The sequence below is a fragment of the Chiloscyllium plagiosum genome, chromosome 17 (genome assembly GCF_004010195.1).
Source record: "Chiloscyllium plagiosum isolate BGI_BamShark_2017 chromosome 17, ASM401019v2, whole genome shotgun sequence".
In the NCBI taxonomy this organism is placed as follows: Eukaryota; Metazoa; Chordata; class Chondrichthyes; order Orectolobiformes; family Hemiscylliidae; genus Chiloscyllium; species Chiloscyllium plagiosum.
The window spans coordinates 51,930,724-52,002,812 of NC_057726.1; the positions used below are offsets into that span (position 1 = coordinate 51,930,724).

Genomic DNA, 72,089 nt, shown 5'->3' on the forward strand with positions numbered 1-72,089 from the left:
TAATTCTGACCAGAAAATATGTTGATGTGGGATCCTTCCAAATGAAGTTTGTGCAGAAATCCTCACAGAGGCCACACACTGTTTTAAAATTCTGATAAATTAAAATGTCTCAGAACCTCCTGCTGTGTCATTGAGTGTATGGGTTAATTAGGTGGGGTGGTAAGTGGATAAAAGGGATAGGGTGAGTTAAGCTTGTACAATGGTTTGGGATAACATGGGAAGGTAAGGAAAATGAGTGGGACAGCAAGTGAGTAGGGAAGAGAAGTTAGTTCTAGACAAGCCAGGGGGTCAGTTTGGAACAGAGAAGTCAAAGGAAATTCTGAGATTCATGGTACATTGAGTTGGATGGGGAGAAGATAGAGAATGTGCGCGCACACACATGGGGGAACAATTCAGTTTTATAATAATCCAACACACTTCATGTCTGCTCCCAGGGAAAGCTCGGAGCTGTGGGAGTTTAAAACTTATGCAATTCCTGCATAGTCAGTGTGTCAGGATCTGCAGCTATCCAGAAAATGTTTTTTTTAATGAACTTGATTAGAGATCTTTCTGGCAAGAATTTGGTTTTTGGAGAAATTCATACATCAAGCTGCAGGAAAACCAGGTACAGACTGACATTAAATTTGAACAGTCTTTAAAAATGCCCAAAACGAACTATTCTGAAAAGTTCAGGCAAACAAAAATGTAGAAACAATAAGGATAATAATGAGATCAATGGTCGAATTGATATACAGAACCCAAACAGTAATCACACAGCAGGGTGGGTAAAAAAGAAATGAGTTATCACAAGATTACAGTAATAATCATAGATTTCAATCTACATAATCAACTGGAAAGTCAAGATAGGCATAGATAGCCTAGCTGAGGAGATCATAGAATATTTTCAGGGTAGTTTCTCAACCTGGTGGCCTTGTAAACATAAATCTCCAGGACCCTATTCAAGTGTATCCCGGGACATTGTGGGAAGTTAGGGAAGAAATTGCGGTCCCCTAGCAGAGATATTTGTATCATCTACAGTCATAGGGGAGGTGCTAGATTCTGGAGAGTGGCTAATGTGTTTTTGTTTAAAGAAAGGCTGTAAGGAGAAGCCTAGAACAATAGACCAGTGAGTCTGACATCAGCAATGGGTAAGATGTTGGAGGGGATTCTGAGAGATAGGATTACATTCATTTGGAGAGGCAGAGACTGATTAGGGATAATCAGAATGGTTAGGTGAATTGTCAGGGATAGTCAGCATGGTTAGATGAATGGTTAGTGTTGCCATAGTATTCAGGGATGTGTAGGTTAAGTGCATTAGTCAGGGAAATAGGGTAGGGTGAGTTATTCTTCGGAGGGTCGGTGTGGATTTGTTGGACCAGATGACCTGTTTCCATACTTGAGATTCTAATGATCCCCTGAAAAGGGCAGTGGAACTGGAACCCTTGAAGATTTTTAAGGCAGAGGTAGATAGAAACTACCTTAAAGTCAAGAATCTAAGCAAGGGTTTGAAAGAGGAAGGTGGGAATGTGGATTCAAGGTTGCAATCAGATCAGCAGACTTGTCTTCTCAATGGTTTGCTCCTGTTCCCAATTCATATGTTCATATACTTTAAACTGGATTTTAAAAATATGGAAGCCATTAGAAATCTTAAAATTTGATTTAAAACTGTTTACATTTTAAAATATGTATAGTTCAGCTACTAAAATAGCTCTTTTTTTAAAAAAAAGACTCTCATTAACCATGCATATCCCAAGTCACACTTCAAGCATCACACCAAGCACAATTGGTTTCTTTTTGTCTTGACTGTTTCAAGTTTAATATTTATAAAATATCAAAATATCTCGCATGAACATACTCATAACAGGAAATTAAAGATCTTGCTTTATAAAAAAATAGTCAGCAAAAGAAAATAACAGATTAGACAAATGAACAGTCAAGTTGCAACAAATAAATTGTATGGAATGCTCTGGATAGTTCATCTGGATAGATTATCTGGATAGTTGATCACCTACCTGGCAGACCTGGAAAAATTGGGAATAGATTAGAACAAAACTAACTAACTTGTTTCATTGCAGTATCCCTCCCTTAACAACCAAGAATACAGTATTATTAGAAACAACGATTACCATTACAATAGGTTAATAAAGGACTAATGCATGAGTCAAACATCTGCTTAAACATACAGTAATGTGCAGGTTAAAAAACAAACCGGTTTTAAGCAATTTTGAAAGCTTGCATTATAATCAGAATGTTCACATATAATTGACTTGCAAACTTGTACTAAATATGTCCGTATTTTTAATTTATTTTTTATTCATCTATGGTGTATGGGTGTCACAAGCCAGCAATTATTTCCTGCCCCTAACTCCCCAGAGAACAGCGAAGAGTGAACCAAACTGCTGTGTACTTGGAGTCATATGTAAGCCAACAAGGTAAAGACAACAAATTTCCTTCTCTAAAGGATATCAGTCAACCAAATAGATTTTTTACAACAATCAACAGTGGTTATATGGTTACCATTAACTACTGTTTTATTCTAGATGCTTTTTAAATTGAAGTCAAACACCACCTGTCATGGTTTGATTCAACCCACATTCCCAAAATATTAGATCGGAATTCTGGATCACTAACACCACCACCTCCTGGCAATACCAAGGATAGAATGGATACAAGATATGGAATACCTGTGAGTTTGTAACAGGCTTTGCACATCGCCTGCAATTGTTTGTTCTCTTGGCCACATTTCTGCCAATCAACCAATTAGAATTCAGGTTAAATGAATACATTAACAAGACAGAGAACTGGAAGAGACATTATATACGATGTGCTCAGTCCTAATACAAATTTGAAACTATAGGCCTCAGTCTTCCAGTCAGCAACAATGCTATGCTCCCTGTGAAAATCTGCCCCACCAGATGCTGCTGTGCACTTCTCCCAGGATCTTCACATCCTGGCTGAAAAAAATAAATGCAGTGTTGTTTCCCCTCTAACTCTGCCACTAACATTTTTCACCAGAAACCTTGCCCACACAAACATACTTGCACCCCACACAGTACAGTGCTATTTCAAAAGCCCAATCATTTGCTCCAATATAGTTCTCACTTCAAATGTAACTGTCAGGTTTATTATTAATTTTATACAATTTAATTTTTGACAACAGAATGCACAGCCAGCAACTGACAGATGTTTACTGCAGTTTAGATACAAAACAGAGAAAACTTAAGGACTTAGTTGAGAATTCCAAGTTCTGCAACAGTGCTAGTGGGATGTCAGTTATGGTATTAATATGCTCATCTCAACATGTGTTACAAATAGATTACTGTTTTTTTGAGATTGATCATTAGCTAACAGAACAACCTCTAATAATATTATAATTTGCTTTCAGGAAAAGCCAAATTAGACTGTTTTAATTTTATCAATAAATATGCATCCTTCTTTCCTTCAATACTGTTTTGAATTCCTCCAAGCACATTTCCAAAACAGCAAAGTAAGGAAACAGCTCTTTTCAAAGTCACAAATGATATTCTAGATGTCTGACAGTCATTCCTCTTTAACCTGACCACAGTCTCTGACATGGTGGATCATATCATCTGTCCCAAAAACCTTTCCTCTGTTATTCAGATGGGTGGGACTGAATGTGTCTAGCTCCATTCTTATCTAGCCAGTCACAGATAATCAACTGCAAGAGATTTTCTTCTCACACCCATATTGTTATCAATGCTTTGGACCTATTTTGAATCTACATCCTGCCCTTGGGTGACATCATCCAAAGATATATCAGGTTCCACATGCATAATACTGATATTCAGGTCTACCTAAACATCACCACATTTTAGCCCTCTATTGTCTCTAAATTGGCAGACTACTTGCGTTGACATTTAATTCTGAATGAGCAGGAATTTCCTGCAAATGAATTATCTTCAGTCCCAATCTCAAACTCTATTACCTCCCCAATGGCTTTATTCCTCCCCCTGACAAGAAGTTGAACAAGACTATTCACAACCCTGGTGTCACATCAAATCACTACATCAAGCAACATTCACGCATCCATTTCTGTTTACATGAGCTAAATGTGACCTCTGTACAGCGATACTTTGTTGAAATTCTCATGCCTGTTTCTGAATCCCTCCATGAACCCACTGCTTCACCATCTATGCAACCTCCTATAGCCTTCATCAAATGAGATTTCTGCATTTCTCCAATTCTGGACACTTAAACATCTTTTATTTTAATCACGCCACAATTGCTAATCATGATTTCAAGCGACTCACCCCTTAAGAACTTGAATTTTGTCCCTAAATCTCCCTGACTTTCTATCAAGCTCTCTTTCTTTGATGATTCTCAAAACCTACCATTTCCTGTCCACATGTCCCTCAGTGTCAAGTTTTGTTCAGAAATACTCCTCTAAAGCATGATGTTACAGGTGTCATTTAAATAAAGTTACTGTAGTTTTATAATCTTAACCAATATAGAGGCCAATAAGAGGAATTTGACAATCAGGACATTAAAAGAAAGTAGAAGACAGATATCATGGGTGAGAAGTTGAGAGGCTATCAGGGTAGGTACTGCAGACATTGAAGAATATGGTAGAGACTTGGGGTGTGACTTATAGGTAACAGAAAAAGCAGAAGCATAAGGAGCTGAATGGACGGTCTCCACTGTGACAACAAAATAGCCCAGAATTACTTGTCTTTAAGGGTAGGTTTAAGTGAAAGAAATGGTTTCAAGAACTGACTATCGTGGAAAAAGGTTTTTTTTCCTTTCTGGATAATCCTAGAGTAATGAGTAGTTTAGTAGAAGAATCTGATGTAGTACAGCCTGATTTAATAATAGATGTATAGTTTAAATCTCTTGGGCTTGAACAAGGAGTGAAAATGTCCTACAAGGGAATGATCAGGATACAAGTCACTGAAGGTTTTGCTGAGATTAAGAAACTGAAAGGTGGAAGTGATGAAGTGATGGAACAAACCAATAGTTATGGAGTTTTCATAGCAAACTTAGGGTTCAATGTTAGAGCAAAGTTTGAACAAATGCACATTACATCTTGATAGATACAGTTTTTTGATAGATACATGTTATTTGATAGCAATTCAGTCATACAAAAATTCAAGAAAATTAAATATTGAGCATTTTTATTTTCTAAAATCACTGTAAAAGGATTTTAATATGAATATCATACACACAAACCAAAATTACACCACTGAACAATTCGGAACAGTATTTAGTTATAACTGTTATATATTATAATTATATAACCTTCAATACAAGGCTAATCATTAGTCTTCTCCAAAACTCACCACAGAAATTAAACTTCATGTTAATTGAGGGCATGAACTCATTCATTTTGGTCCAATTCCTTTATCTTCCAGGGCTGTACATCTTTCCAGCCAGAAATGATGCATGGACAGATACTTGTTTCAGGCCATGGTTCTGCTGAGTCAACAGCTAAGTGGTGCCAAAAGCAACCCAGCATGCAGTGTTATACTAGCATCCCTAATTTTTGGTGTGTGTCAATTTATTTTTACCCGAGGCAGTGGTATTCAGGACTGATATCAATAAATAACATGGATCAACATTAAAACATAGGGAAATGTAATTTCATTAACTCAAGTTGCGACAAAATAAATGACCGATTACATGCCAGCCAGGAACAGCAGTTAGTTGTGTGTCAAACTTGGTTCAGTAAGATATGAAACAGCCCATTTCAGCAACTCACAGGGAACCCTGGAGGAAAAAAAAAATCAGATATTGTGAAATTAAATCAGTGTACAAGAAAAATGTCAGCAGTTTCTGGGGTGGCTCAGTGGTTAGCACTGCTGCTGCACAGCGCCAGGGACCTGGGCTCAATTCCAGTTATCTGCGTAGAGTTCGCACATTCTCTGTGTGTCTGCGTGGGTTTCTGCCGGGTGCTCCGGTTTTGCCCCATATTCCAAAGATGCACAGGTTCAGTGGATTGGCCATGCTAAATTGCCCTTAGTGTCCAGGGATGTGTAGGCTAGGTGGATTAGCTATGCTTAATGCAGGATTACAGAAATATGATGGGAGCTGGGTCTAGGTGGGATGCTTTTTGGAGGGTCAGTGCAGATTCAATGAGCCAAATGGCTTCATTCCACACTGGGATTCTATGATTCTGCACCCAGCAAAGTAAGAGCAAAACTAAAGTTTTATACAACTGAAATAATCTTTATTAATAAATCATGATTTATTTTCCACTCAGGCAATGACTTATTTGAAATTCGGATTCTCGACAAAACCATTAGTAACAATACCCAAGTTTTAAAATGACATAAGTATGTTTGGAATTAATTCAAGGATTTAGAAGAGTAACAAACAGTAAGCAAAAACTACTAAAGCTCATCATGGAAAGAGAAATAATTCCAAGTTCCTCTTTGCCACCTTCTCAGAATTCTTCTTCATGCATTTTCCAGAATGACAACAAACCGCAAATGTGGATAAAACCAAGGCTGCAACTACTTACCATAGTCCCTAGCTCATTATTCCACGATTCCATCATTTAGTTTATCTAACTTCCCACGGAGATCATGGACAATCACTGAAACCATCACCTCCCAGTTCTTGTTCTTTCCTTTTCAGTCACATTCTCACTATCTATCAGTGTGGTACTTATGATTTTCCAAACTTTCAATAGTCTAAAAACAAATTTTAGTTCCCTCATTACTCATTCCAACTGCTGCTCCACTACTGCATTCCCTTCTAAAGTTGTGAAACTTCATCGCCATTTTTCCTATATATGCCACTTTCTTGCTAAGAGTGCTAACCAAATACCCAGAGAAACAGCAGCTCACTTTTTTGCCTCATCTTCTTTGACAATCCCATCGTCAACCTTTTCTTTCTCCATTACAGTATAATAGTGATGCCATTATCCAATGAACAAATATTTTTAGAAGTTCCATCGAAAAGCATCTCTTCCTGCTCACTTGCAATCTCTTGAGCACTCAGGGCCTCTGTTCTATTCATTGATATGCTCTGTTTCAGTAGCAATATGGAGGCTGTTCCAAATCTACACTAATCATACAAAGCTCAAATCTGATATTTCCTGCATTGTATTTCAAGACTAATGCGACCCTCATTAAACATCCTTGAAGTCAAGACCAACAGCACTCTTGACTCCCAAATAAACTTTCACTCCATCAAATCTTCCCAGTGTTTCATCTCAGGCTTACAATGAGGTATGAAATTTTGGCGAACTGCTCGACCCACAACTCTGCATCTTTCGTGTCTGCAGTCTATTATTAAACAATGGCTGCTTCCATCTTTGAACCCTTGGCACATTTCTGTTCCAACCACTCTTCCAGTTCTAGCTCAATCCTAATCCATTCTTCATCATATGGTAAATTGATTTCTCTAATACTCTTGACACTGGCTCTTAATGTAGAATCTAGCAGTCCACATTCTCATTTATACCTCATCAAGCTCTATTGATTACCCAAACCCCTAAAAATCAATTTTAAAATCAATTTCAAACATCTCCGAGAGCTCAGTTCACTCTGATATACTCCAATTTCACAAAGCTTCATAAATCCTCTGCTCCTCCAGCACTAATTTACTCCTTACTTTCCCGATCATAGTTCATAGCTTATTTTACAGAAAATTCTTTTCCCAACTCTTTGGAACTATGTCCATCTTATAACCTCTCCCCTTGCTTTCAAATGCCTTATCAAGGTATCCTAGATTAATCAGGCTTTCACCTTCCCAACAATGATCCAACAAGGCTGTCAAGTATTTTCCTACACTGAAAAGCACTACAAAAATCTTGTTTCATAAGTAAATATCTAGGCAATTATGTGTGATGCAAGAGGTGGAAAACAGACCATTCTCAACCTGCATTCCTACTGGCACTACACTAAGAACAGAGTTCATCATCTTCTGTGGTACTGTAATAGAGGAAAGGAAAATTATTGGTTGCAAGTGGGTTAACCAAGGATTTCTAATGATATAAGAGTGGGATTCACTAAGTGGGAGCACAGATGGAAACGTGAGTTAAAGAACCAAACTATATTAATGCAAAATACAAACCTGACAGAGTTCACTTGAGAGATCAGCTCATGAGTGGGTTCTGGATAGGTGTACAAAAATTGGCTTCCATCAGGATGTCTCTGCAAAGATTATACAAAGGTATTTATGGCTCATATGAGAAACCTATAAGTTTACAGAAGCTCCTAAAGTATGTTGCTGGATTTACAAAAAGTCTCAATCAAAAGTATACTCATCCAAGTGATAAACTTTGCGAAAATGAAAAGAACAGAACTAAACAATGAAATAAGCAAGCTAAAAAGAAACTAAGTAGAATGGACAAAGTAGACTCAGAACAGTTACTTACAGGAAAATCCGCAGAACACTGGGGTATTCAAAAAGGAAATGGAAAGAGTGCAGGCTCAACATTTGCTCCTACATGTCTCCCAAAAAGGAACAAGCCCAGAGAACGCTAGATTTCTTGGGATATTCAGGTCTGGCTAAGCAGGAAGCACGTGCAAAGGCAGCAAATCAATAGAGGTTTTAGCAAGTACAGAAAGTGCAGGGGAGAACTTAAAATGCAATTTTGAGAGAAAAGAGGAAATGTGAAAAAACAATGGCAGCTGAAATTAGTGATAACCCCAGTACGTTCTACATGTCTATTAAGGGGAAGGAGCATAACCAGAGAACAAGTAGAGACAATTAAACACCAAAGGAGCTGAAGGACATTGATAGGGCTATAAGGTACTTCACTTCTGTCTTTACTTGAGAGGAGGGTTTAGGTACAAAATCTTTGGAGAGGATCTGAATGGTTCTTGACACATTTGACATAAGGAGAGAAGTAGTAACAGAGGTTTTAGCATAGCACTGGATAAATCCCATGTCGGATGAGTTGCATCCAAGGTTCCTGTAGGAGGTAAAGGGGTTTGTGTGACTGGAGGCTGGTGTCCAGTGACTGGCCACAGGGATCAGTGTTAGGTTCTTTATTGTTCACGATATATAAATGATACAGGTATCAATATAGGAGGGATGATATGCAAGTTTGCAGATGACACAAAGATTGGCCAGGTGGTTGACAGTGAGAAGGAAGGTCAGATGGATAGACGGAATTCAACCTTGATAAATGCAAGGTGTTACACTTTGGAAGAAACAAGTCAAGGGAGTGCTTAATGAAAGGCAAGACTCTGTAAACCTCAAGGGAATAGAGGGATCTTGGGATGCTTGACCACTCATCCCTGAAGGTGGCAGGTCAGGTTAATAGGATGGTTAAGAAAGCATATGGGACACGTGCCTTTAATAGTCATGACACATTAGAAGAGCAGGGGAGTTATGTTGCAGCTACACAAAACTTTGGTTAGGCCATAGCTGAAGCATTGTGAATAGTTGTGGTTACCACTCTTTAGGAGGGGTGTGATTGGATTGGAAAGGTTCAAAGGACATTTACCAGGATGTTGCCAGGTTTGCAGCACGTTAGATCTGAAGAGAAGCTGGACAGACTCAGGTTGTTTTCTTCAATTAACTGCTTGTTAGATAACTTACCAGAGATTTAACTTTGTCCTGCTTAGCATTGTGAGAAAGCACATGATTCATACTGGCAGCAACATCTTCTGTGGGCTGCACAATAGGAATTTCTGAGGACGCTGATCTTCTACAATCTGGGACTTGGTGAGGTGGTTTCTCAGATACAAAATTAAGTTTATTATATTTTCTTGATACCATCATTTTGTTTTCTGATGAATTTGTCAAATCAGTACCTTTCAAAGTTGTACCCCTACTACCTTCTTGCCTTCTGCAAGACTCTTTACACGTAGCAATGGCATCCATCTGACAAACGTCATTGGTTATTTCTTTAAAATGATCTGTTCCAATCAAAGTTCCATCACTATTGACATTACATGAGTTCTGGCCCCCATTTACAGTTGTACACTTCAACAAAGTGCTCTGGTCAACTTTGTTTCTATGTGGTTCATGATCAAAATCTGTAAATTGCCGTTTCCTTTTGACACCTCTATGAATTTCATATAGTTCTTCATTTTCACCATCAAACTGCCGTTCGCTGGCTTCCAGCACAATGTTTCTAGCTGCTGTTGTGTAATTCAACACCTGTTTACCTGGGCTACCATTTAGATTTGCATGACTTCCTCCTGCTGTTGGTGTCAGTGGGGCAATGCTTTTGAACAAGCCCACACAATTCAACTTGTTACAATTGTCAGCTGCAACCGATAAAGGGGATATATTTTTAAACATGCGGTTGCAAGCAGTCATGTGGTTGAGAGATTTCTCTTTGTTTTCTTCAGATTTAGCAGGTATCTCATCAGGCTCTGCCACATTTGTTATGACTTTTCCACTGTCTGTATGTATGGTTAGTGTGTGCAAGGGGCTTCCAGCACACATTTCTGAATGTGACCGCTCTTGCTGAGACCCATCTGTATATAACTCTAATGATTCCTCTAGATCTTGTGTGTTGTTGTCTGAAAGCTGAAGCTTAGTGGCTTGCCTGCTGCAGCCAGGAGTATCACAACATGTGGAAGACAGACAACCACCAGATTTATCAACATGCTTCTCAAACGTTTCTGAAACACACGAAACATAAGTTTCTGTAATAAAACAAAAATGCTACATATTAATTATGCTACTATGTTAGTCCTTCCACTAACACAAATTTCCAATCAACATCTTCAATACAAACTCAAGAAGGGCACACTTATTATTGAAATACTAATTTGTAGGGAAATGGGGGCTGCAATTAAAGCAGGACAAGTTTGCATACAGATGTGATTTCCACTATTAAAATATTGACAAAATAACTTATAACAAAATACATTAACAGAATTTATAATTTAAAAACGGGAATTAAATTGTACTTGATACACTTTCTTCCATCCATTGATCCCAGATCCCTTGAGAATTACAGGTGAGATTTACTCCCATGTGCAATGCCCCAGGAAATTGATGAATGTAATTTCTAATTCATAAGCACTTTAGTAATGTTTATTCATCTGTACATAACTAAGCTTAATTATATTACAAATTAAGTGGTGGAAAGATCATTTAATTAAATGAAACCATATTAACCACACCAGCTGTCAAAGAATTCATTATAAATATAGAGATGGCAACAGTCATGCTCTAAAAAATCTGAAGGATCAACTAACAGGGCAGGAAACAACTAAGTATTTCCTTCTTTGTTCTTTACACATCCGATTTTCCAAATTCACTTTCTTCCCCTAAAATCATCCTTCCACACAGGTCACTTTATATTAATCCGAATGGGAAACCACACCACTCAACTCCTCCACTACTTTAAATACACAAACATAAGTATTACAACTTCTACCCTCCACTCCACATGCTTTAGCCAATTTCACAGGACACAGATTACAATAGGTCCAGGCAATAATAAAAAAAACATTTTATTTATCACTTTGCACACTCAAAGTATTTCACAGCTGAAGAATTATTTTTGAAATGTAGTAACAGTTGTCATATTTAACAGGCAAATTTAACTGATCAATGCACAGAAGAATCCCAGAAACAAGAAAAATGATACCGTGTGTATTTATGTCAAATTCAAGAAGCTGAGACCAAAATTTTGGATTATAATATAGGAGGCTAACTTGAACATGAATAGTGCCTTCAAAAGGTAGAAATCTATCCTCTCCTATCATCTCACGATTTGCCATCTTATAGATGTTTTTCAAATTCTAAACACTGTTTCTTTTCAACTATTAATTATTCAAAATTGTCCAAATGTCTACATTTTTCTTTGCACACCATTTTGCTTAATTTCTAGTCCATTCATAATTAACAATTTACCTAAAGCACTTTCCAAAGATAAACATCCCAGACAATAGGTTACAATTTAACTCCGTTTCCACAACACTGACCATACCTTGCTCCCCTAAGTTGAATTTAGAAGTAGAAACATAACAGAATTAATATTTACAAATAAAGCTAACCCATCTAAACAGATCTTGCTGCAGACTATTTCCAAATAAGTCAAAGATTCATTGTTCAGCACAAGAAATTATTAAACTAGTCAGATACTGGCTCTACAACAGTCACTATAAATAACCAGCTAGGTAATTGATCACTTCAATTAACATTGACATTGAACCTTTTATTCTGTTTGGAAATTTAGACTCAAAATCCCTACATTGCAGATAAAGGCCATTCAGCTCATCAAGTGCACCAACCATCCAAACAACATCCCACCCAGACCAGCTTGCCTACCCCAGTTCCATAGTCACACATTAACCATGACCAGAATACCTAATCCATATAGCCTGGGATGCTACGGGGCAATTTAGCATTACCAATCCATTTAACCTGCATCTTTGGACTGTAGGAGGAAACCGGAGGACCCGGTGGAACCCACGCAGACACAGGGAGAATGTGCACAACTCCACAGACAGCTTCAATGCAAGAATATAACTCACCCTCTGAAGATGGAATTCCACCAAGACACAAAGGCGACACTGCATTCCAAGGATTCTGTGAAGGTGCAGGGTCCTGTCCCTCTATAACACACAACACCAAACTTAGCTGTTTTATTACATTTCTTAAAAATATGTTAAGACAGTATTAATGCTGATTTATTCCCTCTTTCCTTTCTTTTCAATCTTCTCTATGCCCCTTAAAAGATACTGATCCACACTGGAGTATAAGAAGATTAAGTTGCCAGAGGGCTACTCTCTAATAAGAGTGATGTTAGTTTAACCTGAGGGTCTAGCATGTGGAGAGGTTGAGAAGGACTGTCCTTCATTGTAATGAAAGTGTGGGAATTGAGCCAATACTACTGGTATCACTGCATTGTAAACCAGCCATCCAGCTAAGTGAACTAACCGACCCCATTATTGGAGTACAGCTCCACAAATGCCTCATCATATCCATTCAAGCAAGCAAGCCTCATTAATTGAGTTAGCAAGTGTTGCAGCGTTTTTAACTATGAATTCCTATTGAAGACATCATGCTCTCGAGGTGATGATGATGTGGCATGTTTTGTCTTGGTTTCTTCCAGACAGGGATTGGGGGACAGAGCAGTCTATGAGAAGATAAACAACAGTGAGGCATTGGACCTTTTAAAAAAAAAAAGTTGGCACAATAGAAACAGCCTGAATGGGTGTGGTCAAGTTCTCACAGATCAAGGATTTTTAGTCAATTTTCAGCAGTTGCTGTTGTGGGCTTGAAGAATTAGAAACTATTTTCCACTCTCTTGATTACAGCTGGGGGTTCTCTTCTTCGGTTACAGGGTTGCATGTGAGACAAAATCTGTTTTCTGAATTTGACTTTTTGCCAAAGGGTGTATTTATGGGATATTACCTATTGGAACATTTAATTAGGAAAAAATTACTGTATCTGTTATTCTGATAAGTTTTCCAATAGAGTTAAATTATTCTAAGTTCTTCTTTCTTTTGTTGTATTTCAACTATAGTGTTTGAACAAATTGTGTTTTGCTTAATGTCAAGTAGATAGACCAGTCAAATTGCATCTGGAACACATCAGTTTACATTTACCTTTAAAATAATAAGTTAGGATCTAGGCTACCTTCTTAAAATATTTTGATGGGGTCTGGTCTGGACTATAAAACCTCACTCCGTGCTTAGATATAAAGTATTTAAACCACAATCTTTTGATAATGATCAGGAGTCTGGGCCTGCCTGTTATGTTTCTAGACTGATGTCTGAGGACTAGAACAATATGCTTTGTGCTTCCAACTTTAAAATCCTAAGTAGACAATCTGAAACTTTCAAAGACTTTGATTAACTACTTACTTTAAATTGGGAAACTATGCACAATCACAGTAGGTTGAGGAAGATTGGGATAGCGACCTTCTTTTAAGAGTTGAGTGAGGTTAATTTGTTAAAGCTACTGTATATATGCAGAAGAAAAAAATAAAACATTTCATTTCACCCCCAACCTCTATACAGGTTTGCTTTCCCATATCAGTGGTTAGTTGTTAGATATTGGTTCTCTAAGTTGCCAAATTCCATTTACTGATATTTAAAATTTGCTTTTAAAATGCTACTGCACTTAATACATGATTTCCAAAAGCTTCGGCCCCCATTATATGAAAACACACCTGCATTATGTAAGAGTACATCTGTGCTGTCATTTTGCTCCGTTTCAGAATCTGCATCTTCAGTGCATTCAAAATCATCCTTCCATTCTAAGTGATAAAAATGCAAGTAGATTAGTTTTCCCAACAGTTTACAACTAATTAATTTGATTTCTGGGTTAGCCAGAGAAATGGGTAAAGGCAATGGATACCACAAAAGCTTTGGGCCCTGACAACACCCTGGTTATAATACTGAAATTAACTATGCCCCTAGCCAGGCTGTTCCAGCACAGCTACAGCCAATATGTGTATGAAACAATATGGGAATTGGCGAGCTATTTCCTGCCAACAAGAACCAGGATAAATCTAGCCCAATCAATTACTGCCACATCAATCCATGATAAATCAAAATGATGGAAGGCATAGTTGACAGTGCTGTCAAGCAGCACTCACTCAACATTAACCTGCCAACTAATGCAGTTTGGACGCTGCCAAGGCCACTCAGCTAAAAGCCTCATTTCAGCCTTGATCTAAGTAAGTTGGAGTGAGTGTAACTGCATTTAATATCAAAGCAGCATTAAAAAATACTAGCAAAATGTAAGCAAATGGAATAAGATGAAAACTCACCGCTGACTGGATTTATACCAAACCAAAAATTAAAATGGCGGGTTATTATATACCCTTCACTTCAGTCTGAAACATTGCAGGACTTCCATAGGGTAGTGGCTTCAGGTAGTGTTCACCATCTTCAGCTGCTTTATTAGTTACAATCCTTTGATACTTAAGATCAGATTGGGAATGCTTTTAAAGAAGAAATGTTCAGTGACTTTTGCCACTCTTCAAATGTTAAGTCAGTGTTCACATGCAACTAGACCTGGACAACAATCAAACTTGGGCTGATAAGTGGCAAGAAATATCATACCACACAACTACCTGGCAAAGACCATCTCAAACAAGAGACAATTTTCTCTTGACACTAAATTGATACATCACATAAGTCATCTACTGATTTCCCAAAGTAGCCCACAATCTACAAGATATGCAGTTTGTATCAAATTCCTGTTGCCTGGTATTTTACAGCTGCAACAACATTCAAGAAGCTCAGCATTCTTCAAGAACAAGCAGATCAGAGGAGATTTCTTCAGATTTTCATTGGGTGATTTGTAAGCCATTCTTACTTAAAGAATTGTGATCGTTGACAACCTCACTTTACTGACAGTCAAAGCTCACCAATGGAGGTAAACACAGCAAGCTATACATTTAAAATCAAAGAAAATAACAAAAAACCAATCAATAAAATCTTGTTAAATGTATATTTCCCACTGAATACATTATTGGTGCTACAAAACTTAATTACCTTTTATATTATTTAAGGCTTCCTCTTGTTTAGATGAAATCATAAGCATAGCATAGGGAATAGTGAAGGTATCTTTTTTGTTCTATTGGAGATAAAAACAACTCAACATAATGACTACACAGACATCAGCACTTCAATCTCAGAACATTATTCTTCATATAATATCAAACATCATTCTTCCTAGAAATGAAGAATTTTCACAAAATTGATTGGGGAAAAATTACAACACACACATACAAAACTATCAAAACAACTTTTGACATTCTGGTTTCTTTCATGTCTAAAATTATTTTTAATTAGCATATTCAGATACCTTATAATATGTTGGTAATTGTGATTTGAATCTGGACTTCTGGCCCGGAGGCACAGACAATATCACAAGAGCTCATGATGTTTGAACTGTCAACTCACCTACTTTACTTGTAACCTGAAAATAATGCAAACGTACAGCTACTTTTATAAAAGGTGCCTATGCCAAAAGCATCAAATTCAAAAAACACATTTTCCTCCCAGTATAATTTCAAACCAACCATAAGCAAAGTGATTCAACCAGATGAGATTGTGATCATTGACTACTGAGCTAATTATATTAACAACTGGCATAAACCCCACTGAAACAAGCAACAGGAAATGATAACAAGTTAGACATTCCCAAATGGATCATGCCAAATTTTTAGGGGAAGGTAGTAATTAGGTTTATGACATAAATGAGCAGGTGAGTTTGCACAACTTGCACAATTACAATGACCTACATGTTGAAATTCCCAAGACAAATGGTTAAACTATATGATACTGAGATAAGGCAATTATGAGGTCACAGATTTGATTCCTGTTATGCTAAGTCAGCCAACACGTTGCCCAGGCAAGAAAATGTCTGCTTGGGCAAGATATTGAGGGCTACCAGGCAATATCATCAAAAAAGCAAATCGCCTAATGTCAGGAAATGATAAGCTGCTGGAACTAAAACATAAAACAAATATTCACTTAGAAATATTTGGGTTAATCAAGGACAATGGAAGCTATGCAAATAAAACTCCAATAAATCTCTAATAAATATGTCAAATTATGTAACCACTAACAAATTTTACAATACACAGGGCATGAAATTTTGACCTATAGTCGTCCTGAAGACAGAGTTACAGAAGCCAGAGGTCCTCTGTTTGCAGCGTGGTATCTTTAAGTTCCTCCCAAGTGGCTCATACAGCTCCCGTGCTTGCAGGAGTATACACAAGTTGGAGTCCTACATTAGAGATGGAAGTCTGCCACTTAGCTCTGCCATGATATTGAACAGCTGCACCAGTCAATGTTCTCCTTACAGATGTGGATCTCGTAGGTTGATTCAATGTATTCACTTGTCATTCAAAGATCATGCTTGATAGTAATGGCGCACGGAGGGATACCTCTGTCTTCGACTCTGGCTGAACGCAATCCTATTACTGATGACCCATGGAATCTCACAGAATTTCAGTTTGAGCTATTATATGTCCTTTGAATCGATCCCACTTAACATGGTGGTAGTGCACTCAACATTCTGCCAATTCAGTCAGTAATGGTGCTCCCAATTCACTTGGTGACAGGCATTGAAGTTTCCCCTCCTTTCAGAGCTTCTTCCAAGTTATGTCCAACAAGGAGGAGAATGTTTCTTCAGCTAAGGGCAAATAGGTATAGGTACAAAAAAGGCCCAGGTTTTCCTGGTACATATGTTACTATGACACTCTATATTCTCCTACAACATTTATGCTGATCACCACTGCTTCACAATAACAATGTCTAGAAGGTAACCTTTACACAATTTTGTCCCCTGCTGAAAACGGTGAATGTAATTCTCACCAGTTTACACACCATTACAATAGCTCACAACTAATAGATCATTTATTTTTTGAAAAATACTCAAACAATTGAACAGGGATCAGTGTGAGTTTCAGTCTATCCAGAATCTCAAAATTCAAATCCATGACAGTGAAGGGGTTGAAAGAGGTAGTGGTGAGCTTGGAATTTGACATGTTTACAGTCGGTAACGTCAAGTAATAGACATCAGATGAAAAATAATAGGTGGTCAAGGCTTTCACTTCACATTTTTTAGTCACCAGAACATTACAGATTTTCATTCCATCAATCATGACTGAATATGAGCCCAGCTGTAAGTTTTATAATCCATTGCATTCAGACTGCACCTCAATCATCTTCAGTCTACATTCAAGCAGAATGAATGCATCGTATCAACTGAAAATAAATGAGAAAACAATTGAAAGTACCGTACCTTTTCTTTTCTGCTCAAAGTTTTCCATCCTGTTGCTTGATTAATTGATGGTAATAAAAAGGATGATGTAGATGCTGAAGCTTTTGAATTATCAGTTAAATCAAGGCAGAGTTCAACTGCACTTTTTAATGAATTATCTTCATCCTCCACTGCTGCTATCAAACCTGACAGACAGATACCTAAAATATACCCATTAAAAATCATTTATTCTGGCACAACTTTCCAGCAAAACTTTCCAAGTCACTTAGCTTATATATAAGAGAGTATTAAATATGAAGTTATATTAATATTCAAAGAAACAATGATTTGCCAGTCCAGGTCGGGTAATCTCTCAGCAAAAGTGGCAAGCAAGTGCCTAATCGCTTATTGCTCATATGGACCTCTTCGATAAATCTATCACATAACAGGAAAGTTGTTTCCGAGCGAACAATCATTTCTCCAGAATATAAACCATTGGTTCCACAGGGAATTAGACCTTTGGATAAAACCTTGTGCTTCAACAAAAGTAGCCAGATAAAATATTCGACAATGGGGGAAACCAGCAGCATCTTAATTGCAAACCTCAGGATAACCCTAAAGTCAAACTTAATATGTCAAATTCTGTGAAATATTATTTCAAAGTCATGCTATAAACTGATCTTCAACAAACCGATTTTGATTAATAACCTGTGAAACGCAACTGTTCATGTCCATGTTGCTCTTGTAAGTTATTCTCCATGTTCGGTTTGTAAGTCAATCTGGGCTTCAAATTTTAATAAGTGCCGTATTTTTAAACAAAAGAGTGATATAGCCAAGCTGTCCTGATAGTCATTTGGATAATCAATCTGTGGAGTTGAGCAATAAACCAAACAGACTAAAAGGAGTCCAATTTAGTTTCTGAATTATCTAATCTGAGAAGTTAGAACTCTACAATTTCACACAATGGTGAGGGAGATAATTTTCATGTTAATGAACACAACTGTCAAATGCACAGCTGGCATGAAGGTGGATGACATCAGAAACAAGTGAGGCTGTGATGTCACTGCAGTTGAATTCTCCATTTGGGATCAGTAAAGGTTAGTTTCAACTGAGTTTGAAGTTACACCAGTACAAGTCAGTGTCCTCAGAAGAGGGAAGGGAAGTGGCAGTCTTCAGAAAAATCTTGCAGCCTTAAAAGATTCAAACTTCATTGTTCACAATGCTGGCTGCATACGAAAAAATAAATCATATGGCATTATTTGAGTGCCTCACCCCAATACAACATCTAAAACATGACCTCAATTTTACCTTTTAAAAACAAAATCATGTTTGCAGGCCATCATGCACTTATTCTGCCTCAGCAGATGGCCAAGTAGCCTTCTAACAGGCCTCAGGCAATGTAATTTCTGAATCAGCTACAAGATGTAGAAGACATACATGAAATGGTTTATCTGCCTCATTTCCAGTAAGGAAGCGTGGTCCTGCACCCAGCACCAAACTCAATCTCTGAGCACAAGACTTAACTGAACCAACTTACATTCCCAACAAGTTATATTGGGTTCAGGTAGTGATATAAGCATTTCACTTGAGATTTGGGTTATATTACTGATATAAAACTCTATGTTGTACATGAAGTTGGGCCATCTCATAGACCATAGAGGTGCCTCTAAGCTGGTATTAATTGACACCCTTCCCTGGACAAGACATAGGATGATGTGTAAAAATAAAAAAAAAGAACACAGTGGTACAGTCATGGGAATTCTTCTAAGGCCAGGTCGAGGTATACCATTAGGATATCTAACAGTGTGTTACAAATGACTCAGAAGAACTCAATGGGTGCCTGACAAGGGAGTGGCTCCGCTGCTCAGGATCAATATTTCCTAGCTTCAAGAATTCAAAATTTGCATCAAATGTTAGATATATCCATACATTTAGGTGCTGAACTTTAAAATTCCAAATAGTGCCCACCAATACAAACTAAAACACATGTATGCAAAAACATACTTGTCTCCTCTACATTCAGTAATTTCTTTAAACTAAAGATCCATTGCAAAGGTTTTGTTACTAAAACTGTACGCCAGTACTTTTAGAATTGCCATAACGCATTTTAAAATCAAATTTTACCAAAATTAAAGACAATGCAAAAGTTATTGGAATGCAGCATATAGAAGAAAAAGTCTAGAAGAAACTTACCAGAAAATGATCCTGATTGCTCTGTCATGTTATGTACATGGTTTCTACAAAATTAAGTTTTACAGTTCATGAGTCAATAATCATAAATATATTTTCTAATTGTTTCTAATTTGTTGATCTTGAAATCTGTAAAAGTCCAGTTATATTTTGAGGAAAATTAATAGTAACTCTTGGTTATTATTATTATTCCTCCTCTTTTCAAGGCTACCTCCACCTTGTTTCAAGAGTCCAGCAATACCATTCAGTAAATGAAGCACAATAATTATGCAAGAATTCCCAGATTCATTCATCCATCTCTCCTTCCTTTCAGGAAGGAGCGGCGCTCCGAAAGCTAGTGTGCTTCCAATTAAACCTGTTGGACTCTAACCTGGTCCTATGGGAAAGTCAACCTAGCTGAGACTAAGATATTTCCATTTGGGAAAATTGTACTTTCAGTAGCACTGATGAAAAACTGTGGTGTGCCCCTATATTAATTCTCTTACCCTTTTTGTAAATAAAATTTCAAAGTCAATTCATGAAATAAAATTCAAAAGAGACAATAGCACAATTTGTGAATTAGGCTGAGAGCTTGGAGTATAAGCAGGAGTTAGATTCAGGTTACAATCAATTGAACCGTTCCCACTGTCAGAAAGTGCAATAATCAAATAAGACTGAAGCATATTCAAGTATAAACTACCATTGGTGATTCTGGTGCAAAAATAGAATGTAAAGCAAAAGAATAGTGACACAATCGCACTCATATAGCAAGTTAAAAAGGCAAAGTATCTCCAATAACTTCACAAAAGGAAGCAGAGTGAACCTGATCAAAGACTTGGTTAAGAGAGAAACAGTAAGGAATTTTGCTAGTGAGAGAAATGTAGCAAGATGGAAGGATGCAAGAGAATTCAAAATCTCAAAAGAGCAGTCTTAAATCCCTGGCTCCTCCTAGAAATAAGCTGCAAATGGAATTGATGCACCTTTTCAACTCGCAGCGATTATTAACTCAGTCAAATATTTATTCCTACACAATCCTCATAAGCTTTAGAAATACTCTTTACTTACTGCCAAAATTCTCTCAACTTCTTCTGCACAGCGGAGTCCAAGTTGCTGAAAAATCAAAAGTTTTGAAATATCAGATAGTTAACAAAATAAAAAAAAACTGATTGCAATGTGATATTAAAAAAAATATATACACAGAATACCTCATACCATGAATATGCATAAGAAAAACCAGTTTCTGCTGGCAGGATCTTCAACTCATGAACAACTAAATAGAATTCACAATCTTCCTGAAGGGGAAAAATAAAAATCACATTAGGTATTTCTAGTAGTTTCAGAAGACCGTTCATGAGACTGCAACACTTAATAGGTTTGATGACTCTTGAATGTCTTTGTTCACCACAGCCAAAATTCGTAAATCATACCTCGCAAGATCTCTGCACCTGCCTAGGCTTTCAAGGCTCAAGCATATCTGGCTCATGAAATGGCCACATCTTCCAGTTTCAAATCTTGTTCTTACTCTTAGACCATTCTAAACAATAAAGTTAATCTCAGGATGCTCTTCTCAAGAACTCCCTCTGATCCTTTCACCAACCCTCCACCTCACCCCAAACACACACCGTCATTTGCCAAGGGCAACTATCTTATCTCAATAACTGAGAATATCCAAAGATCTGCCATAGTGTCCTAATGTCTCGTTATGTCAAGCATATACCTAGCTCGCACTCTGCATCATTTAGGGCAAAACCTTCAGTCATTTCTTTCAACTCTGGGTTTCCTTCACGAATGTCTCTTCGTGAGCCTGCTCTGCCAGTCAAAAAGATCATGGTTAATTTTCTGCTTCTACTATTACCTCTTACAATCAGCCTGAATACCAAGACCTTCTTCGAATCCAAGAATCTATCGACTGGAGTCTTGCAATTACCTTAATAGCAGACCATCCCCAAGGCTAGGATACAGAGTACCAAATATTCAAGACTTTTTGAAGGAAGAGGTTTCTCCTCTGCTTAATCTGAGACTGTAGCCTCATATTTTAGACACGTGATCAAAGCATCTACCCGTTCATAATTTTCTCATATGATGCAATAATCTATCAATAGAGTTCCTTGGTCTAATTTCTGTTAACCCACTATCACCTCATCTCAAGATTCAGTCTAGTAAAGCTTCTACATCTTTTAGAGAAAAGGTTGATAAACTATTTGATAAACTAAATACTTGATGCACTTGCAAGCTAAATTTGCTAAACCAAACTTTGGCAGAAGGTGGGAAGTTTCTACGCAGAGCGATAGGGTAGTGAGGAAAGAGCATGTGGGGCCAGAGACGTATGAGGTACACCGGAGCGTGAAAGCAAGGTTGATGGGGCACATGCAGGAACTAAACAGGTATGAGAGCGCACATGCAGTTGCTAGTGACGGTACAAAGGAAAGAAACAGGAGTGTGTGTGGTTCAGTGTGAAATTTGTGCGATTGCTAAGCTTCCACCTTAGCCTCCTACTTGCCCAAATTTCTTCATTCCAGCTGCTCCCTCCCGATGCTTGTCCTTGCTTATCCCTTAACATTCTACTCTGCAATCTCCTCCTCCTTTTCCCCAACAAACAAATACTTTGTTCTTGACCATGGTTGTTTTCATCATTCTGCTTTCAATCTAGCAACTTAATTTGCCACCAACATTCCCTCCAAGCTGTACATCTCCAACATTCTGCGCACGTCGATCGCCGTGGCAATGCAGATTGCAGTACTGACTTCTAGTTCTAGATACTGTTGCCACACCCGAACTTCAGAAGTCACAAGAAGAAGAAAAAAAAATTGGACGGAACATTGCTTGCCATCCTCAAACATTTGTTTATGCTTTCTCATGCCTTAGTTCATTTCTCTTTAATGTTTCCCACTATTCACAAGATCTTTTACTTCAAAAGAATTCTGAGACTATTATTTTCTCCAATGCTCTACTTGAATGCAAATTAGAAGCCTGAATGTCACGGTTTAATGTCTTCCTGCATTATCTCTTCGTACATTGTACTGTTGCAAAATCTTGATTTGCATGCAACCAATATTTTTCAATCATATGAAAACTAAGCCAAAATTTTATTTAATTATTCTGAAAGACTGTGGGTTTTCAGAGTGTTTCTTTCTTTTTGTAGATATTTTTATTGAAAATTTAACATTTTTATAAGTTTACAAAATTAAAAAAAAACACAAGGAGAAACATTGATATACAATTAAATCTTAAATAAATAATAACCAAAATTTAACAAAAGAAAAATACAGAGAAAAAAAACTAAACTCAACTAACTACTAATCTAACCTACAACTAACCAGAGTGTATAATTAAGTCTCTTACATTATTCAAATAAGAGAAAAACAAAACCGATGGATAATACAGAAATTGGGTAATGAGATACATGCTCGGAATGTATTAACATCAAATGTAACAAAACCAGTATTTGTGCTGGATTCTTCTCCCAAGGAGCCCCGGACCAGCCAGGTTCGCCATCTCAATTAAATAAAACCCCTTGTTAGGATGGCCGAAATATCTGTATTTATATAATTCAAGAAGGGCTGCCATATTTTATGGAATAATTCGGTCTTTTGGTGCACCATATTTGTAAGGAAGTCAAGGGGAATACATTCCATAATGTGCCAATTTGAAAGTCCAGGGGAGTCCTCAGCCACCCAGTTTATCAAAATATTTTTCCTTGCACAGAAAGAGAGAATAGAAAATAATCTCTTCCCATGCATATCCAGGGAGGGTAAGTTCGAAAAGCCCAAAAGGAGAGATACAGGGTCCACTCTAATTTCCGTTCCTAAGATTTCTGTCAGAGCACTTGCTACTTTAGTCCAATATCTACAGATCTTATGACAGGTCCATAGGCAATGTACAAGAGTGCCCACCTCTATTTTACATTTGAGGGACACATTGGAGATGCTCCTGCCTTAAATTTTGCCAATCGATCCGGTGCTATATGGGCCCTATGAAGTATCTTCAGCTGAATAGCCTGAGTTCTGTTGCAGATGGTGATTCTTCTGGTGTTTTCCCAAATGTCATTTCACGTTTCTATAGAGATTTCTAGTCCCAAATCCTGATCCCATATTTTAAGCAGATTGTCCATATCTCCCGATACTTCATCATGTAGCAAATGATAAATAGTACTGACGGAAGATACCCCCATTGGCCATAGCACTCTACATTCTCTATCTGATTTATAAAGACTATCTAATAACGTAGTCTTCTTCTGTATGTAATCTCGAATTTGGAAGTATCGAAACAGGTCTCCATTAGGTAATCCGAATTTCTGACACAGCTGTTCAAAAGACATCAGGACCCCTTCTTTAAGTAGATCCCCTAAACAAGAGATACCCCTGGATCTCCAGAGTTTGAAAGTGGCATCTGTAAACCCCGGTTGAAATCCCATGCTCCCACTATTGGAGCATAGGGGGATGTTTTATGTGAGTTACCCTCATTTTGCCGCAATATATTCCAATTTAATTGTGTTTAATATTATAGGGTTTTTACAGTGATCCGTAATGATTTTCCCAGAGTGATTTCTGTCCCACCCACTACATGAAATTAAAACCAAAATTAATCAAATTAACTTCATTACTTACCAACTCCAGTTCCAATCTGAGCAGAACATTGAATTTTCTCAAAATAACAATTTTGTTTTTGATATCACTGAACGTATAATTTTCTTCCTCCCTAAAAATGGAGAACAGAAAGTATATACCTGATATATAAACTTTTAACAATATGTACAATTAGCTTTTGGTACCAAAGAAGAATCTTAATGAAAATACAACTTCAATGAATTTATATTGTCCTAATTTATATGAAGGAAAAATGAAATACCGAAGTCAGACAACATTAAAGATTTGTTTAAGAAAAGAACCTGCACTTCTGTGCTCTTTGATCTCATCCTTGAGACACATCAAAATGCGATACTGCTCATCTAGGTGCAGTAACATTTCTCACATGTACATTAAAAAAAAGCCCACAACAAAAATGAATGAGTAGTAAACATGTTCCATATTAAGTATTCATACAAAGTGGTAATACAAGGGGGCATTATACAGTTGCAACTATCAGTGGAATATTTCAATTTATCAAATCAATTCTTTATACAAAATGAATGAACTTGTAGCACTTAAGTGCAGACTTGGATGTAAGCAGAACAGAAACCTGAAGCAAAGCTGGGCACTAGCTCCAACAATGTGCACAGGTTTGCTGCTCTCCAGTCACCTAAGAAATGAGAACTATGCGTGTGAGGCAAGACAGCAAGTATTGTAAACATTGGAAAATTAACAGAGCACCATATAGCCTAGCGTGCATTAGGGTTTTGCCACATTTGTCTCATTTGATTATCCAAAAGCTAACAAACTGAATGTGGTTAGGTCATCATTAATATTCACATTAAAATGGATCAATAAGTTAATAAAAATAGAAAATTAGGTTCCAGACGTAACATCACTGCATTGCTTAAACGAAATATCTGTATTTAATCAAAACGAATAAAGGTTTGGGCCAAAATAAATTGCAAAAAGAACAGGTTTGTGGTTCATAAGTAACAAAAATATTACCTATTACTTCAGTAAATTAGCCATTTTGATAATGTTACCAACACAAATAAACCTCTGCAAGCACTGTGAAGATATTCTTGTTGACCGTGCATTACAGAATCATCTCAGCTGACAGTTATGCAATTAGAAATACGTGGAATCATCCCTAGTTGAGTTATAGGATAATAAAGATATTCTACCAGACGTGCAGGTGACAACCATGCATAACTGACAGTTATCCACACATAACAGGCAGTGTAAATGAAAATATTCAACAAAGTTTAATGAAGAGAATTACAAATGTTATACAACACCACTTTAAGGCTAGAAAATCCTTTGGGAGAAATCAAGGCACAAAATGGCAGTAAGCAGGAAACAATTAAGGCAGAGGTCAATGAGCAGCTTACGATCGATGACTTTTAAAATTCTTTTTAAAAAAATAGTTCCTTTTACTTGCTGGCAGATTACCTCACTGTTGAGTTGTGATTTGTTGATGTTGAACATTAGTCTTCAATCAAAAGGTGCTCATGCATGGCAATGTGATTAAATAATAATTTAAGTGCATCAGTACATGTAAGGATTTGTTCAGGCAGAAGCAATAGATAGGTATTCTGTTGGATGCATGTGCATCAACAAAGCAGGGCAATGCCAAAAGAATTGGTCTTTCGAGGATCATCAACCATGTAATTACTCCACGAAGCAATAGAAATGCAAGTCTTTAAATTTGTAACTACTTACTGCTCCAGGTTATGTTTGGCTTCCTTTGTCACCACAGCCTTAATATGGTGCTTGAGATCAGATAATTGAACAACAGCAGCAGATTCATGTTCACTTTCTTTTGTCCAGTTCTCTAGTGGCAAAACCTGTAAAGAAACCCATAAATGAATTAATGTCCTTAAATCTTATTTCAATTAGTATTCTGATGTTTGGGAGTATCAATTTCACAACAAAGTTTCTACTTGACAAACAGTTCTAACAACTTGCTTAATCATCACTCTAGTACCAAATTTTCAAATGTGTCACTGAGAAATGCAGGATGCCTATTAATGTATACAATAAAGTGCATTAAACCTAGACAGGAATATTAATATAAAAGGTGCAATTCAATTTCAATCATACTTCTAATTGAATTTTCCACAATTACTTGGATTTATGAAAGATAGGTGGTTCAGAAACGACATTATAGAAGTTTATAAAATAATGAGGCATATAGGTACAATTAATGGCAGAAGTCTTTTCCCTTGGATGGAGGATTTCAAGATCGGGGGCACATTTTTAAGGCGAGAGGAATCGGATTTTAAAAAGACATGAAGGGCAAATTTTTCACACAGAGGGTTGTTCATGGATGGAATGAACTTCCTGAGGAAATGGTGGATGTAGGTACAATTACAACATTTAAAAGACATTTGGAGAAGGACATGAATAAGAAAGATTTGGAAGGATAAGGGCCAAGAGCAGGAAGGTAGGACTAGTTTAGTTGAGATTACGTTCAGCATGGACTGGTTAGAGCAAAGGGTCTGTTTCTGTGCTGTATGACTCCGTTATCCCTATAATCATTAACTTCCTAAAATGTATTGTATTTTCCATGACCTCTAATGACCTTTGAGTTCATATTTGCTTCTTTCTTCTGTTCAGTTATACAGATATCTATAATTCTTGACAGCATCATCTCTAGGGATGGCAACACAGCAGTCAAGCTTCTGGTCATACTTCAACATGAAGGCAACATTCTAGTTGCTAGTTTTCTGAAGGGTGGCGGCTTATTTATAAAAGTTAGACAGCATCAAAATCTCAATGCCATCTGATTAGGGCCAAATATCAAGGAGGCATGTTTCAAGCAAAAGTTTACACAGGAAAGGAAAATTCTCATACTCCAAAATGCCAAGTCGTCAAAAAACTTATAAATACTAGGAACATAAATTCTTGCCCTTTCCAAATCAATTGTACATAAAAAAGACATAGCAAATGCACCACACATTATATAACATAGACAGGAACTACACCTATTTAATCATATACTCATAATCTGAAGACACTAGGCCACTGCAAAAGCTATTAATGTGCACATCAGCATCAACTCCAACTGGCTGGCAAGCATAATGCAATTTCGTAATGCATGAACTTAATGGTTTTGGTTGCTAAATGCATTATGCATTGCATCTGATGGAAGATGTTTGTACATTGTTGAAATTCAGTGCAGTATCTGTTACATGTAACTCTTTCATATGCAGTTTATGGTTAAGCAGTTTTGTGGACTGTAGAAGAACTGAAAACAAAAAATGCTGGAAATCACACCAATCAGGTAGCATCCATGGACAGAGAGCATGTTAACGTTTGAAGTCTAAATGACTTTTCATCAGAGCTGATGTGAAGTATGACAGTATGCACAATTTAATTGAAAAACAATTGCATAACACAGTGTAACTCATTAAAAGGTAGAAGACATTTTTTTAAAGTCTGATTGAACTGCAATATACATATATTGTGCTGAAGACAAAACTTCCAGTGGTTCCACAAATAGAATGCTTCAGTACTAAGAAAGAAAATTTGACAAAATTCCAAGCAAACAAGTTCATTCAATGATGTTCAGATGACTGTTGACTTCAGCTCAGCATGTCCAGTTCACAAGCATCTGCTTCCATTTCACATTATATCTACAGCGACATGTTGAATTAAAAATTTTGAACTAAACCAATTGATTAATTTAGTTCAATTTTCATATGGGTCACGTGCATTTTCAAACAACACAGAATAAATATGTACACAGTTATTGTGCATCAAATTGTACTGTCGTTATAGTAATTCAGGTATGAAGTCAGACTTTTGAACTGACTCTTTGCTCCAGTAACTATTAGCTTCATAAGTGAGATAGACCTCAACTCCATTCCAAGCAAAACAGTCCATAACAAAGAACTGATCACATAGTCTGGCAAGGGTATGCAAGACAGCTCACATTATTAGAAAACAGAAGCCTTGCAAAAATAGGTGCTATAATAAATCATAAAAGCAGATTTAAATTATGGAAGCCAAAACTTTGGTCCTGCGAGGAGATTGTTTCTAATATTTGAAGCACGAATATTAGAGAAAGAAGATATCTCACACATTTTTGTCATTTTCTTTAATGCTCTAATTTTCTTTGCTTGAAATATTTGTTTCTTTCAGACTGCATTGACAAAATGGAACCTATACCAAAATCTCATGGCCAAAGCAATTGGCTTGGTCAAAGTGATAGGTTTTAACAATTATCTTAAAGGGAGACAGGGTACATAGAGATTTAGGGGAAAATATTTCAAAATCTAGCACCTATACAACTGATGGCACTACTTTGGTGGTGCAGGAACTAAAATTCAGGACAGAGAAAGCCAGAATTTTCAAAAAAAAAATACTATCTTGGAAGAGCATTGGGGAAGGAATAACAATTGGGAGCACTAAGCAACAACACTCACCTCCCCACCCTAGACCCTCCAAGATAGCCATAATTGTCATTTCTTCAGCAGAGTCCTTTCTTTACAAATGACAGGGCTTGACAACATCTCAAAACTGCCACAATCTCATTTCACTTAGTATTCTTGAAGCTGACAAGAAAACAGCACTTGGCTCAAAGAAACGTTTGGCTCCTAACCAAATACACTATTCAGTGATCAAGGCTGGAAATGCACAGGCATGGATCAGATTGACTGTGATCAAATACCAGCCAACAAACAGACAAAAGCTCAAGGATGAATAATGAATAATGGGCATCTTTGTGAAATACTACAGTGGGTGTCCTCCTTGGAATCTTACTACAGCAAACTAGTCAACATTTAATGAACAAGAATTGGAAAAGAAAAAACTATATTTATATTTTATAAAGTATTCTTCTGTCTTCCTTTTCAATACCTGTAGCTCAAGTAAGAAGTCCACATCAACCCAACTAACGTAACTGAACAGAAAAGTAAACGCGTCTCATTGCTATCCAAATTATTGTAGCATTTTATGAAACTGAAGACTCCACACTGAAAATCTAGATTCCCAGGGATTGATTGCAAAAGAAGATGGCCTTTTTGGAGACTGCTCTGCCCACTAACATCATTTCTAAAGCACATTAACTTAAATTTTGAATAATATTGTCTACTGCGCTGTGGTTTTGTAAAATTGATCACTGTCTGTAAGCACCATATCTTTCCCCCTTGCAGTCAAATCATTTATAGTTGGATTGTATAGCTGGAGTCCAAATCAATTGCTCAGCAATCTTAGGGCCTGTTGAAATCTAATTGCAACAGATGGGGGAAGAATGTGCATAACTCCAACTGCCTGATAGTTGAAATGGGACTGCATTATAAATCCAATTGGTTTCTAGTGATAGCTTTGCATCTGAACCATTGGCAGTTTCCTGAAGCTTTTTCTGATTGTTGAACACAATTTAATACTTGGCCTTCAAGAAATCAGTATTTTGGTGTCTGCAAACCTAATAACTGAACATTCTGACAACAATTGAAAACAGAAGGATGTGGATATAGAAATAATCAGTTAATTATGTCATTGGTTTAATACTGATTTGCACAAAATGTATCATGTGTAAGAAAATAAAAGTGCAAACTGGCAGATTAGATCAGCACTTCTTTCATTACATATTTTATATTAAAGTTTCAAAAATCACTATTCTTTTGCCACACCTTTGCTCTGAAGAGGCCGAGAGTGTACAAGCTAGGTTTTTAGCTCACTTTTTATTCCAACAGTCACTACGTCTGACAGTGGCTAAGACTTTGAAGTTGTGAAAAATGCCGTGTAAATGCAATTTCTTTCCTTACTATTTCTTTCATAGTATCTCAAAACATAGACATGTTGCACCTAAGTCTCAAAAGAGAACTGAGATAAAGAAAAGAACATGCTTGCATTCCAAGCACATAGCTGTTCAATCACCATGACTGCCTATTTCCATCTCAAGAATATCATAATACTAAGCACAGGACTCCATCCAAATGGTGGCAACAAAAAAAAACTGTACTGGCAGAAGGGGAAAATTTGGTGAAGAGGGTTTATGCTGTTCGCTGAAGCAAAGAATGAGATTTAGAAGGATTTGCTACCTGCCTGGCTGCAGGATTCAGGACATCTGCTCAGGGCTGGAGAGTAGCTTGCAGTGAAAAGTACAAAGTCCAATCATTGTGGTACTGTTAAAGCACAGATTTGAGACAGCCCAGGGAATCCCTTATGGACTCAGACCTGTGAGCCTCTCTCTTGGTTCGTCCCGGAGATTGTACTCCTTGGATGTTTGGAATAAAAAACCCTCTTACAGACAGATTAGTTTAATTTTAGTCATCCCCTTTATTTACCAATAGCCATCACTTTTACAACATAATACTGATACCTATAAGCTAAACTATATAGGTTTTAATAACCTAGGAGAATAGGGTACCAGATCTTCAAGTGCCCCAGCAGGCTTCTCTGATGTTTCCTTTACAAAGTGGCTTCCTTTATACAAAAGTTTTTTTAAAAATTGCATGTTCTTAATTAGACAGGTAACAGTGAAAGACAATAATTTGTAAGGAAGAAAGGCTCAGTTATTAGGTTTGCAGACACCAAAATACTGATTTCTTGAAGGTCAAGTATTGACAGGTCTGTGTACACTTGACTAATCACTCTTACAGGCCCTAAGCCATTCATCAGGTGGGAAAAACATACCCAGCAGAGTTAGGTGCCTGCTAGCGAGATAAACTCCTATCATAAAGAGGTACCAGTCTGAGCTAATTACAGAGTTCAGAAAGTAACCTTGCTCAGCTCACATGTCTGATACAATTATTTTACAAAATGGCTTCTTAGCAAGGAGGACAAACCTTTGACCATAAAATGGCTTCCTGACACATTGTGCCAGAATCTCTTCAATGTTAGGCTTAGAATAATTTCTAAGCTAGGAGCAGAGTCCTGCTTTCTAAGTACTGAATCATTCTGTACCCGAGGCTGAGATGTTACCATAAGGTTACATTTAAACTGACTCATTAGTCTTTGAATTAAACATGCTTTCTTTTCAGGGTTGTGGTTCAAATTCAAATAAGACACAAGATCTGATTAGTTAGAATTGACAGTGGAGCAGTCTGTAAGATCTGTAGATGGTCTGCAAGAACAACAAGTAAAGTAAGACCTTCATCAAAATTACCTTTTACAGAGTTTGTATTTAATAACCGGTAATGGCTACTCAATATCATCGTAAAGTCCCAAAATGCAATTAAATTCAATCCATAGCACATAAGCACTAAGAGTTAATTTTCTACTGGCTCCAACAGCCTCAGCACTAAAATGGTCTCTCTCTCTCGTGTCCTTTTGAACTCTCAAGTCAGGGTTTCGTAACAGCAAAGTTTTTTTTCTCTCTGTGTCTGCCCTGCTTGCATGGGGTAATAAGAATCCATTATAATTAACAGCATCTGACCGTTAATTACAAAGCTTTTGATAGTACCGAGTTTCGTTTCAGGGTCAGAATCGAACACTGTCATTAATTTCACAAGGGAATGGCTGTGAATGTTATTGCTTGGTGTCCTGTTCACACAGATTCACCGATGCTAAGACAAATGTTCTTAATTGCCTTACAGCATCCTGTTATCACTTGGTGAGCCCAAATGTCCCGATCTTCTGCATTCCTTGAGTTCCCCCTTTTGCTGAGCCTTCCTGCCTGTCTATTGTCTTGTGCAGTAAACGTGTTCTAGAATTCAGCATTACATTTTAGTCTGAATGTTTAAAGACAAATTTTAAAGCCTGTCAGGCAAGATAACAAGAGATTCTGCTTAGTCATTATGATGAGTCAGACACTAAATTAAGAATCAGGCTCAAGATTAATAAAGTCTGAATTATTGCCTCAACCACAGGCAAACTGATAAAGCAAATAAATTAGATAAATGAATGCATAGAGATGTACATCATGGAAACAGACCCTTCAGTCCAACTCGTCCATGCCAACTAGATATCCCAACCCAATCTAGTCCCACCTGCCAGCACCCGGCCCATATCCCTCCAAACCCTTCCTATTCATATACTCATCCAGACGCCTTTTAAATATTGCAATTGTACTAGCCTCCACCACTTCCTCTGGCAGCTCATTCCATACACGTACCACGCTTTGCATGAAAAAGTTGCCCCTTAGGTCTCTTTTATATCTTTCCCCTCTCTCCCATGTAGCAAAACGAACATCACAGAGAGTTGTGAACGCAACTCAGTATATCACGAAAACCAGCCTTCCTTCCATTTACTCCATCTATATGTCCCACTTCCTTAGGAAAGCAGCCAACATAATCAAAGATCCCTCCCACCCTGGTTGTACTCTCTTCCAACCTCTTCCATCAGATAAAAGATACATAAGTTTGAAAACATGTACCAAGAGATTCAAGAACAGCTTCTTCCTTGCTGTTATCAGACTTATGAAACGAACTTCCATATATTAGAGCTGATCTATCTCTGCACCTTCTCTATAGCTGTAACAGTATATTGTGCATTCTAATCTATTAGCCTGATGTACTTAAATATGGTATGATTTGTCTGGATAGCATGCAAATCAATACTGTTCATTCTATCTTGGTACATGTGACAATAATAAAAAGATCAGAGGTTACACAATAAAACTAAATGATTTGTATCTGAATAAACAGTGCATTTGAAACAAACCCAATGAACCAAAAATACAAGTACAAATAAATATATTCAAATTGCCATGGTTGAGGAATGCATAAATTTGGAGTTGAACATTGAAGGGAACTTGTCATTTAGCAAGGTCAGGGGGCTAGGAAATATGGAGGAGCACATCTATTAATTAATGATGGTATTGATGTAACAGAGAGAGATAACTTAAGTTCAAGAAACCAGGGTAAAGGAATGGTTTGGGTAGAGTTGAGAAATAATAAAGACAAGTCAATTCTGGGAGTGGACATATTCTATGACAGTAACCAAACAGTTGGATGGAGTATATAGGAAGAAATAATGAAAGCTTGTCAGAAAGGTATAGTGATAATCACAGGGTTATCAATTTTACCATTCCTGAAGAAGGGCTCATGCCCGAAACGTCGATTCTCCTGCTCCTTGGATGCTGCCTGACCTGCTGCGCTTTTCCAGCAACACATTTTCAGCTCTGATCTCCAGCATCTGCAGTCCTCACTTTCTCCTATCTATTTTACATACAGACTGGAGATTCAGATGGGCAAAGAGAGCCTAGAGGTGGAGTTGAAGGAATATTCACAGAATAGTACATTCAGAAGCCAAGCAGACACAATCTATACTAGACTTAATATTATACAACAAAATAGAATTGTTTGAGTGACCTTAAAGTGAAGCCCTGCCCATAGGAAGCAGCAATACACATATAGAATGTTATATTCAGAGATAAAGAGAGAAAAATGAATGTAAGCCTAATGTTTTAAACTTAAAAATACTGGCAAATTTGTTTACAGGATAGGTCAATAGAGATGCATTAGCAGATATTTAAGGGAAAATTTTAAAATACACTGGAAGTACATTCCAAAGGAGAAAGAAAAAGTCCAACAGGAATACCCATCTGTTGTTAACAAAAAAAGAAGCAGCAGCATCAAACTTAAAAGAAAAAACATATAATTACACAAAGATATGTGATGGGTCAGTCAGGCAGAATATAAAAAGCAGCAAAGTATTACTGGAAAGATACTAAGGAGGGAAAATTAGAGCACAAAAGATGAAATATAAGAATACAGAAAGAATTTTTATCTCGTTAAAAAAGAAATAGTTAACGTAAGCGTTAGACCTCTGGAAAATTAGTCTCTGGAATTAATAATGGAATATGAGGAGATGGCAAATGAATTAACAGACATTTGCATCAATCTTCACAGTGGAGAATATAAGTAACTTCCCATAAATAGTTGTAAAAAAAAAAAAAATCAGGAAATGGAAGTGAGGGAGAAACTTAAGAAAATTACAATCACCAAGCAAGTGGTATTTAGCAAATTGCTTTACTTTATTGGTCAGAGCATTGACTATAGGGAGTTGGGAGGTCATGTTGTGGCACAGGACATTGGTTAGGCCACTTTTGGAATATTGTGTGCAATTCTGGTCTCCTTCCTATCGGAAAGATGTTGTGAAACTTGAAAGCGTTCAGAAAAGATTTACATGGATATTGCCAGGGAGAGGCTGTTTTCCCTGGAGCATCAGAGGCTGAGGGATGACCTTATAGCGGTTTATAAAATCATGAGGGGCGTGGATAGGATAAATAGATAAGGTCTTTTCCCCGGGATGGGAGATTACAGAACTAGAGGGCATAGGTTCAGGGTGAGTGGGGAAAGATCTAAATGGAACCCAAGGGGCAACTTTTTCATACAGAAGGTACTGCGTATATGAATAAGCTGCCAGAGGAAGTGGTGGAGGCTTGTACAATTACAGCATTTAAAAGGCATCAGGATGGGTATATGAATAGGAAGGGTTTGGGGGAGATGGGCCTAGTGCTGGCAAGTGGGACTAGATTGGCTAGGGATATCTGGTCAGCATGGATGAGTTGGACCAAAGCGTCTGTTTTCATGCTGTACCTCTCTATGACTCTACCGGCTAATGTGTACCTGGGTCTTAACGGACTTCATCTGAGGGTCTTGAAAGAAATGACAAGATAGATAGATGATGAGATGGTTATAATTTTTCAAAATTCCCTAGATTCATGGAAGGTTCTATGCCACTGGACAATAGCAAGTGTAAATCCTTTATTTAAGAAGGCAGGGAGACAAAACAGTAAGCTAAATTGTCATAAGGAAGATGTTAGAAACTATCATTAAAGATTTATAGAAAGCCACTTTGAAAAGTTTAAGGTAATCAAGCAGATTCAGCATGGTTCTGTGAAAGGGATGTCAAGCTTAACAAACTTATTGGAGTCCTTTGAGGAAGTGAAATGTGCTGCAAATAAAGTGAAACTGGCAATGTATTGTACTTAACGATTTCAAGAACGCATTAAATAAGGAATCTCAAAGGATAATGCAGAAAATAAAAGCCCATTGTGTAGGAGTAACATATTGGCTTGGATGAAAAGTTAGCTGGTTAACAGACACAGACAGTAGGCATAAATGGAATTGTAAGTTGTAACAAGTGACATGTCACAAACTTCAATGCTCAACTTTTTTTACAATAGTTATAAATTACTTGAATGAAGGGACCAAAGATATGGTTACTAAATTTGCTGATGGTATAAATATAGTTAAAGAGAGAGTTATATAGAGAGAGACAGACAGACAAAGGAAGAGAGAAACAGAGAGAGACAGAGACAAAGAGAAACAGAGAGACAGAGACAGTGAGTGTGAGAGACAGTGAGTAGTGTCTGTGTGTGTGTGTGTGAGAGTGTGCATGTGAGTGCGAGCGAGTGCGTGAGAGTGAATGAGTGTAGTGGAGTCACCTGTACGGGAACATGAACCCTAGATCCAGGTTGAGACCATCCTCATGGGTACCGAACTTGGCTATCAGTCTCTGTTCAGCGACTCTGTGTTGTTTCTATTCCAAAGTCTGCCTTGGAGGACAATCATCTGAAAATCTGAGGCCAAATGTCTCTGGTCGCTGGAGCATCCCCTGTCTGGCGATTATTGCGCAGTGTCCGTTCATCCATTGTCATGAAGTCTGCTTGGTCACGCCAATGTATCATGCCTCAGGGCATCCTTGCCTGCAGCATATGATATAGACAACATTGGCAGAGTCACAGGAATACTTGCCATGCACATGGTGGCTGGTTTCCCCACATGGTATCCACATCAACACTCTGACATGTCTTGCAGTGGTTGCCATGACAGGATTGTACTGTATTGTGGTCGATGTTGTCCTGAAGACTGGGCAGTTTGCTGCAAACAATGGTCTGTTTAAGGTTTGGCAGTTGTTTAAAGGTGAGAATGGAGGCGTAGGGAAGATTTTGGCAAGGTGCTCATCCTCATCGATAATTTGTTGCAAACTGCAAAGAATATGGAGTAGTTTCTCTATTCCTGGGATTACTGGATGAAGAAGGGCATCCTATTGGTCGTATCCCATGTCTGTCTCCTGAAGAGGTCATTACGGTTTCTCGCTGTGCCACTGGAACTGGCGATCGATGAGTTGAGCATCGTACCCTGTTCCTATGAGGCCATCCTTCAGCAGCTTCAGGTGTCTGTCATGTGCCCCCTTATCTGAACAGCTCCTGTGTATGTGTAGGGGTTGTCCATAAGGGATGGTTGTTTTAATATGTTTAGGGTGGAAGCTCGAGAAGTGCAGCACAGGGTTATTCGTGGGTTTGCAGTAGAGTGAGGTACTGAGATGCCTATCCTTGATCGAGATGCGTGTGACTAAGAATGAGACTGATTTCAAAGAGTAGTCCACGGTAAGTCTGACAGTGGAATGAAAGTTGTTGATATCACTGTGTAGTGCTTCAGTTTCTCCTCACCATGGGTCCAGAGGAAGAAAATATCTGGTGTATAGTGTTGGTTGGAGGCCCTGTGCAGCAAAGAAGTCTTGTTTGAACTTGTGCATGAAAATGTTGGCATATTGGGGTGAAAATGTCGTCCCCATGACTGTTCCATGTGTCTGGATGAAGAACTAGTTGTCAAAGGTGAAGACAAAGTGGTCAATGATGAAGTGGATGAGTTGTAGGATGGTGCCTGGAGATTGGCAATTGTTGATATTGAGTGCTGAGGCTGTTGCAGCGATGCTGTCATCATGGGCAATGCTGGTGTAGAATGTCAAGATGTCCACTGTGACAAGCAATGTTACTAGTTCGACTAGAAAGTAAGTTGTGAAGATGACACAAAGGGATAGAAAGGGAAAAATGGCAAAGATCTTGCAGAAGTGGCAAAAACTGTAGTAAAAGTGAAATTGCTCATTTTGGCAAGAAAGAAAAAAAGCACATCATAGCTAAATGCTGAGCAATTGTAGAACTTGGATGAATGTAGATTTCTCCAGCTTCCTCATTTCCCCTCCCCCCACCTTTTCTCAGTCCCAACCCTCAGACTCAACACCGCCTTCTTGACCTGCAATCTTCTTCCCGACCTCTCCGCCCCCCACCCCCTCTCCGGCCTATCACCCTCACCTTAACCTCCTTCCACCTATCGCATTCCCAACGCCCCTCCCCCAAGTCTCTCCTGCCTACCTTTTTTTCTTAGCCTGCTTGGCACACCCTCCTCATTCCTGAAGAAGGGCTTATGCCTAAAACGTCGATTCTCCTTCTCTTTTAATGCTGCCTGACCTGCTGCGCTTTTCCAGCAACACATTTTTAAGCTCTGATCCCCAGCATCTGCAGTCCTCACTTTCTCCTAGAACTTGGAAATGCAAAGATATCTGAACATCCAAGTGTATGCATCACAAAACAATACTATATACGTAGGAAAAGTAATTAGGAAATCTAATATAATATTATAATTTATTGCAAGGAAAATTGAATACAAAAGTAGGAGGTTATGCTTCAGTTATGGAGGGCATTGGTGAGACCATCTGGAGTAAAGAATTGGTCTCCTTATTCAAAGGATGTAAATATGTTGGAACCAATTCAAAACATTTACAAGTCTAATACCTGGAATGGGTGGATTATTTTAAGAAAGTCTAGCCTTGGACCTGCTGGAGATAAAAAAAAGTGACTTAATTGAAAGAAAGATTTCAAGAGGTCTTCACAGGGTGAAAATGGAAAGAATGTTTCTTGTGGGAAAATGTAGAACTTGTGATCACTATTTCAAAATGAGATGTCACCCAGTTAAGACAGTGATAGGAAGACTTTTTTTTTAAATTCAGAGCATTGAGAGCCTTTTCAATTCTTTTTCCTCAAAAAACCTGATGGAAGCACAGTCTATAAGCAGGTCATACCATAAACATTTTAAGGCACACATTGATTCTTGATAAGCAAGCGGTTAAAAGATTATCGGAGAATAGGCAGAAATATGGAATAATCAAATCAGCCATGAAATGCAGCAAAAGCTCAAGTAGCTGAGTAGCCTAGTCCTTTTTGTGTTCATATCATCCATCTCCACCCCTTTCTTAGCTCATCTGATGCTGAAACCGTTTATATGCCATCGCTATTTGTGGATTAAGTTCTATTTCGAAAGATTTAGCCATAGAGTCACAGTGTCACACAGCATGGAAAAGGACCCTTCAGCCCAACTTGTCCATGCAAGACAGGTTTCCTAAAGTGAACTAGTCCCATTTGCCAGCAATTGGCCCATATCCCTCTAAATCTTTACTATCCATGTATCTGTCCACATGGTTTTTAAATGTTGTAATTGTACCAACCTCTACCACTTCCACTGGCAGCTTATTCTAAACATGCACCATCCTCTGTCTGAAAAGGTTGCTCCTCATGTCTCTTTTAAATCTTTGCCCAATCACCTTAAACCTATGACCTCTGGTTTTGGACTTACCTACCCTAGAGAATAGACCTTGGTTATTTACCTTATGAATGCTCCTCATGATTTTATAAACCTCTATAAGGTCACCCCTATTGGCTCCATTGCTCCAGGGAAAAATGTGCCAGCTCATCCAGCCTTTCTTTTTAACTTAAACCTGCCAGTTTGGGTAATATCTTTGTAGATCTTTTTGCACCCTTTCCAATTTAATAACATTCCTCATATAGTTCTCCCAGACTCCCAACTTGCACTTTCTATAACCATGAACTCAAAATACTGCTGGTAACAATAATCTGCACCAAATCCCATTCACCAAATATCATTATGTTCGCTGCCCTTCAGTGACTCCCAGTCTGGCAACACCTCAATTTTAAAATTCCTACCCTTGTTTTCAAATCCATCCATAGTTATTCATAGAATCCCTACAGTGTGGAAAGAGGCAATTTGGCCCAACAAGTCCACACTGACCCTGCAAAGAGTATATACTTCCCAGACCCATTGCCCTATCCTATTACATTTCCCTTGAAAAATGCACCTAAGCTACACATCCCTGAACACTGTGGGCAATTGAGCATGGCCAATTCACCTAACCTGCACATCTTTGGGCTGTGGGAGAAAACCCACACAGACACAGGGAGAATGTGCAAACTCCGCACAGACAGTTGCCTGAGGCTGGAATCGAACCCAATGCCTGGCACTGTGAGGCAACACTGCTAACCACTGAGCCACCGTGCCGCCCAATCCCAATCACATCCAGTCCCATATTCCTCTAAGATATCCATACTCAACACAGTTTAGCCACCAGAGCATCCCTATTCTTATTTGATCCATCTTGCCATATTCAGCAGCCAGGGTCCTAAACTCTGGGATACCCCTCAACCCTCTTTCACTCTCTTTAGTCATTTAGATGCTCCTCTTCTGTGCTAAAACTTCATTCAGCTTAGTATCAATTTTGACGTTATGATGCTCCTGTGAAGTGCCCTATACATATTTCATCAAGGCAGGGATTCCCAAATTAAGAATGATAGCCTCCAATGGGATCACAGAGATTACATTTAAGATTGCGAAGTCCCCCTCCTCCAAGGCAGCAAGCAATGGCAGTAAAGAGGAAACTGGCAAAATCTCCTTTCACCCATTGGGTACCAAACAACATACAGCAGACAATGAACTCAAAAAGTGTCCTTTGACATCAGAAACAACTTTTACTTGAGGGCCTGAGGTTGCAGGATGTTTGTGCACCAACTTGGTGCCCAAAAATATAACGCCAAAAGATTATACGGCAGAGCTGGGAAGGTAGCTGCAAATTTTACAACTACATGATATACAGGATCCTTACATCAGTATAACAGTTTTGCTTCAAACACTAAAAAGGAGGAAAGGTGAGGAGCTGTTGAGTATAGTGTACCTCTGTATCTGTGGATAGGAGAAAGTGAGTGAGATGGCTGAGTGCTTAGAAAAAGAAGCTTTCTAAATGGGGAAGGTAGGGATGGAAAGGGGATGTTGTGAGAAAGGGACAGTTGAATTTGTCAGAATGGATGCTGGGAAGAGGAATGATGGGAAAAAGGAAAGATTCACTTTCAGGGAATATGGAGGGCTTGACTGAAACCTTCAAGAGCACCTACATAAAATAATAATGTTTTCAGACTCTCACGCTGCATTTTCTTCCTTTTCATATAGCACCACTCTCATGTATGCATTTCAGATTTTACAAGTTGTTTGAAAAACTCTAATTTTCATATTTAATTTGTTATTACATGTCAATTGATAAACTTTTAAAATTACATACTTAATGCTGCTATATTGCTTTATTTTTGTAAGTGTCTGGTCAAGGGTTAAAATCAGATTATTTTGAAAAATTGTTTGGGAACCAGAGAATTAGGAAAACTATATAAATCCCATTTATTGTTGTAGTAAAGACCTGCTGCGGAGTTGAAGTCCCAACTTTCCTACAAAGGCAGGGACGGTGCAAACTAAACCAAAGTGTTAATGCACATCAGGACACGGCATGACTCGCTTCCCTTCACCAGTCAGTGGAGAACTCAAGGCCCAAAGTGTTTTGCTGATCATATTCTGGGCTTTTGTATACAGTAGGGCTTATGCCTGAAGAAGGGCTTATGCCCGAAACGTCGATTCTCCTGCTCCTTAGATGCTGCCTGACCTGCTGCGCTTTTCCAGCAACACATTTTCAGCTCTGATCTCCAGCATCTGCAGACCTCACTTTCTCCTTTTGTATACAGCATCCGTTTTAAAATACCCTGGAAAGTTCCCTTTATATGTTCGGAACTTCAGGACATTTAAAGCAATATTACTAGTTGGTGAGATTATCGGAGTGCGGGTTCACCATCATGCTACAAATACCTGCAATTATTTACATCAAATTACACAAAACGGTTGTTTTACCTCAGTAACCTGAGCCGCCGCTGACCGCTGTTCGCTCTTTCCTGTTCCATAACTCAGCACCAGCTCCGTAATCCACGGTTGTCCGATGTGCGATCTCATATCGAAGTGCCCGATGAGAGACGGGGAGACTGACAGCTTACATATCGCCCGTTTCAGACCCAGGTCCCCGGGCGTCCTTTAGCACCACCAGGCCCCAAACTACCTCCACACATGCGCAGAGAGCCTCGTCAAGTCGCATGTGCGCAGACTCGGGGTTGGTCGGAAGTCATGTTTCTAAAGACTTAGTAACAGAGTCACAGTGTCACACAACATGGAAACAGACCCTTCAGGGCAAAGTGCCCATGCAGGACAGGTTTCCTAAATTGAACTAGTCCCATTTGCCTGCAATTGGCTCATATCCCTCTAAACCTTGACTATCCACGTACCTGTCTGGATGTCTTTTAAATGTTGTAATTATACCAACCTCTACTACATCCTCCAGCAGCTTGTTCTAAATAAGCACTATCCTCCGTGTGAAAAAGTCGCTCCTCATGCCCACTCACCTTAAACCTAAACCCTCTGGTATTAGACTTACCTACCCTAGAGAAACGACCTTGGTTATTTACCTTATGAATGCTCCTCATGATTTCATAAACCTCTATAAGGTCACTCCTATTGGTTCTCACACTCCAGGGAAAAATGTCCCAGCTCATCCAGCCTTCCCTTTTAACTTAAACCTGCCAGTCTGGGTAATATTCTTGTAGATCTTTTTGCACCCTTTCCAGTTTAATAATATCCTTCATATAGCAGGGTGACCAGAATTGTGCACAGTACTCCAAAAGTGGCCTTAGCAATGTATTGTACAGCCATAAAATGATGCTCAATTCCTGTACTCAATGCTCTGACTGATGAAGGCAAGCGTGCCAAATGCCTTCACCACTTTGTCTACCTGTGATGCCACTTTCAAGGAACTATGCCCCTACACTCCTTGGTCCCTCCATTCAACAGCACTCCCCTAGACCCTACCATTAACATTGTAAGTCCTGCCCTGGTTTGTCTTACCAAAATGCATTACCTTGCATTTATCTGAATTAAACTCCATTTGCCATTCTTTGGCCTACTGGTCCAATTGATCAAGATTGCGTTGTACTCTTAAATAACCTGCTTCACTGTCCACTGTTCAATAAATTTTGGTGTCATCCGCAAACTTATTAGCTATACCTTCAATATTACCATCCAAATTGTTTATATAAATAACAAACAACAGCGGACCCAGCACCGATTCTTGTGGCACACCACAGGTCAGAGGCTGTTTCAATTTAGGCAATACAGTACTGTGGGATAATGACTTCCTGGAACTCAGTAAGGCAAAAGCCATCCAGTTTGCTTTTGCCCAAACTCTATTTCGCTCCTCTTCCTCTCCTGAGTTAATATTATTCTGCTCTGAGTTGAACTAAAACTCCATATCTTCACCATGATCAAAGGTGAAGTCCTTCAGTCCAGTAGAAGATAAGCAATTGATATGGAATATATAATTAGTTTCAGAGATTTGCCAGAGTAGTGTGACCAATTTTTAAATCCAAAAGATATTTATTTTAAATTTGGGGTAAGAGAAATGGGTGGATTTTATTCTTCTTGCTTGTAAGGTCTTCACAACAGTTATTTGTCAAAAGTGTGATAAAGTCTTCATTAAATAATAATCTGTCTTTTCTCTTTACAGATAACACTTTCTAGCATTTCCTGTTTTTATTCCAGTCTTCATTAAGGTTGTAGCTTTAAACGTACTTGTACAAGAATAGTCAAAGGCTAAGTAGCATGCTTCACACTCTGACCAGAAAAGATAACTATACTTGGGAGACCATTTCATCAATTCACTGTTGGTAACAACTGTTGTAAATTGAATAGAAGCAATGCAGAGTAAGGATTGAGGGTTGAAATTAATGCAAGCTTCACTTCTAAACCTGTCTTAGTTTTACTTTTGCCAACATAACTGATGACAAGCAACATTTTCTAATCTATGCTTCCAGGTTTGTTGCTCAACATTGGTGAGTGCACAGAACATATCTCAGGGTATTATATTGCAAAGGCACAGTATTTTCCCAGTCTCCTCAGCCCTGACCAAAACTCTTTCCCTAACCAACACCGCTAAAAACAGATTCCTGGATGTTCATTAATTTTGAGATTTTTCCACAAATAAATGTACACCTGCAATGAGATCAGGGATAGCACATTTAAAGGAATGGTTGTAAAAGCTTTGGAAAATCCCAAAGCCAGACAAGACTCACCCGTTATATTTTGTCTTTAAAACAAATCTTTACTATAATAAAATAATCAATCCTGGGAATGGGAGGGGTTTTCAGAAATCATTTATTTGCTCCAGTCAGAGTTGTTTCAATGCCAGCCAAAGACAAAATATATTATTATTTGGTATGGTTAGTAAGTTTGCAGTTGACACCAAAATTGGAGGTGTAGTGGACAGTGAAAAAGGTTACCTCAGAGTACAATGGGAATCTTGATCAGATGAGCCAATGGCTGACAAGTGGCAAATGCAGTTTATTTTAGATAAATGTGAGATGTCATATTTTGGAAAGGCAAATCTGGGCAGGACTTACTTGGTGGTAAAGTCCTGGGGAGTGTTGCTGAACAAAGCGACCTTGGAGTGGAGATTCATTGTTCCTTGAAAGTGGAGTTGCAGGTAGATAGGATAGTGAAGAAGGCATTTGGTATGCTTATCTTTATTGGTCAGTGCATTGAGTATAGGAGTTGGGAGGTCATGTTACGACAGTACAGGACATTGGTTAGACCGCAATTGGAATACTGCATGCAATTTGGTCTCCCTGCTGTAGAAAAGATGTTGTGAAACTTGAAAGAGTTCAGAAAAGATTTACAAGGATGTTGCCAGGGTTGGAGGTTATGAGCTATAGGGAGAGGCTGAACAGGCTGAGGCTATTTTCCCTGCGTGTCAGAAACTGAGGGGTGACCTTATAAAGGTTTATAAAATCATGAGGAACATGGATAAGGTAAATAGACAAGGTCTTTCCCAGGAATGGGGGAGTCCAAAACTAGAGGGCATAGGTTTAAAGTGAGAGGAGAAAGATTTAAAGGAGACCTAAGGGGCAACTTTTTCACACACAGAGTGGTGCGTGTATGCAATGAGCTGCCAGAGGAAGTGGTGGAGGCTGGTACAATTACAACATTTAAAAGGCATCTGGATGAGTACAGTATTCCTTACTGTATATCTCTATGACTCATGTGTGCCTGGGGGGCCTCTGTTATGATTTAGAGATCTGGACTGGTTAAGGTTGCACCAGCTATACATTTGATCCAGTCCCAGGCTTGAACAAAAGGTCAAACAAGGCTGTCATCACACCAATCCTTTTCTTCAGTATTTTCATTGTAATACTATACTTTATATCTGACAAATTATCAATAGATTTGGTGAGAATCTACAGAACAATCGGAAATTCTGTCAACCTGTGCTGTCTTCAATCAAAAACCAAAATCATGTAAAATTAGGCCAGTCATTGACCCCCAGTATCCAAATGATGCTGGTCTATGGCCATACTAGTTTGAAAATGCCCAACCTTGTCTGATCTAGGAAGTTAAGCAGACTTTAGCCTGGTTAATACTTGGATGGGATTCTGCCCAGGAATACCAGGTCCAGATGATGTGTGTGCTCACTCAGAAACTGAAGTCACGATCATTGTTTACTCACTCTCTGAATCATATGAGTAAATGGGGCTTTCACTAAACACCTGGAATCTCAGGTTCTTTCAAACCAATTCCACTAGTACAACACTTCCCACATCAATTAAGATAGACGACAAGTTCTGGAAAATGTGAACTATTTTCTGTATCACAGAGCCTCCTCCTGATGAAAGTGAATGGGACAACAAATTTTATTTTAATTTATTTATATAAATATCTATCAATTCAGTATTTATTAAATTAAATTAACAGTTAAATATTTATTTTAATAAATTTATTTTGCATCCAATCTGCCTGTTCAGCATTTGGCCAACTGAGGTAAAGAATATTTGAGGATCAGGATCTCAACAGGATCTCAAACCCAAGTCTCAGGTCATGGTTAAATGGGCAACATTAATCCTCATATTTGGACAATCTACAGCTATTACTTAAAAAACAGTGGAGATGTATCAACAGCACTTCTTTCATAAGATCCTCCAGATCTGTTGACAAGAAAGTTGGTGCATCAGCATTGTCTTTTCCCAAGCTAACATGACCCCTTTCAAGGTGCTGATTGCTTAAAATCAGCTCTGCTTGTTTGAACATGTGGCTCATATGTTTGATACCAGACTCTCAAATCAACTGTTCTGCTTGGAGCTTGGTCGTGGCGGGAGACACCCATCAAGATAATGAATTGGGGATATCCTCAAAGCATCCCTGAAGAAGCCAAACATTCCCACTGACTCATTGATTGAAGTACTTAGCTTGTGAATAACTAAAATACATATAAAGAGACATTGTTGGGAACACACAGAGATAAGATGGATGGGGGGAGGGCAGGTAAAGAGGTGTAAGAGAGAGCAGAAAAACTCCCAAACAACTCAGCTACATAACTTTCCAAGCATCACCTGTCCCAAAACTATTAGGCATTATTTGCAGATCACACATTGCTGGTAAGTTCAATTTCAGAACCCAGTGAACTAGAGTGGAAATAAGTTATCCTCAATCTAAAGAGACTCGCCAAGAAGGACTGAGTAGTTCTGTCTGGTATGCAAATTATCTAATCCCAGCCTTGACTAAGGGAAGGGTCCTAGGAATGTCCATACCAAAGTTTATGAGAAACAGTTAACATCATATGCCAAGCTATAGCAACAACATGACTAAAGAGCTGAATTCAAAAGGTGAGGTGAGAATGACCGCTCTTGGCACCAAGGTAGCAGTTGACTGAGTGCCACAAGGATCAGTGCTAAGTCCACTACTTTTCATCATTTATATAAATGACTTGGATGTGAGCATAAGAGGTACAGATAGTAAGTTTGCTGATGACACCAAAATTGGAGGTGTAGTGGACAGCGAAGAAGGTTACCTCAGATTATAACAGGATCTTGATCAGATGGGCCAATGTGCTGAGAAGTGGCAGGTGGAGTTTAATTTAGATAAATGTCAGGTGCTGCATTTTGGGAAAGCAAATCTTAGCAGGACTTATACACTTAATGGTAAGATCCTAGGGAGTATTGCTGAACAAAAAGACCTTGGAGTGCAGGTTCATAGCTCCTTGAAAGTGGAGTCACAGGTAGATAGGATAGTGAAGAAGGCCTTTGGTATGCTTTCCTTTATTAGTCAGAGTATTGAGTACAGGTGTTAGGAAGTCATGTTGTGGCTGTACAGGACATTGGTTAGGCCACTGTTGGAATATTGCGTGCAATTCTGGTCTGCTTCCTATCGGAAAGATGTTATGAAACTTGAAAGGGTTCAGAAAAGATTTACAAGGATGTTGCCAGGGTTGGAGGATTTGAGCTATAGGGAGAAGATGAATAGGCGAGGACTGTTTTCCCTGGAGCGTCGGAGGCTGAGGGGTGACATTTTAGAGGTTTATAAAATCATGAGGGGCATGGATACAATAAATAGACAAAATCTTTTCCCTGGGGTGGGCGAGTCCAGAACTAGATGGCATAGGTTTAGGTTGAGAGAGGAAAGATATAAAAGAGACCTAGGAGGCAACTTTTTCACGCAGAGGGTGGTACATGTATGGAATGAGCTGCCAGAGGAAGTGGTGGAGGCTAGTACAATTGCAACATTTAAAAAGCATCTGGATGGGTATATGAATAGGAAGGGTTTGTAGGGATATGGGCCAGGTGCTGGTAGGTGGGACTAGATTGGGTTGGGATATCTGGTCTGCATGGACGAGTTGGACTGAAGGGTCTGTTTCCGTGCTGTACATTGTAGGACTTTGGCTCAATCTACCAACTTACTTTCTTCTATTTGTGAGCCCAGTCCTGCGTGTACTTTAAATGAAGCAATAGGAGAAGATATTCGATCTCATACTGTTAGTTTATATTAGCAGTAAATGAACAAAGTATACAGAGCTCTGGATCGAGACCTTTCTGTCCTTGACAAACTACAATGTGTGTCAGTTCCCAAAAGTAAGACCTCTTCCTGTCCCTGCCCCAGTCTTTTATACAATAAAAAACGTCATGCAATCACTGAGGTGGGATTGTCTTCTGATTGGCTGTTGATCCGACTCCATTCTCCATGTCCTCGCATTCCCGGATGTCCGACCCCACATGATCTTCTTTTGCCCGCGAAACAGAGCACCACGTGACCTCCTTCTGCCCGCGAAACAGAGCCTCACGTGACTTCCTCGCGCGCGAAACAGAGCACCACGTGACCTCCTCGCACTCCTCCGGCGCTCGAAACAGAGCATCACGTGACCTCCTTCTGCGCGCGTTACCCAACACCAAAGTTTTCCGAATGCCGAGTACATTTACACTCGCAGCCAGCCACCTATTTACAAGTAAGCCATATATTTACAACATCTCTATGCTTCTTTGACTCTATGACTCTATAGCATCAAAGAACCCAAGCAAAACTGATCAATGGAAAGTGAGGGAAAAAGCTCTGCTGGTCAAAGTCATGAGGGTACTAAACAAAGTGCTTATGATTAGGATAATAATCTCAGCCCCACGATGTTGCTGCAGGTTTCTCGGGATAGTGCCTTACATCCACCCACCATTAGATTGGAGGGAGAATGTTCACTGATCAGCACACAATGTTCAGCAGCATTTACAACTCCTCAGGCACCTAAGTTGTCCGTGCCCACAAGAGCTAGTTAACATTCAGGCCAAGGCTATGAATTTATGAAATAGGAACTGAAGTACACTATTTGGATCTGTGAGCCTGGTCACCATTCGATAAGATCATATTGATCTGTTTGCCTTTCAAATTCCACATGCCCATCGACCCTAGATTTCCTGACCTAAGAAGTATCTATCCACCTCGGTCTTAAAAATATTCAATGAACTTGCTTCTAACATCTTCTAAAACACAACATTCCAAAGCTGCACAATACTCAGAAAAAATATATCCTGATCTCTGTCCTGAATGGGCAACCCCTACTTTTAAACAATGCCCCCTGGTTCTGGACTGCTCCATAACAGGAAACATCCTTTTGACATTCACCTTGTCAAGACCATTCAGTCTCTTATATACTGCAATCAAGTCACGAGTAGCCCTTCTAAACTCCGGTGGAAAAAAAACTCAACCTGTCCAACCTGTCTTCATAAGACAACCTGTTCATTCCAGATCTGCTAACACTCTGAACAACCTCCAATACTCTTATGACCTTCTTTTAAGTAAAGGAACTAAAACTGCACACATATGTGGTCACAATAATGCCCTGTCTCACTGAAGCTTAACATCCATACTTTTATGTACTAATCTTCTCATCATTCCATTAGTCTTCTTGATTACATGGTGTACTTACAGAGAACATAGAACATAGAGTAATACAACACAGTACAGGGCCTTCGGCCCTTGATGTTGTGCCGACCTTTTATTCTACTCTAAGATCAAGCTATCCTACATACCCTTCATTTTACTCTCATCTGTGTGCCTAATCAAGAGTCGCTTAAATGTCCCTAATGTATCTGACTCTAGATCAGTGTTCAACACGTTCCCTCCTATCTTAGTGCTGTTCATGAATTTAGTTAACAGTCTTCATTGCCCTCATCTTTGAGTAATTGTAATAAATTGAGGCTCCAACACAGACCCCTGCATGATTCCACTTGTCACATGCTGCCAGAAAGGATCCATTTATGTATACTCTCTGTTTTCTGTTAGCTAATCTGTTATCCATACTATGTTACGCTGACACATGAGCTTTTATTTTCCTCAACAGCTTTTGCACATGGCTCAGGTAATTCAGAGACTATCTGAGGTATAGTGTTTTAAATTTAGTGTCTAATTCCTCATACTGTCTATGCAGAACTTATTTATTGTTCTCCCTAGGAAATTAGAACCTACCATAAGAAATGGATCCTCCCCCCTCACTGCAAGTTCCTTTCCAGACAATGGCAGTAAGCAAGCAAAACACAGTAATCTAGACTCCTACTCCTTACTGCAGAGAATGGTGTCAATTCTCTCACTTATACGATCACCTATTATGACTACTACAATTCCTTGTTGCTCTCCCCATTTAACTGGCTCCCCATAACACAATATCCTGGTCAGTTTGCATATGCACCTTACAGCTCCCACCCTCATCCAGGCAGAATGAGAGAACCTCAAATCTATTGACCAATTGAAGAAGCTGGTACAGGAAGTCCCTGTGTTATAAATGCCCGTACTTACGAACCAAACTCAATGAAATCTATTATCCAAGTTACACACCTATAGTTTGTACTAACAAACGGGCAGACTACAGTATCTGTACATACTGTGCGCGACACTCAAAACGCTGCACATTTTCAGCGGGTCATCAGCCCGCCATCGTCGGCACGCTGTCGTCGCCATTTTAAGTCGTGTGTTTTCCCTTGTAATCACGGCTTCAAATGTAAATATGATGTAAGCAGTGATGCATCAAAGAAAAGGAAAATGATCATGATCGAAAGGAAAATGGAAATAATAAAGCAATCAGAGAGAGGTGAGACGCCAACAAACATTGGAAAAGCATTATGCTACAGTTGGTCAATGATTGGGACAATTATAAAGGGCAAGGGGAGAGTAATGGAGCATGTAAAAGCGACAATTATCACTGAGCAACGCAGTGGTTTAATTATTGAAATGGAAAGGGTAATGGTAATTTGGTTAGAGAGGATCAAAATCAGCATAATATTCCTATTAGCCTTGGCTTAGTGCAAGGAAAGGCCCGAAGCCTTTTCAGTGATTTAAAAGCTGTACATACAGCAAGTGAAGGTGCTTGTGAGGAAGAACTTGTGAGTAGGGGTTGGTTCAACCGTTTCAAAGGAAGGGTAAATTTACACAATATTAAAGTGCAAGGTGAAGCAGCGAGTGCCAATGTAAGTGCTGCGAAAGAGTTTCCTGAAATGTTTAATAAAGTTATTGAGGAGGGAGGTTATGTGCCTGAGCAAATATTTAATGTAGACGAGACTGGCTTATTTTGGAAAAGTATGCCTGAAAGGACATACATTTCAAAAGAGGAAAAAACTGCTCCCAGGCATAAGGCATCCAAGGATAGGCTAACATTATTGCTTGGTGATGACACATCCAGGGATTGCAAGCTTAAGCCTATACTTGTGTATCGCTCCCTAAATCTGAGGGCACTTAAGCCAATCATCAAGGCATCTCTTCCTGTTATTTGGAAGGCAAACACAAATGCTTGGATAACAAAAGTTCTCTTTGAAGATTGGTTCCTGAACTTTTTTTGTTCCTGCTGCTGAATGTTATTACTTGGCCAAGCAGATTCCTTTCAAAATTCTCCTTGTGCTCGACAATGCCTCTGGATATCCAAACACTTCAGATGACCTTCACCCCCAATGTAAAGGCCATCTTTTTACTGCCCAACACCACATCACTACTTCAGCCAATGGATCAGGGAATTATAGCCTCCTTTAAGGCTTACTATTTACGTCAGACCTTCTCACAAGCAGTCAGGGCTACCCAAGATGATGCAATGACCTTAAAGGAGTTCTGGAGGAAATATAACATCAATGATGGCATCAAAACATTGCAGGTTCATGGGAGGAAGTGAAGAATACCAACATGAAAGGAGTCTGGAAAAAACTGTGCCCCCAATTCGCATATGGTTTTGCAGAGTTTTGAGGTGAGGACATTGCTGAAGCCAGGCAAGCTATGGTTGATATTGGTAACAAGCAACTGCAGTTAAACATCAATGGAGATGATGACTTAGACTTGCTTGAATCCCAAGCTGAAGAACTGACCAGTGAGGACCTTATGGAGCTGGAGCAGCAGATGATAGCATTTGAGGAAGAAGGCCTGGAATTAGAAACTCCAGAACCCAAGAAATTTTTGACGAATAAGTCAGCTGAAGCCTTTCATCTCATTGAAGCAGGGATGGCAAAGTTAGAGGAGCAAGATCCAAATGCAGAGAGATTCACCAAAGTTTACCGGATAGTTATCGACGGCCTCAGCTGCTACAAGACCATTTATAATAAGAAAAAGGAAAGCTCTGTTCAAGCCACTTTAAGAAATTGACTTCAGCACCAGGTCCATCCTCTCCAACACCACGCCCGTCATCCAATTAATAAAGTCATCTTAATTGTTAATTATCATATCTTTTCTTTTCTATCAATTTTCTATCAGTTTAAGATATGTTTCTTTAATGTTTTAGGTAAAACATTTGACTAATTGACACTAGATAGGAACCGTACGTAACTGTTCTGACTTACATACAAATTCAACTTATGAACAGTCTTAAAAACAACTCGTTCATAGACCGAGTACTTCCTGTATTCCTGCTCTCTAAATCCTGCTACCTGCCTTACTCACAGTCATATCCTCTTGTTCCTGACCAAATCAAAAGTGGTCTGACTGCCTTCTCATGCAAAGAATCCAGGTAATTTTCTCCCTCCCCAATATGTAGCAGTGTCTGTAATTCAGGCTTCAGCTCATACTAGCCCTAGATCACAATAGTATCCAGGAATTCCCACATGCTGCAACTTGATTCATCGTCTGAAAAAGTGTAGATAAGATTTGACTGATTCCCAATGTTATATATGTGTGCAGAAATTAATATGAAAAGTATAACTTAGATTAATGACATATGTATTTCATAATAATGGGATTAAGAATTGGAGAAAATAAAATTAAGCCATCTTTTCATTATGATGGTTCATTTTTTTCTTAAGGGGGGAAGGTGTTATGAAATTGAAGGAAAGTACTGTACCTTTAAGAGGTAGCTTATCAACAATGCCAATGTAACCTGAAATGATATATAAAAAACATGAATAATATTATGCTTCTGACTACATTATGCACAAGGTTATCAATCTTTCTGTACTCAACAAACTTTGATAAATGGTCCTCTGCTATCATCCCGAAGGGGTACCACTGGTCACTTCCTTCTAAATCAAGTGCATATCATTTTGGCAGAATTTTGTTCTCCCAATATGTGTCCCAGTGGTGGGCCCAATAATAGACAGCACTATCATTCATGACAGAAATGGCAGGCCAATTGCAATTACATGACTCGTGACCAATGGTGAAGTCACAAGGTCAAGCCAAATAAGTGGTAAGAAGTTGTTAATGGATTCAGAGATGGATGATGGATTCAGAGGATTGAGCACACTTGTAGTATTTATAAGACAGCAGAATCGGTTTTGCACAGTGTTATTGGATTTCAGAATCTCTAGACTCAGCTGACTCATTACCCAGCACAGACAATATATGGCTCCATGCTTCGGCAATGCCTCCCTGCAGGTTCTCTTCCAGCCTGTCTGGTTACAGCAAGTGTTCTCGTTCCCATCAAGAATATCAGGACAGACTCGGCAAGGTGGCGGCAATTCTGTAGAACTGCTGTGGACAGCTCTGCCTAACAGCCAAGGCATACTGGTGTTTTTTTTTGCCATCCCTGGCCAACCTATGTGGTGTAATTATTAATTTAAAACCTTACAGAACACATATTTGTTAATATTTGGGAGTGGGAAGGATGCCAAAGGGAAAAGGAGCAAGCAAGCAGCAGCAGGGAGGACACTCCCCTGCAACACCAGGCATACCAGAGAGAAAGCAGCAACAGCAGCCTCTCCTGAACCCCCCGGGGACCTGACAGACTCACAGGAATTGGCTGCGGCAATGGAGAAACTTACCTTGAAAGTTGGGGCCGCGATTGAGGAGATCTGTGGGAAGATTCGTGCCTCGGTCCAGCCTATCGCATCCATGCTGCAGAAGCACGAGCAGGAGATCCAGGGCCTTGGGGAGTGGCTGGAGGAGGTGGGGGGTCGAACTAAGGCCTCAGAAGCCGCGATGGAGTCCTCATCCAGTTGGATCCAGGTGCTAGAGCGAGAGGTCGGGGCCTTGCGAGACCATATCGACGACCTCGAAAATCGAGGTCAGAGGATAAATCTCCGAATTGTCGGGCTCCCTGAAGGTGAGGAAGGTGAGCAGCCAGTCAGCTTCTTTGAAAACTGGCTGCCGAAGTTTTTGGGCCTTCACATCGAGTCCAGCAGGCTACAGACTGAAGAGCCTTTCCGGTTACAATGCACAGGTCAGGGCTAGTGCAGCACCCCTGCCCAGTCCTAGTGCACTTCCACTCACATAAGGACAAGCAAAAAGTTATAAAAGCTTCTAGGTTACTGGAAATGATCCGCCGGCACTGATGTACAACGGGTCAAAAATCATGTTTTTCCAGGATTTCTCTGCAGCTTTAATTCGAAAGAGGTAGTCCTTCAATGAAGTTAAAAAGAGGCTGAGGAACCTGGGCATCCAATACCCCGCAGTGCTCCATTTCAGCCACGAGGACTCAGTTTATACATTTGACTCGGCGGATAAAGCTAAAGACTTTGTAGACACTTTAAAAAGACGGATTGGCCTGAAGAATATGGTTAATGTTTGTTCTCTTTTCTATCTTTCCCCATGTTTTCTCTTCCTTTTTTCTTTATTCCTTTCTTTCTCCCTAATAATTTCTTTTTTGGAAAGGGGGAAAAAACCTCGGAATAAGTTGTTCTTTTTTTTTAATAACTGGATTTTCTGATGGGAAATTTTGTGAATGTTCTTTGTTGTCTCCCCCCTTTTGTTTCGTTTGTTCTATTTCTCTTTCAGTCACAAGTAGGGGTGACATGAAGCCAGGGATGGGTGGAGTGCTCATCCTGACTTGGTCTTTTTTCTGCTAATTTAAGGATCATCTCCTTGTTTTTTTTCTGGCCTAAGGCTGGAGCACAGTCTGGGTTTGAAGGAGCTGTGAAGGAGGGGATGGGTAGGGTGAGTGCCCCCTATGGGCAGGGGAAGAGTCTTCCATTCAAGGTTTTATAGTTGGTTTTCTTTGTAGTTTTTTGGTCGTAATAGTTGTTTATAGTAATCATAGAGTAGTTTTTGTATATATAGTTCTTCGACTCTATTTACTTATGCTCGCCGCTTTGTAAGCAAGGTTCTCCCTCCGAGGGGTTCAAGGGTCTCTGAAAGGGGATATGGCTAAGTGTCTTATTAAATGATGCACCTGGAATATTAAGGGAAGTCATTTGCCTGTTAAAAGGAAAAAAGTGTTTTCTAGCCTTAAGAGGGAAAGGGTTGATATTGCTTTGTTGCAGGAAACCCATCTTGATGATGGGGAACACCTGAAATTACAACAGGGGGGGGTTATGACCGGGTATTCTTTTCATCCTTTACTATTAAAAGTAGGGGAGTGGTGGTACTTATCCAGAAAAATCTTTCATTTACATTATTAGAGCAGGTGAAAGATGAGCAGGGACAGTTTGTGATACTTAAATCCCTGATATATGGGGAGGAATATGGCATTTCAAATGTCTACTGTCCTCCGGCGCATTCCCTCAAATTTTTGATTAGTGCTTTCTCTAAGTTGAGTGCTTTTGGAACACAGCACATTATTATAGTGGGGGGGGGGGGTGGATTTTAATTATCTTTTGGATCAGACAGTGGACACGATGCCTTGTGGGCCCCAACTATTTCTTCGCAGGCCAAGCAGGTGGTTGACTTATGCGAGGAGTTGGGGCTGGTCGATATTTGGAGATGTCTTCACCCTACCGGCAGGGACTTCACCTTTTTTTCAAACCCATATAAATGTCACACAAGGATTGACCTCTTTCTGGGTCCCTTGGCCCTTCTGGATTCGATTATGGGTTGTAAAATTGGGAATGTAACTATCTCTGATCACGCGGCGGTATATTTGGAGGTTAAGGCCAAGAGTAAACGGCTCAGTTTGCGGCACTGGCATTTGGAACCCTTTTTCTCCTTAAGGGTTTCAGATTTGTGGAATACTTTTTGAAGGAATTTCAGGAATTCTTGACTATCAACTCAGGCACGGCTAGTAGTCTGTCTATGCTATCGGAGACTGCTAAGGCCTTTGCTAGGGGATTAGCTATTTCCTATTTGGCTAGCTGGAAACGACAGAAGGAGAAACAGCAGCATCGACTTGAGACGTGGTTGAAAGCCGCCGAGGCGGCACATTTTGCGCGGCCTTCGGTGACTAAGCTACAGCGGATCACGGTCCTCCGGGCTGCCTTGAATTCAATATTGACACAAAACGCAAAGAAAGAACTTGCTTTTGCTAGACAAAGACTATTTGAATATGGAGATAGGCCAGGGAGGTATTTAGCGGACCTGACTAGGAAAATGTCTGCTCCCCAATCCATTACTGTAAACAGAGACAGCACCGGGGCCCTTACATATGATGCTAAAAAGATTAATTAAGCTTTTTGGAGCTTTTACTCTGAATTGTATCGGTCTGAAGGTTGCGAGGACAGGAGGGCTAAAATGGAGACCTTTTTTAAGAACATGGACCTCCGAGGGGTAACCTTGGAACAGGCCTCTCTCCTTAATGCCCCCTTGACAGTTCAGGAAATACAGGAGGCAGGTAGGCAACTTCAGAGTGGGAAAGCGCCTGGCCCTGATGGTCTCCTGGGTGAGTTTATAAGGGGTTTATAGGGATTCTGACAGGGCCGATGTTGGAGATGTACAATCACTCCTATATGCATGAATGCCTACCACCATCTTTGAGAGAAGCTAATATTTCCTTAATTCTTAAGAAGGGGAAGGTTCCTGAGGATTGTGCCTCATGCAGGCCCATCTCTATTAAATTCAGATTTCAAGATTTTGTCCAAGATCCTGGCGCTGAGATTGGAAAAGGCATTGCCCCACATTGTTAAAGAGGACCAGTCAGGCTTTATAAGGGGCTGTAGGTCCTCTAATAATATTAGAAGGTTGCTGAATATGATCCAAGTTTGTCAGCAATGATTGATTCAGGAGTTGGTGATTTTCTTAGGTGCAGAGAAAGCATTTGACTGGGTGGAACAGCTGTTTCTTTTTTATGTCTTAGAACAGTTTGGGTTGGGTGGGGTCTTTGCGAGGTGGGTGGAGGTTTTATATCGCCACCCTCTGGTCGCGGTCATCACCAATGGGGTGAAGTCTGGAAATTTTAGGATTGGTAGGGGTAGTCAGCAAGGCTGCCCCCTCTCACCATTGTTGTTTACGTTGGTGATAGAGCCGCAGGCAGAGGCCATTCATTAGACCGTTCACATAACCGCTCCGGAAGTGGGATCAAGGGCTCACAAGATTACACTGTGTGCGGGTGATGTCCTTATGTTTTTATCGAACCCGATGACCTCTGTACCCCATTTGATACAATATATCAATTCATTTGGGGCTATTTCAGGAAATAAGATTAACTTTGCAAAATCGGAGGCTATGTCTTTGGGGAACCTTAAGGATGTGCCAGAAGTTGAAGGTGGCCCTAAGTTCCCTTTTAAATGGTCACGGACAGAATTCCAATACCTAAGCATTTTTATTATCCCCAAGTTTGATCTGTTATTTCGGACTAACTTTGCCTACTTGCTCGACAATATTATGCAAGATCTCCAGATCTTCCAATTTCATGGTTGGGCCGAATATCTCTCATTAAGATGAATGTTCTTCCTCGTTAGCTTTAGCCCATGCGTATGGTCCCTATAATGTTTCCCAGGTCAACGCTGTGAAAGCTTATGGGATGGTTTGGTTCCTTTGTCTGGCATCGTGGGCGGCCCCTCTTCAAACTTACTAAATTGCAGTTGCCTCAAGGAGGGGGAGGAGTTGATTTCCCAGACATCAGGAGGTATCAATTGAGTTCCCTGCTGTCCTTTGTCTGTGAATGGGTAGGTAACGATCCCACTCAATATGGCTGGATATTGAGGCCTCCCAGGCAAGGTGCCCTCTTATTAACCTGTTGTTCATGGATAAGATGAGGACAGTTATGGACTATTTCCAGAACCCCACTGTCATTAGAACAGTCAAGGCATGGAGGGCGATGCATCAGAGTGAGGTTTGCTTATCCAAGACATCGCCACTTACAGCTATAGTTGGCATGCTAGGGTTCCAACCAGGGATGATGGACTCAGGGTTCAGCTATGGGCAGCGAGAGGAGTTTCTAGTTGGGAGACTTGTTTGAGGGGGGGTATGATGTCTTTTAAGCAACTGAGCCACAAATACGGATTGCCCAGCAGAGACCTTTTCTGTTTTTTCAGGTTAGGCATTTCAACCAGAAGAAGACTACGCTTCTCACTAAGCCTATAAGCCCGATACAGAGAGGTTTGTTGCTACATTCCACAAGCACCCTTTCAGTTAGTGCATTCTATCGCCTGCAGGGCCTGGCAGGATATTAACTGGTTATGTGAGGTCTGGGAGCAAGAGCTAGGAGTGGAGATCTCTTCTGAAACATGGGAGAACACATGGGAGAATGCTCGAAAGACCTCAGTCTGTAATAGAACCTGCGCTACGCAGTTAAAAGTTCTGCACAGGGCTCATCTGGCACCAGACTGCCTGGCGAAGTTCAAAAAAGGGGCATCTTCAGTGTGCCCAAATGTAAAATAAACGTAGGTACTCTTACCCATTACTTCTAGACATGCCACAGGCTCCATGTTGAAGTCAAAGTAGACCCAATATCTCTCCTCTTAGGTCTACTGAATTTACCATCTTTAGACGGACATGGGAAGAAACTACTTAATATTCTTGCGTACTGTGCACAGAAGAAAGTTCTGATGAACTGGGTGTCTGAGAAACCGCCGGGCTTGATGGGATGGCAGAAATTAATTATGGAGCACATTTCCCTTGGACTTTTTCACAAACATGGTGCACCACACAACAGACCATTTTTATAAGACATGGCTGCCCTACTTGAGTTATTTGGATATAGATTTGTCAGTTATCTTAACTAGGATGTTTGTTTAACCAGGATGGTTAGATTCATCAAGCCCTGGGCCCTGGAGGAGATCTCCTGAGTTAATACAGGTATATACACAATGCTCCCATTCCTTTGTTTGGGAGCTTTGCGCCGAGTGTGGCTGTTCAGTATTTTGCAGGGTTTTTTTGGTTTTTTTTTGCTTTTCTTTCTTTTTTTGATCTATTAGTTATTTACTTACTCATTGGTGTTGCATTGCACAGTGTTAGGGCTTGTTTTGTATTATAGGCTAGGTTAGTAGTTAGTAGACAGTAGTATTGTAATTTGTGTTTTTTTCTTTTTATCATAATGATATTTGTTATTGATTGTATTTTTCAATAATTTTATATGTTTGTACAGTTAAAAAAATTTGCTAGTAAATATATTTACAAAAAAAAAGAAATATCAGGACACCCTGCCAACTAACCAAGAAGATCTTGATGGAGATTGCAGCAAACAAAACCAATCATGGGATTCACAGGCATGTCTGAGGCCAAAAAAGATCAATAATATCCTTTCCACTTCCAGGCAGAGTAGAATGGTGGAGCTCGAACAATGTCACTCCCCTGACACCAATAAGCAATGTATCTCAATGAGGGAAGGATGTGGGCAGGCAATCAAATTAATTGTAATACAGCAGCAGATGTATTATCAGGTCTGGTTGCATATGGGCCAGTATTTGCAATTTCACACTTCCATCTTAGTTAAAGTACTGTGACAAAGGGAATGGTAACTAATTACGAGGGAGGCCCCATTATCATTTGAATGCATGACTCTTAAGTGAATTAGTTGTCCATCTCATAAAGTTCTCAGGGAATTTTGCAAGGCAGTTACAAAGGTGTTCTTTCCCCTTGTGGGAGAGGATGGTGGGTGGAGGAGTTGCCCACTATAAGGACATTCAACCCTGCAGAGGAGACTGTGGAATTGTCCAGACAGGAGGGCCATTGTAGACAGCAAAGCAGAAGTGTAGAGAAGAGAGTAAAGAGGCATCAGACCTGGTGCCAATCATTGGGCAGAAAGGACTCAGACGGATGGGAAGATGAATTGTGAATACCATGAAACTAATTCTATTGGTTGGATTTTGTGCTAAGGATGGGCTTCTGAAATGTCAGTGTTAATGTCAGGGATGAGCCCACTCTGCTTAGCCAGCTCACCCCCTGTTTTAAATTTACCAGTAATAGTCTTTTAATTAGTATTAGGTAGGACTTCTGTCTTCAGGACGAAGTCCCAGCTCATACAGCAGGCAAATCAGAGGCCAGAAGTTCTGTACGATTGCAATGTCAATATAAGTCATGGTCACTCCTGGCACTGTAGGTCAACCTAACAGGATTGTATTTAGCAATGGAGTCAAACATTTAGATACAAACTGAACACCTCTCTGCAGATCTTCAGTTGTCATTGGAATTGCCTTTCTAACATCTGCAGGTTGTTGAGGCAGTTTTATATTGTGTCATTTTAATCTTGACTGGCTCCCTCCTAACTGCCATCCGTTTTGGTTCCATCACAGATCACACCCCTTGTTGACTTTCTAGACATGCTCCGACTACACCTCCTTCCATCTTTCCTCTGTGCCATTCCTCCTCTGCTCAAAGCTCCAGGAACACAGCATGGAGAAGACCTATCTTGTCGCCAGAACCATGGCAAAGGTGTGTTCTCCAATAGTGACCTGACATTCAAGAAAAACTACCTGTAAACTACCCTGGTGCTGCCTGGGCTCAGCTAGGTCTTGTCTGAGCTCATCCCAGACTATTTTCAGTGACTTTCAAACTTCATTCAGTCACCCTTAAAACAAATGATCCTTGACCTCCCTTGAATATTTCTCAGCGTTCCCTCCCTTCTTCCAGCAAAATCCTTGAGTGAAAGCAGGCAACTCCAACTACCTCACTTTTCACCTCAAAGACTAACTTGCCTGCTCACTACCAGCTTTAACCAGTCATGAAAGGTGAGGTCCATAATTTGCATTTGCCTCTACCTTAATCATGAAGGTAGGAATAAAACTTGAGGTTTCATTTATTACTTGCAAAGCTTTTAAAATTACTTTCCAACCTCCTGCTCCAGTAACGCTGTCCAGCACCCTTTTTGCCCCAGGATAATTCAATGTTTCCTTTCCAATGTTAGATACGTGACTCCATACTTCCCCTATGATCCAAAACCTATTCCCACTTCTTTCTCCAATTCCTCAGACAGATTCAAATTCTGCCCATTATCACAATTCTCTGTCTTCTGCCATCCAGAAAATCTCCTAATCAATCATTTGCCTTTATTCACTGAAATTTAGTTTTAGCATTTTTATGTTAGTTGTTCTCAAAATTGGACTTGTTAATCCCTTTGGTTCATTAAGGCTTTCTGGGGTCCACACTATAATCTCACTAATTGGTGACAGGAAGTGAGAAAAACACCAGGTTAGACAGAGAAAAAAAAGATAAGCCTCCCTCTTTTATTCACGAGATGAGGGTGTTGCTGGCTGGGCCCAGAGGGCAGTTAAGACACAAATACATTGGAGTCACATGTAGGCCAGACTAGGTAAAGATGGCAGAATCCTTCCCTAAAGGATATTAATTAACTAGATGGGTTTTTCCAACAACCAGCAATGGATTTGTGGTCACCATTAAACTCTTAATTCCAGATTTTTATTAAATTAAAACTCCATCAGCTGCCATGGTGGGATTTGAACCCATGTCCCCAGAACATTACCTGGATCTCCATTGACAATACCATAAGGCTATCACCTCTCAAAATATATTGCAAAGTACAAATGAATGATAATGTCAAAATATCTGAGAAGACATCCATCATAGAATCTCCTGAACATCCACCCCTTGGCTGCCAGGGTTTTCAGCTACAAACTTTGCATTTACTTTTGACTGGATGTTACAGGAGATGAGCGATCAGCTTCTAATGTGATACTGGAATGTATTTAATATGGACTCGTGCAGTAAGCATTATAATGCTGAGTATTTCCAGCATTTTCTGTTTATTTTAATCACTTGTTAGTTTGGTTCTTGTTGACTTGTTTTCACTATGCTGCCATAAATAATTTGCTTGCACTATTAACTAACACTGAGAAACTTGTCTGGGTTTACACAGGACTGTAAAATGTATTGAACAATGTCACTTCCAAGTAAAAATGCTGCAACAGAATGGGAGGAAAGGATACGTGTACATTTATGGGTAGCTAATTTTAAAATTAAAATAACCTATTTTGAGTTTGTTCAACATCTAAATAGAATGAGGCTGCTGTTAATATTGTTTCACGTGGTAGCTGTTTGTATTGGAACTGATCTGTAAACTGACTTTGTACATGTGTCATTAACAGACAATCTTTAACCATACTTTTAGAGCAGTTCCATTGGCAAGCTCTGGAATGTGTGTGGAGTTGCACTAATCCTTGATTTCTGTTTTCTCTGGTTTATCTCATCACTGAAGCAGTCTCAAATTGCCCTCTAAGTAATTAACCATTCTCGTAAAGGCATTTTTAAGATTCCGTTGGCATGTAGCACCTTAGTACTATGAATATTATTTCATTTTATAATTTAGATGAACAATCCATGATTACTTATCCATTTGAAAAACCAAATATTTTTGAGAATCATTGATTTATGTTGCAGAAACATAATATATTTTATTGAGTTTCAGGCTGTGATTCTTGGTGGACGGAATAGATAAAACATTTGCTCTGACAAAGAAGGAGAGAAAATAAATATGCTTTCAGACATCAAAAGGACTGTTTGTTGAACAGCATTGACAGAGGTCTGAGAGCAGGTCAGGGAGTTGGTGCATAGTTTAATGAATCTGAAATGTGAAAGGAGACAGAAATTTGAAATAACGTTTGAGAAAAAAAAGTCATATTTTCCATGTGGCTGAAGTACACTTAATCTACACGAATGAAATTAATTATTTAGAGCAGTATTCTTAGGTAAGCTATAAACCATTTGTTTTAAATGTAAAGTATTTGTTTCTGAACTACATCAATTTGACATTCTTCAAATTTGTAATAAAAAGAATCCTTTTCAGGAGAAGGCCCTTTATTTTCTCTGTTGTAATTAGAGATCTGCCATTGTTCTTTCAAAGATTCTTCTTTAGTAATTACATGGAAATAAACTCTTTAGCAGAGAATTAATTAAATTTAACTGCATATCAATGATCTGTGTTTTAAGAACTGTGACAAGATAAATGACGTCTTTTGATCTAATCTTTCTATATAGCCCTAAATTGTTACCAGATCTCCAGAGATACCTGTTTTTTTCAAACTAAAATTGCATGTAAAATGTTTTCAAAAAGAACGGGATACTTGTGATTCTTCTGATTTCATTGTTTGGCAAACAATATTCCTATTCCAAGTTTTTACTGAATATAAATTAAATGCCTTTGCACAAATACATAAGAACAACCTAACCTGAAAATGCAAAACTAAAAAGCAAATTAAGCTTCTTAACCAGTGAAAAGCATCACCATTGTACGTCACATAAAATATAACCCTCAACAGGTGTTAGGAGGCTAAGGTACATACAAGATATGCTGTTAATCTATAATATGCAGTGAATGAAAACTTAATTGTGGTTTATTGCTCATTTATTGCTAATCATTGTTTAGCACTGATTTCAATTCACAGCCTGGGGTCTTACAAGAAGGAACAAGATAATAAATAAACTGTCCAACCTCTACAACATAAAATCTAGAATATTTCATCTGGATAGGCTGTCATCCTGATAGGTGTGCTACCTGTCGGGTGAAAATGAGATGGGATTCAGGTGACTGGTGATCACTGTCAAAGACCTGAAGGAACTGCTGTCAACACTCAGGTAAATGGTTGGGAAGTATTAGGAAGGTTTCTTGAGGATTTCTGATCTTCCTGTTCCACAAGGAAACCTAATTTTCTAGAACTAGTTTCTCTTGCTATCGGTCTGGACGAATAGCAAATTCACAAATGTTTTGCACAGGGCCTGATTCAAATTGTAGTCATACCCAAATTTTGTAATCAGAGCCCCATCAGCTTATTTAAAGATAGACTCTATTATTTTCTGGCAGGCATCCCTGTTGTTCACTTTGAAGAACACAAGAAGTTGGACCTGGAGAACGTTATTCAGCCATTGAGGTTTGCTCCACCGTTCGATCAGATCATGGCTGATCTTTTACCTGAATTCTACTTTTCTGTCCTATCCTGAAATTATTGCCTTGTCTATGTTTCAAATGTACTCAATGTTTCAGTATTCACAGCTGTGTTCAAAAGAAGTAACGCTTTAGTCTGAGACTGTGACTTGTAGTTTTAGTGTTCTGGTGAAAGGAAAAACTATTTAGCATATTTCAATTAAATCTCTGCTCACTCTTCTCAACCAAAAGAAATTTCAACCTATTCGACTCAATCCATCCTCAAAGGGCAACTTTCTCATAACAGCAATTATTACACTTCCTCTGGTGTAAGTATATTCTTAGACCCAAGACTGTATGCCATACTCCATGTTGTTTTACCAATGGTCTGTGTAATTGCAATAAGAATTTATCATCTCCAAGCCCTTTATAATAAAGGCTAATATACTATCAGCTTACCTAATAGTTGTATATGCCACATTATCATTTTGTGAATCAGATACAAAAGACACCCTCTCATTACTAACGTTTCCCAGTTTCTTGCTTTTTCAAAGTTATTCTGCTGTTCTATTTTGCCAACCAAAATGGATAACTTCACATTTCACAATTGTTATAATTTCAGCTATTGGTAATACAGGATAGGTCACTTCCCAGAATGAAACTTGGCTTGATATATCATATGTTGTATTTTTTCAGTTGGTTACCTTGATGGTTAGACACTGAAACATGTGGCTGCAGATGTTCTTTAACAACAGAACTTAAGTTTACTACATTAAATTTAAAAAAAACACAGAATCCTATAGAAGGGGACATAGATTCTCCATTTGTAGTTCTGCATATAGAAAGATCATATCACAAACATTAAAATAAAATTTCAAGCTATTTCCCGACATCATTCATTACAGAAACTAGAGAAATATCACCCAGTCTCAGCTTTTTTAAAAAATTCCTGACTTATCTGACACTTTTCAGTTTACTTTCCTTCTATGGTTGATTTTTTTTATATCAAGTTCCTTTCTGAGTCTGCTGGCATCAAACATCCACAATTCTGAGAGCCAAAACCTTTACAGTGGAACAACATGAAGATTTCAAGTCAAACTCTTCTGGCTTGGAAACTTCTCAGACTAGAAATCACTTCTGCTGAGATGACTGGTTCTCTTGAACTGACTTGTTCACCTGTTAGAAAGAACTGTTCTATCTTCTGAACCGAACTGAACTGAATCCTAGGTTCTTCTGAACTAAACCTATGAACTTTCTGTTCTGAAGTCAAATTTAAACTAATTGTATTGATTTTTTTTTTACTTTGCCTGTCATAAAGCCAATAGTGTAAACATTTTATTAATTAAAATTACAGGGGTTCTCCCAGGCACTCTGCTACAGTCACATGCTTTCATGGAATTGAAATGTTTAGGTTACTGTTCCAAATTGACTTTCTGACCTTTTTTTTAAAAACATGCAGAAAACTGATCCACAGTATTTGCCTTTGTTTTGAAATCCAAATCCAAAATTATAATATATATTACACACAACTGTCACATCATATTTTATTTCATTTGCCACATTCTTATCTATTCACTTCACCTGCTTACATTCCATTGCAGACTCTTTGCACCATCCTCACACCTTACACCCCTACCTGGCTTTATATCATCAACAACCTTGGATACATTAAACTTAGTCCCCTCATCTAAGTAATTAACACAGATTACAAAGAGCTGAGGCCTGAGCAATGTGAGTTGTGATACCCCATAAATTAAAGCCAGTCAAACTGAAAATGATACTTTCATTCCCACTTATGTTTTCTCTCCACTAACCAATTCTCAACTCATGCTAATACATGACCCTAAACGCTATGATCCCCATAATATAATTTTCTCAAGTGTTGACACTTATTGAATGTTTGTTCCTTTTATTAGTTACAACTTTAGAAAATGTCTAATAGATTTGTTAAAGAAGAAAAACCTTGGATTAGATCATATTCCACTGCAAGAAGACGGGTGATTGGTACAGATACATCATTCTGGCCATTTTTAACTGCTCACATGCATTATTCTTTCCAACTGAAGGGTAGTATTAAAATTGGCTCAATGTTACCATTGGTCATAATGAAACACCTTTAATAATAAATGCAGTAAACACTTTTCATAACATATTGGGAAAAAATAAATGTACAATAAAAAAGAAGGAAAACTATGAAATATTATTGATAAAATAAGGAGAACTTCAATAATGTTTATCACATTAAAACTTTCATTTATTGCGCACCTTTTATGGTGTTTCAAAGCATTTATTGCTGATGAAGCAATTTCATAATATAAGAAATGCAACAGCCAATTTGCACACAGCTACCTCCCACAAACAGTAACATGATATTGACCTGAAAATCTGGTCAAGTGATTTCACAGAAATATAAACATTCAGTAATATCAGAGTCAACATTATGGATTCCAACAAGTCCCATCTGAAAGGTCAACATGAAATGAACAACCATTCAGTAGATAGGTGATGCCTTGAGTTGACCAATAACGATGATTACGTTAATTAAAACTGAATTAAGTTGCTTTTTAGGGTCTTGTCTCATTTTAATAAAATGACCTGGTATTTTGGGAGTTCAATAAAGCACATGCCATCTTGAATATACACTAAATATTGTCGAAATATTTTGTACCTTATCACATTAATATCTATTTTCATTGTTCACAAGTTTTCCCTTAAGTGCAAATATGGTGATAGGTATGGAACTGGAAGAATACGCGAATACAGTACTCACATTGGCAATATTATATTAATCTATAAAAACCTAAAATTCATTAACTTAATACATCACTAATTGAACTTATATAGTTAGACAGTTGCCAAATTACTTCTTAAACCAGAGGAATTTTAAATCTCTTGCTGACCCTGACTTAACTTACAGCAACTCCTGCTTCCCTATCGCTGTGCTTGCTGACCTACATTTATTCTCAGTCAAGCAATGTCTTGATTTTAAAATTCTCATCCTTGATTCTCCTTGACCTTGCCCAGCCCCAACTCTGTAATCTTTTCCAACATATTATGAAGACATGTTATCCAAAATATTAATTTATAAAATAATTGACTGGATATATGTATGCATATCTTGAAGTTTTCGGAAAGAACACCTTGCAAAGTGAAAGCCATTGGCTGCAGCAGCAACAATATTGCATTTGCAAGAACAAACTGTTTTGATAGAAATATTAAGACTGCAACACTTTTGGATAGAGAACACATAACTCCATTTCTGGGTAAAAAGGGTTCCAAAAAGAGAATTCAATTTTTTTGTTGAGCAAAGACATTAAGCAATATGGGCTAAAAGCAGTTTTATGGAGATAGGTCACAGATCAGCCACGATCTCATTGAATCAGGCTCAAGGGGCTGAATCACCTACTTCTGAACCTATGTTCTTATGTAACTGTTTCCAGCTTTGAGGTATTCGAGGAGAAAGTGAGAACTGCAGATGCTGTAGATCAGAGCTGATAATGTGTTGCTGGAAAAGCGCAGCAGGTCAGGCAACATCCAAGGAGCAGGAGAATCGACGAAGGGCTCATGCCCGAAACGTCGATTCTCCTGCTCCTTGGATGCTGCCTGACCTGCTGCGCTTTTCCAGCAACACATTATCAGTTCCAGCTTTGAGGTAGTCAAGTAGACTCTATTGTCAGTCTGCATGGATTACCTTTCCTCAATCCTAATTGCATACCTCAAAAAAAAAGGTACACTTATTGTATGCACAGATTCTACCTGATGTTATGAATTATACATTAAATGGTTCTTATAACAGTGATGTACCACCAGGTGGCAGTCACAGAACCATAAAACTGAATACATGTATTGTTCTATTCAGTTTTAGTAAAATGCAAGTATTTTCTCATAGAATCATAGATTCACACAGCATGGAAACAGACCCTTTGATTCAATTCATCCAGGCTGACCAGACAGCCCAATCTGACCCAGTCCCGTTTGCCAGCATATGGCCCAAATCCCTCTGCAACCTTCCTATTCATATACCCATCCACATGCCTTTTAAATACAGTAATGTAATTGTACCCACCTCCACCGCTTCCTCTGTCAACTCGCTCCATGTACGCACCACTCTGTGCATGAAAATGTTACCCCTCAGGTATTTTTAAATACTTTAGAAGGAATGTTTTAGTGTTTCTGACATTTGTTTTCGCATTGTACATTTATCCATAAATATAAACCCAGTCAAAACTAGAAATCTACCCATATCTGACACAGTCCAACAACTTAAATGACAGCAGATTGGGGAATTTCCAAATAACATTTCTTCAGTCTTGTATACAAATCTACTGAGTTCCATTATGTACTCTTCCTAGTATAATCCCCTTTTTTTAATTTGTCAAAATCTGGCCATGCCTCAAGAACAGTCAATAAATCATCATTCTGATAAATTTTATCCAAAGATAGCAATCTGTCCAAATCTTCATCCAAGTTTGAATCCCTGGTACCAATTCCAAAAACAAGATTGCTTCTTATTTCACTTTTGCAAGGTAATCAGATTGTTCCTAGCTGTAGAATATGGGTCTGGCCCTTGGGTTTGTCCAGATGGCGAGTTCTCAGATAAGGATGTACAACAGGCACTTCACTAGAAGCGGGAACTTGACGTATGATTCTGGGATAACAGGCACAACAGCCTTTATATTTACAGCCTTTCTGGAGAAACCTAGTGAGGGTGGAGCTACAGTGGTCTCACTGAGTGTAATGATAGGATCGCATTATAATTTTTAACTTAATTTACCTCCAAACGACCAAATTAACAGTTTGGTTGGCTACCAGCTACAAGGTTAATGCAAAAGGCTCAGTTGGGGAACTTTGGAAATGGCCCCTGTCAATTAGAAGAGTGTTGTAGAGGGTTGTAGAAGAGGGTTGTAGAGTTCATCACTTGGTGGGAGGAGATAAGTCAATTGGAGTGGGAAGAAGAAGAAGTTGTTAGGCAAGGCCCTTTCTTGAAAAACCAGTGTGTACTCTATTACTCCTCCTGGCCTGCAAGAAATGCTGCAAAAGAAACTTGACTTCTTAGTACATGCCTTCCTTTTATTCTGGGTTTTCTGAGTCCTTGGAAACCTGAGCAGCAATTGTTAAATTTCAGTCAGGTTCCAATTATATTGTATCAAATACATTAATAAAGAGTTCCATTCCTCGATTGTGGGCATATAATAGGTTGAGAAAGGGCTTCCATTTTTAACTTTTAACTTACTCGCTGATCCTCTCCATTTGTAGAGATAAATGTTAATGACCTCATAGACACGAATCCATGCGGGGGTCTCGGCATTGTGCAAGATATGAAAACTGGAGTAAAGAAGACATTGATTTTGAAATATTATGATTGCTCACCTCTGCTAATCAACTTATATTCCAGGGAGTCAAACCTGTCCTCACAGTAAATTGCCGTCAGCCCAGTAGCAACACAGTACTTTTCTGAATGGATAGGCCATGGACAGGTATACTGTATTTAGTTGCTTTGGGGTATTTATGTCTCTGTGTGGTGATTATGATGAGGTGAGCCAGGTGGACATTTTAGAATATGAGTTCCCTGATTGGGTCTGTTAATCTAGTCCAATCATGGAACCCTGGCTGACAGATAAGAACAGGAATGCCCCCTTTTTGATTTTCTTAAAAACCTCCTCCTCTGCTTTTGGTTGCACTTCAGTCCCACGCTCCTGATCTTCAGGCACCCGGTATGGAGGAGGAAGGGCAGGTCTGAAGACCTCCTCGTGGGTCTGCTCCTGGGCCTAGCCGAACTGGCCATAAACAGGTCCAGGCAGCGGGCCGTGGAGGGGGTTGTTAGGGCCGACTGTCTGCCCCTCTTCTGCGGTTACGTTAGAGCCCGGGTGTCCTTGGAGGAGGAGCACACGGTGTCCACCAACACCCTGCAGTTGTTCAGGGAGAGGTGGGCGCCGCAGGGAGTGGAGTGCATTATTTCCCCCTCCAATTCTATTTTGATTTAATCCCTACCCTCCCCTTCACTGTTTGATCACACAGCACTGCCCTTTGATGTGTAGGGCACTGCTTGTCACTGGCCACTCGGGTGTTTTCCTATCTTCCTGGTGGTGGAAGTTGAATAAAGATTTGTGCACCTTGTGTCTCTCACTGTGTCTCACACCTGCACACACACACACCATGGGTGCTGGGGATAAAATAAGCACAACCGCAGTTAGGCGGGAGTGGGGGGTTAAATTTAAAAAAAAGAGAAAAGAACAGGTGTATCAGAGATTCTGTTCACCCTGAGGGCTGGCTGTGAGGGAGCTGGATCATTGTCAAGTATTGTGCATGTGTAAATAAAGGGTGACATAGTGATGAGATACAGGTCTCTAAGAAGAAGAAAAAAAAGAACAGGAATGCCAGACATTCTGTTCACTCAGAGATCAGTATCAAGGAGTCTTCATACGTCAATAAAGAGTGACCTGGTGACTGGATATCAGCCTTAGTGCAGTTTTCGCAATCTTCATCAATATTAACCTCTATAATTACACTTTATTCTCATGTAGCTAGAGCCTATAAAACAGACTAATTGATTTCAGATCAGAGTGGTGCTGGAAAAGCGCAGCAGGTCTGGCAGCATCCATGGAGCAGGAAAATCGACGTTTTGGGCAGAAGCCCTTCATCAGGAATAGGGAATCAGCTATTCCTGATGAAGGACTTTTGCCCGAAACATCGATTTTCCTGCCCCTCGGATGCTGCCTGACCTGTTGTGCTTTTCCAGCACCATTCTAATCTAAACTCTGGTTTCCAGCATCTGCAGTCCTCACTTTTGCCTAGGAATTTTTGTCAAGCTGGGACATGAGCCATTACAAGGCAGGGGAGGTAGGCAAGTTGGGGAGGGAGCAGTGGTTGAGTTTAGGAGACCAACAAAAAAGCACAAAGGGACAGGGTACCATCTTTTTGGAGGGGAACCCATGCTGGATTCAGCAAAGGAATTTCCCCCAGCTGTTCCTTACTGTTCACCTTTTAAAATTATGGAATAGTCAGTTCCTTGTGCATTATTATGGTAGAAGGGGCATTAGGTCCTTAATTGGTCATTATTTGACAATCCTAAGGTCTGCAATACACTTCAAGGTAGAAAGGCTGCCTGGTGTCTTACCCACTCATTGTAACATGGGGGTCAACTCAGGGTGGGTGAGAAGACACTGGGCTGGTTGCCTACTTCTTTTTATGTATTCGCCCACCTTTAAATGCATTGGCATTGGGGCCATCAAATTCACCCAAAAATCTGTTGACCTCTCTGTTAAAAGATGGTAATTATCCAGATCACAAATTATTTAATGATATTGTTTTGTGATTGACGTTCTGAAATTGTAGCTCAAATAAAATAATGATTTGCCCCACCTACAATTTTAAATTGGTTCTTTAACGCAGCAAATTTCAGCAAGCTGCCTAAGCATGGATTCATGAATTCCAGCAACAGGTAGCTCAGCTAATGCCAACTTTTTAATACTTTCAACTGAGATGTTTTAAGACTCATACCTTTGAGCTAGTCAAAATGTTTTTTTATATGTTGATGCAGCCTTCAGTTAGAAATGCAGTCAAGTCCCAGATCTAATTACCAGGTTGTCCAGAATTAATTGATCTTAACTGGGGCAATAGTAGGGTCATCACAAATGGTCTCAGCATATCCCTGGGCGTTAAAAGGATGTGTGAATGTATACTAGAAGCAGAAAGGAAAAAAAGCTAATTAAAATATAAGTGTATCCTTTATAGCAATGGTTAACTGAGATAGTAATTACATTCGTGGAGAGTATTTTTTTGTTCTCTGTCTCACCAGACCTGTTGGACAGTCCTACACTACTTAATAGCAAGGTTCTCAAAATGTAACTTCTGATTGTCTACCATTTGTGTAGGGAATTACCTTCCCTTAGTAATCTGGCATAGATTAGGAACTCAAAGATTAATAATAGGCAAAAAACAGTTTTTGAGTTGAAATTGTTTATTTCTATTTTGAAAGCATACTTTGCTTTGTAACATTTATTATTATTGTCTATAATATTCTCCAATCTACTAGAATTTATAAGCTAAAACAAATGTGGGTCTAGGGAGGCAATAAAGATTATCAAGCAGATTCAATGATACAAATTGTAACACACTTATCTGCTTATTATCCCATATATAGTTCTGGTAAATCTTCTGCATTCCATTCCATTGACAGTTCCCTGATAACATGGATAAAGCAGCTGTGCTATGCTACATTGATTCCTGATACTAGATTTTTTTTTAATGCACACAGTGTTAAACAGATTTTCCCAAACACTATTATATCTCACAAGACTGATGGTCTGGATTTGACTTTCTGATCACTTTTGCTTAAAGTCTGACCATGATTTCAATGAATCACATAATTAAAGCACAAACAGAGGCCATTTGTCCCATAAGGTTTGTGCCGGCTCTCCGAATGAGCAACGCACTTAGTCCCATTCTCCTGCCTTTTTTCCATAACCCTGCATGTTGTAAGGTCATTCAGACATTAGGGTGGAGGATGAACTACAGTGGATACAAAATAATATTAAAAGCTACAAAGGAAGTATGCCTTCAAAACAGAAATAAACAATTTTAACCCAAATACTGATTTTTGCCCAATATACATCAGTTCTCAATCTTTTAAGAACATCCTGCAAGTTTAAATTGTCATTTTCTCATGACACTTGATAAATTATGTCATAATGCATAAAGGAAGCTCAAGATTTGTGTAAAGGTTTGTAGCTCAGGTGCCGGTTGTTGTGGTTGTGGGGTATGTTCACTGAGCTGGGAAGTTGGTTTGCAGACATTTCACAAGAGGCTCCAAAGCACAGAAGATACCACCTAGGCAGGGGACGAAACGTCTGCAAATCAACTTCCCAGCTCAGTGAACATACCCACAACCACAATAAAGAAAGCTTTAATGAAGTATAAACATAATTTTCACAATGTTCTAATTGTTCCAGTGAAATATCATTGTTTTATAAGCCAGACAGCATGAAATGCTAAAAAGTTGTGTCCAGGGTCTGAGGTGTTAATAGATCTATCCTTCAACTTGGGCTTGGGTACATTTGATAAGAAACTTAATAAAGAAAAATTAATTGAAGACTGATCCTTTATTTTAACCAGCTCCTTTTTTATCTTTCTTTTGGTACTTAGGTTTAAGGAACCCTTTGACATCTATTTATAGCTTCTCCATGGAAATAACAA

At 39.0% G+C, this 72,089-nt stretch overlaps 1 protein-coding gene and 1 pseudogene across 2 annotated transcripts; one reads left to right on the top strand and one right to left on the bottom strand.

Annotated features, from left to right (window-relative positions):
* Positions 1 to 5,093: 5,093 nt before the first annotated feature.
* On the bottom strand, positions 5,094 to 41,248 carry LOC122558458. Of its 2 annotated transcripts, none has more exons than XM_043707066.1 (13): positions 41,024 to 41,248; positions 26,049 to 26,173; positions 24,363 to 24,453; positions 20,968 to 21,047; positions 20,821 to 20,865; positions 19,780 to 19,823; positions 17,629 to 17,807; positions 15,369 to 15,450; positions 14,036 to 14,122; positions 12,393 to 12,473; positions 9,493 to 10,526; positions 8,017 to 8,096; positions 5,094 to 5,703 (listed from the first exon to the last, which is right to left on the bottom strand). In XM_043707066.1, exons 1-13 carry the CDS (start codon positions 41,120 to 41,122, stop codon positions 5,637 to 5,639), a joined length of 2,094 nt encoding a protein of 697 aa, XP_043563001.1. In that variant the 5' UTR covers positions 41,123 to 41,248; the 3' UTR covers positions 5,094 to 5,636. The 2 variants fall into 2 exon arrangements, with proteins under 2 accessions (XP_043563001.1, XP_043563000.1); XM_043707065.1 differs by having other exon boundaries at positions 9,493 to 10,550.
* Positions 41,249 to 49,693: 8,445 nt separating this feature from the next.
* On the top strand, positions 49,694 to 50,678 carry LOC122558740 (annotated as a pseudogene).
* The last annotated feature ends 21,411 nt before the right edge of the window (positions 50,679 to 72,089 follow it).

What these genes read in the sequence shown, in the direction of transcription:
- LOC122558458 (XM_043707065.1), bottom strand. Translation starts at nt 41,122, where the DNA reads ATGAGATCGCACATCGGACAACCGTGGATTACGGAGCTGGTGCTGAGT. An exon ending in AAGTTGAGAGAATTTTGGCA is followed by an intron (nt 19,824 to 20,820) that starts GTAAGTAAAGAG and finishes TTAATTTTGTAG; the next exon opens with AAACCATGTACATAACATGA. An exon ending in AGCCTTAAATAATATAAAAG is followed by an intron (nt 14,123 to 15,368) that starts GTAATTAAGTTT and finishes TTTATCACTTAG; the next exon opens with AATGGAAGGATGATTTTGAA.